This window comes from Centruroides vittatus, unplaced genomic scaffold, assembly GCF_030686945.1.
Source record: "Centruroides vittatus isolate TY-2023 unplaced genomic scaffold, ASM3068694v2 contig_923, whole genome shotgun sequence".
Classification (NCBI taxonomy): Eukaryota; Metazoa; Arthropoda; class Arachnida; order Scorpiones; family Buthidae; genus Centruroides; species Centruroides vittatus.
Genome location: NW_027122610.1, coordinates 1,063,604 through 1,135,692, shown reverse-complemented (window position 1 = coordinate 1,135,692; position 72,089 = coordinate 1,063,604). Strand labels below are relative to the sequence as shown.

General features: G+C 30.0%; 4 protein-coding genes across 6 annotated transcripts in view; 1 reads left to right on the top strand and 3 right to left on the bottom strand.

Annotated features, from left to right (window-relative positions):
• The window catches only part of LOC136984560 (protein kinase C and casein kinase substrate in neurons protein 1-like), a 65,654-nt gene extending 64,990 nt beyond the window's left edge, over positions 1-664 (bottom strand). Inside the window, exon 1 of one of the 2 annotated variants that reach the window (XM_067281603.1) lies at positions 126-664. The gene's annotated coding sequence lies outside the window, so the exon portion shown is untranslated. Of the gene's footprint in view, positions 27-125 lie in introns of those variants that run through there. The other variant, XM_067281604.1, reaches the window with a different exon arrangement.
• LOC136984561 (NADH-cytochrome b5 reductase-like) overlaps positions 1-22,210 on the top strand; it is a 23,408-nt gene extending 1,198 nt beyond the window's left edge. Inside the window, exons 2-8 of the mRNA XM_067281605.1 lie at positions 2,899-2,961; positions 3,126-3,318; positions 5,043-5,185; positions 5,331-5,418; positions 13,825-13,929; positions 19,938-20,141; positions 21,941-22,210. Of these exons, the coding sequence (XP_067137706.1) occupies positions 2,899-2,961; positions 3,126-3,318; positions 5,043-5,185; positions 5,331-5,418; positions 13,825-13,929; positions 19,938-20,141; positions 21,941-22,132 (988 nt within the window). The 3' untranslated portion in view covers positions 22,133-22,210. The remainder of the gene's footprint in view (positions 1-2,898; positions 2,962-3,125; positions 3,319-5,042; positions 5,186-5,330; positions 5,419-13,824; positions 13,930-19,937; positions 20,142-21,940) is intronic.
• A 3,199-nt stretch (positions 22,211-25,409) lies between these two features.
• Positions 25,410-36,644, bottom strand: LOC136984569 (zinc finger protein 684-like). Of its 2 annotated transcripts, XM_067281616.1 has the most exons (4): positions 36,357-36,644; positions 28,007-28,120; positions 26,929-27,094; positions 25,410-26,804 (listed from the first exon to the last, which is right to left on the bottom strand). In XM_067281616.1, exons 1-4 carry the CDS (start codon positions 36,559-36,561, stop codon positions 26,549-26,551), a joined length of 741 nt encoding a protein of 246 aa, XP_067137717.1. In that variant the 5' UTR covers positions 36,562-36,644; the 3' UTR covers positions 25,410-26,548. The 2 variants fall into 2 exon arrangements, with proteins under 2 accessions (XP_067137717.1, XP_067137718.1); XM_067281617.1 differs by lacking the exon at positions 28,007-28,120.
• Positions 36,645-39,624: 2,980 nt separating this feature from the next.
• Lk6 (Lk6 kinase) lies at positions 39,625-65,830 on the bottom strand. The gene is made up of 12 exons (XM_067281618.1): positions 65,364-65,830; positions 58,429-58,572; positions 58,068-58,165; positions 55,710-55,831; positions 54,918-54,949; positions 54,739-54,843; positions 54,609-54,664; positions 54,328-54,420; positions 53,357-53,460; positions 49,723-49,813; positions 41,404-41,612; positions 39,625-41,333 (listed from the first exon to the last, which is right to left on the bottom strand). Exons 1-12 carry the CDS (start codon positions 65,503-65,505, stop codon positions 41,063-41,065), a joined length of 1,467 nt encoding a protein of 488 aa, XP_067137719.1. The 5' UTR covers positions 65,506-65,830; the 3' UTR covers positions 39,625-41,062.
• Between the last annotated feature and the right edge of the window lie 6,259 nt (positions 65,831-72,089).

The window sequence follows — 72,089 nt, the reverse complement described above, 5'->3', positions numbered from 1 at the left end:
CGTCAATTTCGATCAACCGTGACCTTCAAAACCGTCTCCCTTCGCAAACCACACACCAACATAGCCATGGTACACCAAGTAAAAAAAAATTAATAACAATAATAACAAGGAGGAGGAGTACTTACAATGGTGGAATTCCTTTAAAGTAAGGAACATTGACTGAGCCGAGCGTGTAAGAAACTCGTACTTGGCCCAAGGAACTGCTCAGCAACGGAAGGAATGCGACAAGTCACAAATGTCCGTCAACCAATCCCGTACTTGCCACATCCGATGGCCACCTTGACTTTTGCCGACTCGTTCAACGACCCTTATTCTTCCCGTCTACTCTCTCACTCATCATTCAGGCCTCATTTCTGTTAACGAAAACGTACAATTACTTTAAAAGGGGGTCCCTGAACCAAACACGTCCCTTCGTTTGTGATTGCTGAAGTTTTAACGCGGTCCCGACCACGTTCTTCGTGTGTCTGAGCCGCTGCCAAGTATACAGCTGAGTTATTTCACGTGTGTGGCTGACGTCACACGATCGATATATCGAACCCCGTAGGCCACAGCTGTTTATGGTACATTCCTCGAATTTACGAAAACATTTACTTGCTTCTGATATATCCCTGGAAGAGTAACGTGATGGAATTGTATCTCTACTACTGTAATCACTGGTGCGATTCTTGTGTAGTAAATTACGTAAACGACGTTCCTTCCATCATTTCTAACACATTATTATTATTTTTTTTTTTTTTCGCCTTTCTTCCTATAATTTACGTATTTATAAAATTAAAATGGAGTTTATCTTCGGTGTGAAGACGTACATCGTCTTAAATAGTTCGTCCTTCGGGGCTTTTCTTAATTGGATGAATAGAGAGAAGAGAGTGTGTACGTTCTCTACACCATTATTCTTTCTTTAAATACAATCACTTACTTACGAATTTTTAAAAGGAAAATAAAGCTAGAGGGATGAAAGAACTGCACTTATATATTCTTAAATACATATTATTTATCTCTCTACTAACAGAACACACTTGACTTTGATAAATTCTACACTTCTAAGAGATAGAAAATTATGTTCGAGAGGTAAGCTCTTATATACAAAGATTTCAAGTATGCGAGAAAGAAATCTACTAACTAAAGCTCTAGAATTATCTGTAAAGTCGGAGTATTTTATAGTTTTATTTCAGAAGCCGATGCGGCTAACGTTAATAAAAGCGAGTTAATTTGGAGACACATCACAGGAAATGATTCTTATGAGTATTTCCGGTACCCAACGGTCGTCGCAAAAGAGAAAAAATTGAATTATAACTGTAGATCTACGAATGGAAATTTCGTTTGCAGAAAAAACAAGTTGTGAAGTTAAACTAATTATATTATTAAATCGTCTGTATTAATTGTTAATCACCGTTAATCTATAGATTGTTGTGTGTGGAATATAAAATTTATAGAACATTTACAGAATAAAAATTAGCTTGTAAAAAGTCTATGGGAAACGTGGGAATACAAAATACCCTGCATAAATCTATGGGAAGTATTACAGAATAAAATGCCCTGCAGAAATCTATGGAAAGTACGTACAGAATGAAATACTCTGCATAAATCTATGGGAAGTATTACAGAATAAAAAATATCCTGTAGAACTGTACGAAAAGTATGTACAAAATAAAAAAACTATCTTGCAGAAATCTACGGAAAGCATCTACCAGAATACAAAATATCTTACAGATCCACGGGAAGTATTTACAGAATTAAAATATTATCTACAGCAGAAATACGTACTGTAGAATATTTTATTCTATAAAAATTTTGTAGATTAACGCAAACCAATTGTATTTACATCTTCAAAAACATTAAAATCGTTTAAAATAAGATTTAATAACTAATAAAACTGACAAAATCGTAGAATAAAAGGTAATAAATTAATAATTTTCGCCATATCTAAGCGACAAATATACACATTAAAAATATAAAAGGTGTCATGTTTGAAATAAATAATAATAATAATAAAAAGATTTTGTAAGAGACTTTGTCGTAGGCTCACAATCGAACAATACTGTATTTTGTTAAAAATTACATAATCATCCTGACTCACGATTACGAGAGAAATTTTTTATTTAAATAGAAATAATATGGTTGAAAAATTTTGTTTACGGAACTTTAAAAAAAAAAAAAAAAAAAAAAAAAAGGCCTATTTAGCTATAGAATTTCAAATTCAAATTCAAATTTTTAAATACGGTCTACGTCATTATTCTTTTTTCCCCCTTGTGGTTGTTAAGATAAATTAATCAATAATTCCCCATAATTTATATTACGTAATTATTAATACTGTTACATAGACACGTTGGTTTCTTAATTAAATTTAAATTATATGCTTATTTATTTATCCTTCGTGATTAATTTCCGATATCTTTGTGTTTTGAAATTTTGTACATTTTACAGCCGGCGGCATCGAAATCGGAATTAATTATATTAAATTTATTCCAGTTGGATAATTAGTTATTATTTTAGCTATGGAAAAATGTTAGTTAGATGCTAAGATATTATTTAAAGTAAAAATAAATTTTAAAAACTAATTAAAATTAATTAATTAATCTTATTTTTGCCATTTAAAAAAAAAAATTTATTTTATTAATCGTTATAAAGTAAAATTTAAAAAATCACTTTAATCGAATTTAATTAATTTCACTAATATTTTAAAATTTAATTTTAGAAGTATTTAACTTTATTAAATCTGGAAAAAAAATTTTTTTTAACTTTAATAAATTAAAAATTATTATTATAATTTTATTATTTTATTAATATTAATACAAATTACAAAAAGATAAATATAATTACTTAAAAAATCTTTTATATTTTTTTAAAATAAAAAAATGTATATATACATCTTCAATTAAATTTGAAAAAATGTATCAGTTGGCGCCCTCTAACGCTGTTATTTCGAACTAATTTGGAGAAAATGTCGTCTGCACCGGAATCGTAAGTCTTAAGTTCAAAGTTTACAAAAGAAGTTTAAATGTATATTTCTAGCAATTTTTTGGAAATATTGGTTAATTTGATTGCTATAATTCATAATAATTAGTTTAAATTAAAGTTTATTAATTAAAATAACTTTATATCTTATTTTTTTCGTATGAATTTAGCATTGATGAAGAGCAATTACCAGAAGATCTGATCAGGTTAAAACCCATTGAACCTTTACCTTCTGACTGTTGTGGATCAGGCTGCACCCTTTGTGTATTTGACATTTATGAACAGGAATTGAAAATATGGAAGAGGGAATGCGAGAAGTATTTCCTGAAAGATAAAGCTTCAAACGAGAAAGATTTGGATGCGGTGAGTCCTCCGCTCCGAACGGTCGGGTTTGGACCCCGTCGGAGCCATGGACCGTGCCCGTAGGAGTATAGAGTCAAAGAAACCGACAGCCTTTCGCCTTTCTGGAATTTCGAAATCCCTAGTGGTGGCGAGGGAAAAGAGGGCAATTGCCCGAAGCAATCTTTTATCGACTCATTACCGTAGTAAGAATGTCGAAATTTAAATTTGGCTGTGTCCGAGATTCCGGATTGCCGGTGTGGTGCAGCACAGAACTTAATTTTTTGGCGATCATGTTAAAAAACAAGTGAGGATGTCGGGAGGGTTCCCCCTGAAAAATATCCAAAGTCAACACTACGTCGAGCCTGCTAATTTGAATCTGCCCAAGTCTCGTGAAGCTTTAATGTGACACTAAAGGGAGGCGTTAGGTGCCGTCTCGTAATAAATTTAATAACTATAATTTTAATTAAATAATTATTATTACAAGATGGCACTTAATGCCTCCCTGTAGTGTCAAATTGTTTGGTAATTTATTAGTATTTATAGCCACTATATAGCACGATGGAATACGGCAATGGTTGATTTTAGCAATGTATTTATTGGGTTTTTGTAGAGTTGTTTGTTTAAGCTATAACCTACCACCGGACTCACAAAAATGGGAAGAAATTTTGTGGGATTTTGAGAAACGATTCCAGACTGTTTTGTCTAGAATTGTTTCTCAAAACAATGCTAAAGATCAACTGTTTTCCATTTTACTTACTAGAGATGGTCGAAAGTTCATAAAATGCAAGAAATGCCATTGCGCCAACTAGGCCTACTTTGAGAGTGCGATTGGAGTTGCACTGTGCAATCTGTTAAGCTTATTGTGTGTTTATAAGCCAATTTTGGGAGTCTGTATCTTGTGTAGGATGCAGGTGGACGGGACGATAGACTGTTGTCGGTTCTTTTTGACATCTTTACTCTGTGGACGTGGTCTATGGCTCTAAAGAGGTCTCGACTGCCTCATTCAAAGCTGCAGTTTTACTCAGTTTTTAGTGTTATATTGAAAAGCCTCTGAAAGAAAGAAAATGCAAATTGTCAGATGGATCATCCAACAGATTAGTTTTCTTAAATGTTGGCAATTCGTGACAGTAATAAGGGTGGAACAAGGTACGCATTGCATTTGAGCACTGTTTTAACAATTAAAAATGTAAAGGTGTTCTGCAGGATATCAGTTGAAAGTTTGTGTTGAGGTGCCACTGTTAGCAATGCTGGGCCTGACAATAAATACTATGTGGATGATGCCGTAGAGCGAGATTATGGGCCAGACTGAGCCTCTATATCTCCTAACATGACATTCTTGGTTCATCACATTTCCTTTATGTACTTAAAATTATATAGTTGATTCCAGGTCTTGCAGAGTGGTATGCTGCCATCTTGACTGTTCAGCCATCCGGCTGCTTCCTACAGTTTGATTGGGCAAAGTACAGAATTTAAAACATTTATAATAAAATTTAGAAATAATAATTATTAGTTACAATAATTTATTTTTGTTGTCATTTTAAATCTGTAACTTTAAAATTTCACTAGAATGCATTCAGCAATATCTTATCAGTATACTATAATTTAAATAACTGAAAAATCAGCTATTGTTTTCTAATATTTTTAAAAATCTATAAGAAATCTTTTTAATAATAATAATTATAGAAAAAAATATATATTTTATTTTATTTAAGTTTAATAAATTACGTTATTTTTTCTTTTATTAGGAAAATGTGATATGTCAAGAAGAATATTCTAAATTTACTTTAAAAGATATCATAAAGGAAACAGTTAACAGCAATATTTATCGTTTTAATATATCCAATAATAGAAAATTAGGAATAAAAATGGGCCAGCATTTGATTTTAAGGTATTGTAAATTTGTATAATTTCTATTTTAAATGCTTATTTAATAAATATTATAAAAAAATATTTTATTCAACTTTGTTTAAAAGATAATTTTAAAATGTTTTACCACAATAATTAATAAATAGTTTTTAAATAAATAATTCTAGAGACTCATTTAATAATGAATGGATTACAAGACAATATACTCCAATTAGTCCTGTCGACACAGAAGGTCATTTTGATGTACTTATTAAGGTTAGTATGATATGGAGGTATTTTTTTTTATTATTTTGTAGAAAAATTTCAAGTATTTACATTAATTAATGTTATATTAGTAGTTAATTTGTTTAACGTTTTGAAATAATGTTTGATATATTTCAGTCTAAAAGATTTTTATTAATATATCAAAATACATCTGTACTTCCCATTTTTTTGTCATACGTCTTTACTTTATTAGTATGTGTATAAATTCTGTTACCTCAGTCAGTTTAAAAATATATATTTTTCAACTTTGACAAGTTATTGATATATCTTAACAATAGTACATGTTATTACTGTGATATTTTACAATTTTAATATGAATAGAAATAGAAAAAAAGCTATATCAAATACATGGTTTGAAAAATCCAGTAGTCTGGCAGTCAAACACTACCAAAAAATTGTAATTGGCTACGAAAAAATTAGAAGTGGTAGCCAACAGACTATAGCTATGGTCAAAAACTGTTAGCCAAGTTACTCATACTTATGGTCATCCATTTAAGGAAATAAAGTTTTTAAAGAAAGGTGATTATTTAATTAAAATTACTGCACTTTTAGAAGTTTAAATAAGTTACTTTAATATATAAAAACTTTTCCTAATTATAAGCATTATGATTATAAATTTAAAAGTATGAAACTGAAATATTGGTTTCAGTTTTCCTACTTTAATTTCTAGAATGGTTCATTTTCATTCGTATAGAAATTGAGGGTATGAAGGAGAATTGAGGTGTGTTTTAAAGAGATTTATAAAGTATACTACTATTTTAGGAATGTACTTTTAAAAATTACACAATAAAAATAACAACAAAAATGTTTTAAGAAAGAAATTTAGTTTTGAAATTATATAAATATAATATATTTATATACTGTATGAAGTTATATACACTAAAGTTCAAATAATGTTAATTTGCAATATTTATCACATAAAATAAGTGTTTAAAGCTATGAAGTTTAAAACTAATTCTATATTTAAAAAAAATTGATTATACTTTATCAAATTACAGTGGACTCACTTTACAAGTATAATTCATTTCAGAATCTTACTTGTAATGCAAAACACTCCTTAAGTGAAACAGTTTTTCCCATATAAATTAATGTAAAATACAATAATGCATTCCAAATGCCGAAAAAAATACTCAAATATTTTATGTATAATGTTTATTCAAAGAAAATTACATAATATACATTGTTAAGGAGCGTGAATCATCATCATCATTTTTTCTAGCACGGAATGAACCAACCTGGAATGAGAATTCGATTTGCAAAAAACAAAAAAACAAAAAACCACAGATAATGTCTGATAAACACATCAAACAATATGCCAAATTCTTGGGATATTGTTAGACAGGCATTAAATTTAATAATTATAAATAATTAATTTTTAATTTAGACGTTTTTAAAATTTAATTTGAAATTGGTCATTAAATTTAATACGAGATGGCAGCATAACTGCCTACCTCTAGTCAATTAATTAATTTCTAATATTTAATTATAGCCTTTACATAAACCAAGAATTTGGCATATCGTTTGGCATGTTTATTATATAACAAGCTATAGATGTTGATGTTTATGTGTAATATGTGTGAACACAAGTTTGGAAAAATGTGTGATCACGAGTGACACTAAGATGCTAGCGGAACAAGTGCTAAACACAGACTGATGGAGCATGTGCACAGTCCGAGATTTCCCCTCTTTTTGTCACTCGTTATGCAAAATACTCACTATGCGAGGTGCTCATTAAGTAAGGTTTCACTGTATACATTTTAAAAATGATATTTTAGTTTCTATTATCTACAAAAATATTTGAAATATTTTGAATTTATCACATCAAATACAAATGTCGTGTAAATTTAATGTTGCTACTAACAGAACATGTATAGTATACATCATTTAATTTTGCATGATTTTGAAATAAAATTATTTTTATAATCCAAATAATAATGATAAATCTTTATTTTACATGTAAAAGTTATTATTTATAACTGTTTATATCGTTTAAATGATCGTTGGTATATACTGTATTTGCAAAAACTAAAAACATTTGTGAAGTGCTAAAAGCTAATTTTAAAATGTTGATTAAACATCTTCTGGCAATGTTGCCACAGTTAGCACAGTTTGGCGTAGTATAGTGATATTAAGAAAATCTAGTACGCTTTTTTAATGGCGATGAAACTGAGAAGATATATACCATGTTTTATGGTTATTTTTTTGAGAAAGTTGAAATAAATTTATGTATAGAATAAATATGTTTTATTATGTTTAGTTTTTAATGAGTGTTTACAGTTTTTTTTTTAATTTTTAAATAAATAATTTTAAAATGATTTAAAATTTAGTAAATTTTGACAAAAACCTAGTACATTTTTGGCATGAAAGTTAGTGCAAGTTTTTCAGCTATGGCAGTAACATTGCTTCTAGGTCTCCATAATTCTTGTGATTATTGTGATATTGGGTCATTATGTTGTGCAGAGATAAAAGATATTATAAATTGTCTCTCTTAGTTCAAACAATTCCATTACTTACACACACAGAATAAACATTAAACTAGTTAAAGAATCCATTTTTATCAGTCAAGACTATTTGTTTCAGCTTCGGATCTCTTACTGGTAAGAAATCTGAAGATGAGACAAATGATCTTGAAAAATGTTTCATCTTTAAAGGTGGACTCTTTAATTTATCATTTATTTTTGTGTGTAAGAAATTGCTGATAATTCTTTAGAAAGACCATTTGATTAAAAACAGTATCAAGTAAATTGTGACCAAAGGGTCAGCACCGCATCGAGATGTCTACATCAGGACTAACACCACTGCATCTTTAAGGACACAGAACTATGGCCATTAAGTTGATGTTTTGGTCGAGCAACCAGACATGTAGGCAATCGGATTTGGGATGGAGGGGATTTAAGAGACAGCATGAAAGAAGGAACACACTCTACAACAGGTTAAAACAACAAATATCCATTTATTTTCACATAAGGTTATACATTTCTGACTATAATAGCAATTCATTTAGGAGTCTTAAAGTGCAAGAGAGAGAGTTTACACTTGGGCATGAGATGATAAATACTTGGGGTTGTTGGTTTCTTTTCCTTGGAGTTATGACACTTGTTAGGAGATGGCTGGCTCATCTAAGGATAATGGATGGATGGGCCTCGAATGGGTAAGATGTTCAATTAGGTAGATTGATGAGGAACCATCTGGTAGTAGGAAACTTTGGCACTAGGAAATTGGTGATAGGTAGGTATTTTATGATCCATCTGGAATAGGTAGGTTAGGCACTAGGTCTGGGAATGGGTAATATGCTTGGTGGCTGTTGGCAGCAGAACAGGATAATCGCAAAATCCCTGTGGTTCATGATGAGGTAGATAACAAACTCTGTTGTTGTCAGTGATTTTTTTCCTTTTTATTTTGGGGTTGCCCATTTTTTGGTAACGTTGGTTGGCTAATTCAATAGCGATTTTTGCTGTTAGGTTCCCGATACCTAGTCAGAAGTGACGCATTCAGAGATGTCATCTCTGGATAAGGAAGCAAGTCTGTGGGAAATAAAATCATTTCCTTCTATCTTAGATGAAAGAAAAATTTGTTTTTTCCATATACATGAATATTAGAACTTATATATTTCCCAGATTCTCACAAAATCAATATAATGATTCCATGTTGGTGAAATCACAAGATTAAAATGGATAGACTGTTTTTAGTCTTATATTACATTCAATATTCCAATTTCACTTGCTTAAAGCCTACATAAAATTAATAAGTACACTTGAAAAATGTGATAGTTTTTAAAAAGTCATGAATTTGTTTTCCAATTATTTGAAGAACAAGTTCATCCAACATGATCTATATCCATAATGAAAAACTGAAAAGTAGTAAAAACTATTCATTTGACCAAAAGCATTAGTGATAAAAATATGTAAGCCAGAGCCATCCCTGTATATGCAAGTATATTTTGTACATTATCAGTACAATTAATGAGTTCTAAATAATACCCAGTTAGAAAATATATTACAGAACATAAAATTATCTTTAATGACATGATCAAAATTAAATTTTAAGATCAATCTGTTTGGTGAATATGAAAACAAATTGTATACTTTAGTTAATTATGCATGCACCAAATTTAAATTTGATTTTATTCATTTTAGCATTTAAAATAATTAATTAATAATATACTTTTCATAGTTTATTACAATAAATTATTTATATTGTGTGTTTCAGATGTTAATTGCAGTTAGTTATTTTTAATAGTCATATCAAATTGACTTCTATGAAAATATTCTCAAGAAAAATGTTTAGAAACTGTCAAAAAGAATAAAATAATGGATGGATTAATGTATATATATATATATATATATATAAGTAAGCAGTTTATGAAATTCTTATAGATTCTAAATCTTAAAATAAATTCTCAAATTAAAGTAATTTATACTTGAAAAAATTATTTAAAAATTAAATGAAAGAGCACCTACAACTATACAAGTAATATTTCATAATTTTTAATTTTTTTAATTCATATCTACTTCCCATACAATTAATAATTATTAGATTATTTGTAGAATTTAAGATTACAGTAACATATACTGTACATATGACATTATAATTATTTATCAGCATTAATTGATTATTAGAAAATTACTGATTCATTACTGTGTCTGAGGAATTTATCATACAGTTTGGGCAAACTGGAAGAAAGGAGATCAAAAAAATGATCTACTGATTTAAAATTCCATAAAGCATTCACATTAACCCAAAAGTTTCTATAAATAATAATGTCTGATGTCTGTGTGCAGGCAACTCTTAACCAAATCTGTGCACTTGTGACATAGTAAAGTAAAATCTTCCAACATGACATATAACTAATAATTGTTTGTAAATTATTATTTGATATGTCTTCTTGTTAAAACATGCTTTTTGTTATTTCAAATTTCACAATTAGCATTATAATATATATTTAATGACTATTTATGATTTAATGTCTTAATTAAATTGTAAATAGAACTCGGATGAATTAGTAATGACTTTAAACATTCTATTCATATTTAGATGTTCTTTTTAGTTTAATATAGTAATAAAATTACAGTAGAGCATCGATTTTCGGACCCCCGATTAACCGACTTATCGGTTAACCGACCGCGTTCTAGTCGGCAAATTCAAATGTCCGCTAGTGATGTGGCGCTACAATATTTGGTTATGTCTTGGCTACTTTAATATTATTTTTGTTAAATTTTTGCATGTTTTAGCTGGCAGCACTGGCTCGACCATGAAAGGGAGGCTAGTATTTAAACCAGGCCTAATACACTATACTAATAACGTATTTTTTCATACTTTTCGGTTATCCGACCAACCTCAGTCCCCAATTGAGTTGGATAATCGATGCTCTACTGTATATGAATTTTACAAAAGTGTTCTCATTTTCTTCATTAAAATTTGTGTGTTTCTTTCAAAGGTTATTAATTGATTTGTAATTAATATTTTAAAATGACAATTATTTCAGTTAAAACATTTTCTAAGTTGATGTGATATATCATTTCTATTTACCAAGTAATAATAGTAATTATTATTATAGGAAAAATTAAAAAATATTGAATTAATCATTTGTAAGAATTAGTGTTGTTATTTCTTTGAACACTACTTTAACATATGAATAATTGCACTAGGATGCTTATTATCTTTAAAAATTTCTGTAGATTAATGATCTTTTTATCTTACACACTTATTATGTTAATGCAAGAGCTTTCTGAAATGTTTGTAAATACCATGTTACTTAAAATTTAAGACACACCTTGACTAAGTTTGGGAATGTATGAAGAAAAGTACATTTTAAATATGAAGCAATACAAAATTTGCAATGTACTCTATTGTGTTGTTATATTGCTAATTTCCTATTCTTTCAAAACCTTTCTACATGCTAATAGAAGACTATTGCCTCCTAATCAATTTTTCTCTCTGTTAAGGAATAATTTTACTTGAATATCAACTGAGCATAGGATTTTATGGATAATTACATACATATAATTTTGGTGATACTACTAGCAGAAATTCTATGGTTATTATAATGAAAGCAAAAAAAAAATTTATGCACTTTTGTGTCTGTTTTTTATACCTTAATGAATTTAATTAAATATGATAACAACAATTCTACATCAGTTATTATACAGCTATTATTTTTTATTCTTAAAACTATTGTTAATACAATAATTTAAAGAATGAAAGTATGCATTATTGTAGTTACATTTTAATATGATTTATCTCACATTGAAGTTAAATGATAAAAGGTAATAGAAACAAATCATTTTAAACTTTATTTTATGAATTACATTATATGAAAAGTACTGTATCACTTGCAGGATAATTTCTCAGATAATTAAGGTACTACTATATTGGGAAAACATACATAAATTTAAAAAATAGAATTGTAACATATATTTTATTTATTTATGTTTCTGAAGCAGATAATTAACAAATTCATAATGGTTTTTATTAACTTTTACCTCTTTTTTTAGGTATAAATTTGATACAATTGCAATTTAGTTCTAATTTTTCAATATTAGCATAGTGGGATATTTGAGTGGTTTACTTTTTCATGCTTAATAAAAGCATGAAAAAGTAAACCATTCAAATATCCCACTTATTTCTGTTTTTTGAAAATATTTTGCAACCTCTTTGGGGGTTGCAATCCATAGTTTTTCATATCACTGATGTAGAACATAATTAAAATACAATACAGTTTATCATTGTAGAATGTAAAAAGAATTTCTTATCCACAAGTTTCCAGAGAAGGTTTGTATTTTCCAGAACTGTAGTGCCACCATTGTGCCATCATTAAGATAATGCAAGAACTATGGAACTGCAGAACTATAGAATTGAGAATATAATTGATTTTGAAATTACTAATAGAAATTCATTCATAACACCCACTTTGTTAGTAATTGTAAGAGTTTTTTATATTTTAAATTATAGAGTATCTTCAATCATTCTTACACAACTTTAAATTTTTTCTAATGTAAAGAAAAAAAACATAATACAAGAAATGCTTAATTATAGGAGTTTTGACTCTTATATTTATTTTTCAAGTGGTAAAGTAGGTGAAATTTTAATTAATTAATTGACACAAAACACTTGTGTCCTTAAGACAAATGGCGAGCCACCACATATCTGCACCTATCTGCAAGTAATCATTCAATATGGACTTGTGTGTCTTATAATGGCAAAGTTATTTATTTAGCTGGATGTAACATGCATGGTTGGTTACCCATTCTCTTCTTAAATTTTTGTCATGTAGAAATTAAAATGAATGTAACTAGAATGGTTGAATACACAGACAATCTCAATGTATCATGTTTTCATGTACAGTACAGTACATTGCATAAGGCTTCAAACCACTTATAAAGAACACTCTGGCCATTATGGCAGCTAATCAGTGCACAATATATACCCGAATTGGTTTTACAAGATATGTTGCAATGAAAAACTAAAAATTGCTGTCCTACACTAACAACTAACAATGTCTTAATGGTTGCCAAGACATATGTCCTCCTGTGACAGAATTCAAAAACACATTCTGGAAACTTGCAGATAGACATAACTCTAGCATTTCATTTGTGTATTTATATATGGGTGTCCGAGAAAGATCATTATTACCCAGTCATAACACAAAAATGAATTGGTCTATTTGAATATGGTTTTTGAATATGGTTTGCAGTAAAAAAAAAACTGTTTTTTAGAACAAATGTTTAATGGTGCTATTGACTTGCAGAATTAGAAATGGTGACAATACAGAAAAAGCATAATGTGTATTGTTTGACTGAAACAAAAAATAATAATTTCCACACTTTGACCTGGCCAGATTTATACATTGAGCATTTGTCAGACCAGATTGAATGCCAGCTTCAACCATCTAAGAGTATTGGAATGATGCTGCAACATCTGTGGGCAAATACGATGCAAAATAGTATAGTGTATCTTAACCATCTAACCACATGTATCCAATCAAAGGAGACGGTGCAACGTACTAAACATTCCTTTAAACTGTATCATCGTTCCACAGGAAATTGTTCTTTTGCTATATTACCATCATCACACTAATGAAGTTTCATTCATTTTCAATGCCGCATTCTTGGAGCATAATGGTTTTGTCAATAAGTATCTCTCTTTGCATTAAATTTATAAACTTTGTTCTTGCTTTATTTCTAATTAAAATTCTTTTTACGTAATCATTATGTAATAATACAACAAAAACAATTCATTTAATTAATATACTTTTCTCATTTATAGAAATACTTGTTTTGATTAACTATAACCTAAGTAAATTTATTTTTGTAATAAGTTATTAAGAATATCTAAATAGCTTCTATAATATATATATTTATTTATTGTTGCGTTAAAATATGCCTTTGTTATTTTTAGTTGTACGAACATGGAAAAATGTCCAAATGTATTCATCAATGGAAAGTTAATGACAAAATCAGTTGGCGTGGACCATTTGGAAATTTTCAATACAAACCAAATTCTGTAAGTTAAAAGTTTATTTTTTATAATGATAAAAGTAGCGATCTATACAAAATATACACTTATCATTGCTTTTAGAAATTGAAAAAATTTTTAATTTTTACACCTTTTCAATAAGATAACTTTAAATATACCGTAAGTGTATTCTAGTCTACTAGTGATTAATTTTCTATAAAATTATCACTGCTTTGAGAACCAGTGGCGTGCTGTGACATTTGATGACAGGGAAGCTGTGTTTCTGTAAGAAGCCGACTTCCTGGGGCAATCAGTTAATTGCGCGTCAGTGATGGTCTAGGGCAGTGGTTCTTAACCTTTTTATACTCGCGGCCCACCAAATATTTCATAATTTTTTTGTGACCCCCATTTTTTAATAATAATTTATATTTGATAATTTATCTATAATAAATTGATTTTTTTATTATTGCTTTATTTTTTATATAATAAATGTAAATCATAACTTTATTATTTCATTATCTATTTAAATAACATTCAAACTTCACAATTAAACACGAAAACTCATTAATTTTTAACAGAAAATAAAATAAGAAACATGTCGATAAATCGATCCAATGTCGATGCTAAAACTAAACTAAAACTAAAACGCCCACTTGTCGTAAGGATTTTGCATAACTTTTGCAAAAATATTTAAATTTTCAAAGCCTACTATTTTTCCTAATTATTTTTAAAATTCCAAGCATTAATAGTTTCTTAAAATTGCTTTGGAATAAAAGAAGTAAATACTGCGGTGTAAGTAGCATATTTACATTTATTTCTTCTGAACTAACAAAGTTGTATGTAGGAAGAAATACAAAATAAATAAATAAAAACTAAATAGGAAAACTTTATCTTTCTTATTTCACTTTTCAATACGATATTCGGATTATACATCAATTTTCTTTTTATTATATTCTGAAGGAAATTTTGCATAATTTGGCGGCCACCGGCAAACTTCTTATGGACCCCCAGGGGCTGCGGCCCCCCTGTTAAGAATCACTGGTCTAGGGTCCATTCGTATTTATTTGTTCGATAAGCCAGTAAAAACTGTAGACTTCTCTAAATGTATTTTTAATATCACAATTACATTTTGAATCGCTAGCCACGATATAAGGGCTAAAATTAAAAATAAATTATAAAAACTTACTCGGTGAAATAAAATGTGCGGTGGATATACATACCTGGTACAATGTATTGTTCGATTGTATTAATATTAGTGATGTAACGAATAGTATATTTGGCCTCAGCCGAATACCGAATATTCGGCCAGGAGTGTGGCTGAATAGTGTGGCTGAATTCGGTATTCGGCCAAACTATTTGGCTTGATTAACGCACGTACAAAAATTGGCGCGCAAACCGCATTATGGCAAGGATAGCGCGCTCTGCTCTCTATTGGCCTGCTGTCACTACGATTTTTTCTTCCAGTAGGTCTAAATTATTTAAATTAATTAATTAAATTATAATTATTAAAGTTAATATGAGATGGAGCCTAACATCTACCTCTAGTGCCAAATTGGTTTATAATTTATGTAATAGCCGTAAATAGCCCGATATGATTCGGCAGTTGTTGGTATTTAGATGTAAGTTATAACATACAAGTTATTTTATTTGCAATCAATCTTTTTAACTCTAAAATTTTGTTTTTACTACGTATTTGTAGACTGAATAGTGCCCTAAGGATATACTTTAGTGGGGACATATGGTCTAGTTTCTGCCCAGTTGTGGAACAGTTCAAATATATTATTGGGGGTTTTCTATTTGTGAAGTTTTGTGATATTTTGTTGCTATTGTTTTTGTCAATATTTTTAAAATTAACATGATTTCAAATGTTATCTTTTGCATATAATGAAAAATGCTCATTCTTTGCTTTATATATAAAATAAATTAGATATTAGTTACTCGTCTTCTAGAAATAGATAAATAATTATTTCATTAAATACGATAAGTTTCAATAAAACGTTTCGTAAATCATTTTAAAATATCGTAAAAAATATAAAAATATACGCGAATACGAATATAACGTAATTAACTAAACAATAACATTAATGCCCGATACATTCTAACCTACACGCCATCAATGCCATAAGATATCGGGCTAGATAAAGGCTATAATATTATTTAATTACGAAATAATTTAATACTAGAGTTAGATGCTATTTCTTATTAACTTTAATAATTATAGTTTAATTTTCAGCATTAATAAAAGTTACCAAAATGATTAATTTACTGTGTTTTTGTTATTTCTTACTCCTGTTTTTAGGTATTCGGTATTCGGCCGAATAGTGACTAAATATTCGGTATTCGGCTGAATAATGATTTAAATATTCGGTATTCGGCCGAATAGTGAAAAATAGGCCGAATACCAGGTAGTAACTGAATATTCGTTACATCACTAATTAATATACTTTTAAAGAAAATTATAATTAAAATATAGCTTTGTAAAGAAACATACATAAAAATAACATAAAATATTCTTTACTTTTCAAATCTTAAAACAATCCACTTAGTCAAATATCTTGATACGAGTAGCTAATGAATGGAACTAGTGATGGTCCAGGTAGGTGTGTAGTGAGTGTGTGCGTGCCAAATCCCGAGGGTGCCGATACCGGTCAATGTCAAATGCCTCTTTTGTCGCATCACTAGTATATCTCAAAGGACGCCACAGGGCTGTTGTAAATTTTAAACGTTTCTCATCGTAGCTGTAAAAATCTAACTATGTTAAACTTAATAGTCATTCGTTTTCTAACTAATTCGTTTTAATACCAGGTGTACACGGAAATCAGTTTCCCACTGTACTGAGCGAGTGATTTGTTCTGTTAAGCTTTTGTTGAAGTAAAATTCTGGCTCTTTCAACAGGGTTTTATTTATGTCCCCATTCCCTAATCTCTTAATTATTTAGTCACTTCTTAAGTAGAAATAAGTCGATTCCAGTTACTTTGTACCTGAATATCTGTAGTCTTGAGAAAACAGTGGAAAGACAAATTTTTATGACAACGGATATATAAATTGTAAATTTAAGGAAAATAAATTCTAGAGCTTTTTTTTTGTACCATTGTATGTACTGTACGTCTCATTCATTAAATTTGGTTGTAAATGATGCTGCCAAAGTAACAGTTAATTTTTAACACTGTACTAGAATTGTACATGTTTTTTCTGCATCCCCTTACAGATGGGACATACTAAATCGTAATATCACCAGTTTAACATTGAAATCCGTAAGTAATATAAGATGGGAGAGCGGAATAAACGCAGAATAAATATATCAAATATTTTAATGGAGTTTTTTTAAACTCCTGTCAACTATACAGAACTATCATAAAAACGTGCCAGTAAACTCCTATCGGTTGGGTTGTTATAAATCTAGTCTAGGGTGGGCAACCCTTTTTATAACATGGGCCAGAATAAATTTTACGTTTTTTTCCGCGCCGTAGTAGTTAATTGACGCCTTCTTGTAACTCGTAATTTTTTTAGTCTGCAAATATGAAATAAATAAATAAAAAGTTAATTACTACGTTTATTTCTCTTATCGTTTTCGAAAATTACAAAGAATTGGAAAAATAACTATTAATTAGTTATTTTTTCAATTTAATAATCTATTAAAGATCTCACTGGCCGGATAGAAACTTTTCGCCAGCCGTAGCTGGCCCGCGGGTTGCCCGCCGTTGATCTAGTCTGCTCATGATTCACATAATCGGGTGAGGGTGGCCGAATATCTAGCAGGTGGCTAACAGCCCACAACCGCTCCAGGATATAAAGTTGCGTACTCTTTACGCGTGTGTCGCTTCTACCAGCTAAACCGTGACGTTTGTGCTATGTAAAGCGCATGCGCCAATGCCTATAATCTGGCTGCTTGGAAGTTGACAGGCAGGCGGATAACAGCCCACAACCGCTCCGGGATATAAAGCTGTACTCTTTACGAGTGTGTCGCTTCTACCAGCTAAACCGGGTGAGGTTGGTACTCTTTAAACCGCATGTGCCAATGCCTATATAATCTGGCTGATTGGAGACTGACCCAGTTTCGACATTCCTTCCGCCACCGAATTATTCGAATATACAATAGCAATCTTATCGTTTTTTTCACATGTAGTATAGAAATTTGTAAAAGATACATAATGCAGTTATAATAAAATATTAATTTTAATTAATTCAAAGTACGTTAAAATATGAAAATTTATGTTTTATAAAATTCAAGGGAAGGTCATTGAAAGGTGGAATCGGCGCTTCCATCGCTTCCAATGACGGCACGCCACTGTTGAGAACATTTATAATGGAAAGCAATGTAATTGTTAGATAAAAGAATTGAAATTATGTCCTTTTTACAAATAACTGATTATAGTTATATATAAATTTGAACAAATCCGTGGTTATAATCTGTATAAGTCCAAGATCAATTGCTGAAAATAAACTTTAATTAGATAAGTACATTTTTGGATCAAGAAAGCAAAACTCTTATAATAAATTCACTAAAAAATCATATTCATCAGTGGTGTGCCGTGACATTTAATGATAGCGAAGCCGTGTTTTGTAAGAAGCTGACTTCCGGGGGCAATCAATTAATTGCTTGTCAGTGATGGTGTAGGGTCCATTCGCATGCGAGTGGTGGCGGAGGAGACAAAGACAACAAGTATCTAACAAAAACTGTTTATTTTAACATAAAATAAACTTACACTATGTACAAAATAATATGCTTTAGAACAATGAGCTGTCCTGGGCGTCAATGAGGTTCTTTGATCTTCTATCAAAGGTGGCCCCAGGGCAATGGCGTTGACAAGTCCGAAAGACAGGTAGGGAGACTTAGACTGTGTCGCCGACACCAGCAGACGAAGTCCGAAGTGGCAGGGTTACAGGTTGGCAAAATAGACGAGAAACTGCTTTTTTTTTTTTTTTTTTTTTTGCGTTAATACACGGCGTTTTGGTTATTCGGAATGTTGACCAAGTGCGAGGTGTCCTTGATTGTCGGGGATTATATCAATTCCAGCTCTTCCAGCAGGATTTTATTTATGTCCCCAATTCCCTAATCTCTTAATTATTTAACTACTACTTAGTAGAAATAAGTTGAAACCAGTTACTTTGTACTTGAATATCTGTAGTCTTGGGAAAAAAGTGGAAAGAAATTTTTATGACAACCAATACATAAATTGTAAAAAATTGTAAACCGATCATTGTAAAAATTTGTAACTATTTTCAATGTGCTCAAAGACTTCCAAATCTTTGAAATGATATAATGCAGTGAACCTAGTCTCACTGAAAAAGTATAGTATAGCAAGATTTGCATCACACTACGAGTACATTATGTCATCATATTTTCTGTCATACAAAAGTGCATCACAAACTTTCTAGAAGAGATGTATTTGGATACTGCACATCCAATATTTAAAAAAATCAAAACTCTGGTTTTATTGTAATTATATTATTAAATTCTTTGTTCAGAAAATAACATTAATATTCTTTTTTCAGTCTGTACATTTCTAGCTCTATACGAAGGAATTTTTCTACAGCAACCGTGTTTGAATTCAAATTTTTCTTGCACTAATCAGTTGAAACTTACATTTGTAATAAGATTTAATTAATTATGTATGCTTCAATGAATATCCAGCAAATTTTGACAATGCTCCAATGTTATCTGTGATGGAAAATTTCAATCGCAAGTATGCCAATTTTGTCAGATGGTGCTGAGTAAGTTTGAATTACATTGGTGCAACAGTTTGTATTTCATAATTTTCCTGTCTTTGATCCAAATAAGAGATAAGTCTTGCATAGTTAAAAATGAAAAAAAAATTTACTTTTACTTAAGATGAGTTACAGCTTGTAGTATACTAATTGCTTTTTAATTACTACTAATTAAAGTTTCTATTTAAATAGTTTCAGGAGAGAAAAGCTTTAATCTTTAAGAATTTTAACGTTTTTTGTTAAAGATTATCTTATTGAATGCATTTATAACTCGATTCTTTTTAATTGCAGTAATGTATTTTAAATCTAGGAAAAATTTAGATTATATATTTTTATTTTTTATGTAGTTTTCACAAATAATAATGCTTATAGCTGGAAGTGGTATTACTCCGGTGGTCGAAGTAATTCGACAAATTCTCGATAACGAGGGCGATGAAACGTTTCTGTGTCTTTTTTATGCGTGTCGACACTACGATGATATAATGTTGAAAACCAAGTTAAAATCCTGGGAAAGTTATTGGAATTTTACAGTAGTCTACTGCCTAAGTCAAGTTTGTATATTTATATTTTATGAAAGAAAAATTTATTTACATACATACCAATCCAATTTTAAAATTAGAGATACTCAAATAAATAATAGCTTTGCACGGCAAAAAGATATTGGAAGCTAATGTTTTCGGTCTAATTTATAGACCATCATCAGAAATCTTCATTAATAGAATACAGAAGTTGAAATGCTCAAACACAGCAAGCAAATTTAAATACAATTAACATAATAATAATAAATACATATTAAGATGACAAACAGGTAAAACATTATTAACAACATGTAACTAGTATACAAATTTTCTAAAGGCGTATTTCCAAGAAGTGGTGAATATATCTGCATCTTTAGCATGTAGACATTCCCCTAGAGGTTTTCTGCTTGGATAGTTCCATTTGCTCTGTTAGTGAGGCTTGGAACAGCAAAGAAATAATTTTGATAACTCTGGCTTTGTTCTACAAAAGTTTGGATTGGTCTTGGTCTTGGTCAGCAAAACACGTTAGATTCAAATATTTTTTCACTGTGTAAAGATGATGTTAATGTTTGAAATAATAACCAAATGATCATAATTGACTAGTTTGCATGAACTAGAGATTACAGCAATTCACTTAAATATTGTGTCGGTCAAACGTCTGTTTTTTAATGACCTGTTCAAATAGTAGATCGGTTCACAAGCAGAATGTCAAACTCGTAATTACACCGGTTGTCGAACAAGCTACTCGGCAAGAGCCGGCCAGAGATTAGATGGGTCGGGCCGTCAACGGTCTGCCCGACCCATCAATGACGGGACTACCAATTCCGTAGTTAGTGGTGCCACGAACGCCTTGCATCGTTAGACATCTTGGCACGAATCGTCGACGACGTTGCTATTTAAATTAGCTTTCGATGCACGTGCGGGAAAGCTTGCTCCACTTCCATTTTTCGGTATGTGCCGCAGTTGAATTTAAATCAAATTAATTAATATAAACTGCGTTAACTGACATTCACGTAATATAAAAGGCATCCAAGAATTCGTATTTAAAGGTGAAAATTATTATACGTAATATTAAATTGCATTTGTAGGCATTTTTATGCACAAAATACAGTTAAAAGATAAAAAGAAGGTTTTATTTTAGAGGTCAGGAACACATTAATTCATTTTATATTGTTTTAGAACAACTTTTGGGAACAAGTTGTCCAAAAGCAGAGGTTTGACTGTACTCGATATTTTTCCTAGCTGGTGCAACTGCTATTGATTGAAGGAAAACTTAGTGTGTCCCAATTTCATCTAGAGTGGAGTCAGCTTTTATTACTCCAACAATTTCAGCATTTTATAACCAGAAGCTCATCCAGAGTGCTAGGCTCATGTTAAGATTTAAATCCCCATCTTTGCAGTTAATAGTAACAAACAATATATGCAGTAAAGTCTGAAATGCCAACATTGGTTCAAAAAAATTCAGTGTTATCTTTTTTAAATTTATATAACATTACATGTCTTAAATGTTCTTCCAAAAAGCTCATTTTGATAATCAAAAACTGTTAAATTATTTGTGTGTATTAATTTAAAAAATTAGCACTTGTATAATAAATCAATCAGCTCATGCTACAGCATGAAAATAATGTTTAGAAAATACAACTCAAGTTTTCTTTCTTAGAAACACACATTTTGGATCAAGATTTTAAGATAATTATAAAATTGTTTCCTACTAAATACTAACATCACAAGATTACAATGCTAATAAACAAAATATCTTTAAACTTATCTTTTATAAATCTTTTTGCTCCATTAACTGTAAAAATTTAAAAATTATCATCTCAATATTTCAGGAAAGCGATAAAACTAAGAAGAAATACGGCGATAAAATCCACTACGGCAGGATCCACAAAGATTTAATATCGAAGGAAATGAAATTCGAAGTAAAAGACGTTTTTGTTCTCGTCTGTGGATCTTTCTCATTTAATAACGACATGAAAAACATAATAAATCAGTTAAGGATTCAAAATCATTTTATATTTTAAAAATAACTGTTTGAAACTGTATAAAGAATACCAATATGTAAATATTTTTTTTATACTCTTATATAACATTAATTATAGATGAGCAAGAAATAATAATCATTGCCTATCTGTAATTAAACAAAATATTCTATTGTAATAAAGAATGTAATTATAACTTAAAAATCTACAATAATTTTTGAGTGGTTTGCAGTCATAATACAAAACCAGTTCATTACCCCAGAAAAATAATTATGCCAGAGACAAACATATATTTCTACATTGCAAAATTTCAAATTTAAACTTAACCACTTTTCAGTTTAGATCAAGTTATTTTATAAAGTTATTTCTTACAACTAACATTCACTGATTTGTTTCAATCGATTGATCACTAAATTTAAAATAATAAACAACTTCTTTTGATTATTAAATGACCAAAGACAGCATTACCAATTCAAAAACTAGATTAATGATTTGAATTGGTGAAAAGAATCATTTTGTCCATCACTAATTTTAACTCTCTCCAAATCCTTCACATATTCAGTTTGAGGGCAGGTGTTAATGAACTGATCTAAAAATAAATGTATGAGTATTAGACGTTAATGGTGCGGTTTTTGTATATATTGCTTAAGTATCAATTTCCGTTGAAAATTTTCTTTTTTTCAATAGATTAATTGATTTAACTTCACAGTTAGTTTAACCGTAGTTATTTCGTCTGTACCGCATTTCATCAGAGACAAAGACTATTGGGTTTTATTTTATTCAATTTTTGCATTGTGCAAGAGTTAACATAATACCTAGTTTAACAAATGTTATGACAATGGTTGGAAGACTGGGGACAAGTCATCCAGGTCTTTCTGTCCGACAACAAAGTAAAAGATAGAAGCAGATGATGACCGAAGACCCGGTCTGGTAATAGCAACAATGGCCGATTGTTGACTGTCCAAAGTCCCCCGTATCTCGAGTCTCTCTCATTTCTCCTTTCTTTGAGACTCTTGTCTGATGGTTGTATTCTGGAATATCCTGAGTTTGGGGGACGGTTTTCTTTCCTCTACTGATGATTCGGTTCTTGACAAGTTAATATGTTGGTACAAAACACGTCGTCAACATTTTGATGTCGTGTCTTGTACCGATATAGCATTCTTCTTGTGACTGACATTCCTGGTCGAGTTCCTTTTTAGAATTTTTGTTCAATTAATAAAATTTAGAGTCAAAAGCAAATTATACAATAGGCAAATATTTCAATCCCCACAATAAAGATAATTTAAATGGTACCATTTATCATTTTTCTATTTTCATTTTAATTAGAAACAACCTTTTTGTTGCCACAAAGTTAATGTATTAATAAACTGGATGAAAACTTAATGATTAAGGGGTAAATTTAATGAATTTTGTAATCCATTACAAAAGGAAAAATTTAAAAAACTTTTTTCAAAGCCAATTTTATGGGTTAATAAGAAAATTGGCAGTTTATTTTTATTTAATAGTTCAATCTAAAAAGATTAAAATTGTAAATTAAAAACATGCTGTTTTTGTTTTTAATTTACAATTTAAACTAATTATAAATAGATTAAAGTGTTCAATATTAATTTTTTAGATCAGTTTACTCATTTGATCTTTGTCATGTTTTACACATACAATCTTTTAGATGAACCACACAGGTTCAACATTACAATTAAATATTTATTGCTTTTCCGTGTCTGTGTAAAATAAATTTCAAATTATTACCATCAGGATATTCTAAAATTACATCTGTAAATTAAACAATTTAAACATATAAGAAGACTTCTCTATTTCTATTTTGATATAATGTGCTTTTCAATAATGATTGATAGACTTTGAAAAATTACTGTTTTATTAATTGATTATGTAATAATTCGGGAATTATCAAAATATAACCAGACATTTCTGAAGAAAATTATTTTAGACAGAGCTAAAATACTTTAATTGTTATCACTTGAAAGAGGAATTTGAAAACGTTATTAAAGAGACAACAATAACATCAGAAAATTCACATATTTGGCCAACTTTTGAAATGCAGCAAACCATTGGTTTTCACAGGATTAAAAGATAATTTATTTTTATAAATCATAGCAGGTGGTCTACTTACAAACAGGTTCCCAAGGTTTTTTCGTAGGTCAAAACATTAACAAGTGGTTATTCTGTGTATATCTTATTTCCGTGTACACGGAATAACCACTTATTGTTAGCGTTTGATCCTTCAATATACAATAGAATACATTGTTTGTTTACCTGCTTGATGTTGCTTAGTAGTGTTTCAGTTTTCTTATTTAACACACTTAGTTTTATAATAATCAGTTTAGATCCAGTTTAGTCCATGCTTTTTGCACTTCACTGCTAGATTTACTATTATGTTTTGGATGCATTTTTGAAGCACCATCATAAAAGTTTATGAAAATTGCAAACAATGACAAAAAATGCCGTTACTCCAACGTTACCGATTTCTACGCCACCTCGCAAGAGATAATGGAAATAAGATTAATTTATTACTGGCCAAAGACTGATTTCGACACCACTCCGTGAGCGGCAAGAGAACTTCAGAATATGTGTGAAATTAAATTTTAGACGTACAGGAGGGTCTAATGATGTGTTCACTTGTTTATAATCGATCAGCGCAAATCGCAACCGTCAATCTCGTAACGGTCAACTCTTTGATAACAGGTGCGTGTCTGAGAATTGTAACGGATAAGTTACGGCGGCGCTGATCGATTATAAACAAGTGAACACATCATTAGACCCTCCTGTACAGTCAAATTGTTCAGGGGAGCACCTGTAGTCTTATTCTTAATCCAAAAGAAAAATTTAAAGTAGAATGCATCTTTATATTTTGAGTACTGATAAAATCTCTTTTCTACAAGTAACAATCTTGCTGGTCTGGTGATCAAATGTATTAGACACATCATTTCTAGTTACAGTAGACCCCCCTATAACACGGTAGATACGTTCCATGTTATATGAATACGTGTTGTACGAGTCACTTAAATACATGAGCCAATCACAGCCAGGCACACGGGCTGTGATTGGCTCATGTATTTAAGTGACTTGTACAACACAGAACATATCTACCGTGTTATAGGGGAGTCTACTTTATTGAGATTACTAAAAACGGAAGTCAAACTCTCAAAAACATTTGTGATCATTAGTTTTTAATGGGAATTATAATTTGGGAAATGCTGCATAGTGTCGTGTTGCACATTAATGTAAATAAAAAAAGTTAATGAAAGAGATGCAAATCTCTTGATTTTATATTGTGAACATAATTCACACATCCGCTCAATGGTTACTTTTTCATTTTTATTAACATTTTTTAAATAAAAATATAGAAGTTTAATCTACTTAAAATAAGAATTCTACATTTAGAAATACAAAACATATTTTCAATTCGCACATTTGTTTGCTTTCTATGATATCAGATCTTTTCAACATCGCTTGCAAAATATTGTAATGTTTCATTCTTTAAATAAATATTTTTTAAAAAATCCTACAAAAATGAGACAATATATGAAGATATATGCTTTATAATTAAAGAAATATAAAGTGCTATTTATCAAAGACGTAGCAATATGAAAGCACCTTTTTTTTAATGTGGTCCTCTTAATCCAATCTCTGTCAGATCTTTAACATTAGATATATTGGAAATCTTTAGCATGATGATCACTTCATGCTAGAGATTCCCAAATTTTGATCACTTTTCTACATTCTGAAGCAAGAAATTTCCAGGAGTGCATTAAATTCTAAAATTTTAAGAGGCTAATCATGGAAATAGCTTTATCATGTGGAAAAATATATTCGATTGTCCTATTTTCATAAATTTATATTTCCTTTTTAAAAATGAAGAAAAAAAAGAATACATCTTACTCACAGTCATAAATGCCAATTTGTTAATTATGTAATCACTTATACAAGGTAATTTGGGACCTCTGCAGCATGATAGGCCTTGCAGAAAGGAACATTTTATGTGCAGCAACACGTAAGTGATAGATAATACAACAATGAAAGGGAAATAATGACATGAAATACTTATTGTTACAAATACACTTGTAGAAAGTTCAATTGTTCAAAGTGTCCATTCTAAACTGCAGTACATTGATGACATCATTATAACAGTGATTATTGGACATAATCAAACGTGAGGTCTAATAACTGCTGTCGGTAAATCCGGATAGCTCGTGACATCGTTTATTCTAGCTTCCCCGTAACATTATCGTGTCGGTCAGATCAGCCAAATCTTAGACATTCATTCTTGCTTATTTGTCTACAAATTGTATGATGGCACTGAAGCATGGTAAGCTTCTGATGGGCCACGTAACTCCTAAATAACACATCAAGGAACCTGTGTTACTATATAAAATATTCCTTTGTATGAGAGTTATCATGCTGCAGAATCACAGAGGTCCCAAATCATCCATTATATTTATTTTAAAGTTTTTCTTTTTGTTTGTTATGAATTTTTTGATGGGTCTGCAAATTGTCTGCTCGAGAAAAGCTCTTGTGACAGTAACTGCAATGATGGTCTTTAACTCGAGTATGCGTTTTACTGTGTCTAAGAAGATCTTTTGGTGAAATAAAGGCTTGGAAACAAACAGAACATATGTATTTCCTCCCCTTTTTCTGATGAACTTGCTGAATGTGATAATTTAGGATCTTTTTTGTTTTCAGATATTTCTCACAAAAGCTAGAAAGAAAATACAAGATACAATTTTTGTAAAAGCATCTTCTTAACATTTTTAGTACATAAAGTACAAATTTATTTAATCTTTCTTCCTGTGTTAATGAAAAAATTTAAATGGATGTTTTACCTGCATTTGATGGGACTATTCTGTTGATGAACATTAGTTTCGTGAGTGTAGAGATAATTCTTCGTCTTAAAAGTTTTTCCGCAAGTATCACACTGAAAATCCCTTTTATTGGAGTGGACTGTCATATCGTGCTTCTTCCACGAATGTTTGTATTTGAATTTTTTCCCTGAAAGGATAATTACATTTTAACAATACAGTAGAGCATTAATTATCCGAATCAATTGGGGACTACTGGGGTTGTTTGGAAAATCGATTTTTCGGATAACTGATTATGTACAAAAAAAATACATTATTAATATAGTATATTAGTATATCCCATGTTGAAATTTTTTTCCGTTGCGTGTCGCTTCACATTGAATTTTTGTCGGTATTAAGCCTAACAAAAATTTTTATTATAATAATTGTGGCTATTGTATCATTAAAAATTATTTCTTTATTTTGTAGAAACAAAATAAATATATTGAAAAACATAAAAACAAAAAAATTATACTTTAGAAGTTAATCTAGTATCAAAAACGTTTGATTCAGCACGAGACACAGTCCGACTGGAATGCTTTCGTTTAACCGATGTTTCAGTTCATCGGTGTTTGGATAATTGATGCTCTACTGTATTTTAAAATTCAAGAAATATGAAATATATATTTTTGTGCACACACATGTTTAGTCTCATCTCTAAATTTGTATTTTTCTAAAAATAGAACACAAAAAAGAATTTTTGAAGCATAAATATATTATTATTATTTGAAAATATTACAAACAATAATAACAACAAAACTGTTAATTTTTTAAAGCAAAAATTATATTTCTTTATAAGCATTTTTAGAAATTTGTTTTACACTAACTTAAACAAGTTACTTTGAAAATTTTTCAACTATTCATTGCTTGAACATACGTGTTTTGAGATTGTTTTTATCTATGAATTAAAGTATAAGTGCTTTATAAAACCTACAGTTTTTGTTTTTATTTCCATTAAAACAAATAAGTCAAATACTTGGATAAAAATGAAATGAATCAGTATAAAAGTTTATATATATTGTTGTATTTAAATATATGTAAATATATGTAAAATTTCACTCACCACATTGTTCACACTGAAAGGGTCTGTAATCATTATGCGTATGTAAATGCGAGTCAAGCTGTGTTTTATACAGGAATTTTTTGGGACAGAAGTGACACCATAGCATTTTCTTTCCTAAATATAAAACTTAATGTTTATATCATACATGATTACATTAAAAACATGTTCTTAAATTATAAATATTTTATTACTCAAATAAAATGCTCAGAGTTTTAAAACATTACTACTCAGACACCTTATACCTCTGAGAAATTATTAATATTAAAATATTTTATTATTCTAATTTATTAAAACATTCAAAGATGATTGTTTATATATGTGAAGACAAATCTTATATATGTGTATGAATCATGTTTCCATGCAGCTCTGTGAGGAAGTTGTCATAATTAAAATTATTTCCATTTTCCCAGAGTAATGAAATGATGATAATGATTTCTAGTAATTGCTATTGATCTACTCATTTTTGAAAAATTATAAAATTATCAATAAGTCATTCTATTTTTACTAAAATTAAATCAATTAGGGAAAATGTAGCTCATTGCATAGCTGTCATGACAATAGAGTATCAGTTTCATCTGCAGATCACTTTATCACTGGCAGAGAAGGTCAGCTTAAAACTAGCTAGTTGTAACTGCAGCAAACTCATTAGATACAATGTTGGACTAAATCTGCACAGTCAGGGCTGGATTTATAAACAAGCACAATAGGCCAGTGCCTAGAGTGGCAAAATTAGCGGGCATAACAATTTCTCAACCAAACAATTGGCTATAAATCCACTATTATTAATGATTACCTCTAGTACCAAATTACTTAGTATCTAGACATTAGGTGCATCTCTTATCTAAATTAATTGTGACCATAGGGTTGGCACCATGTCACAATGCCTTGTCAGGATGACACCAGTATGTCGGAGTCGACATACGATCACGATAATGATCTTGTTCTCACGCAAACAGTAACGTATTAAAGGCGGCCAGATCCGGATGGAGACAACGTGAGAGATATAAGAGACAACATGGTTAGGGAAGTGCACCAAACACCCATTAAAACGATAACAATCATTTGTTTATTTAACTAATTATACAAAAAGATTAATACTTTATAATAAAGGTTTCATCTACGATTTAACAAATTTGCATTCTAGGTTGAGAGAGAGAGTTTACATCTAGATAAGTTGTATAGATACCTTAAAATTGCCAGATTGATGGAACTCACTGGAAGCAGTTTCTTCTCTTTCCCTTTGTCAGACAGACAGACAGACAAAATAAACTTTATTTCTCCCGACACCGCTAGGCACAGTCGGGGTAGAAAGACATGGAGTACAGTGGTGTTACATTCTGAGCAATAGAACCGACAATGTGTATGATAATGAAATAAAAACAATACAAAAAAAAAAAATGCAAAAATATACATTAACTAGAAAACATGTCAGTAAAATGAGTTAATGTCTTTGACAATTATAATGACAGTAAAACAGCATAAATTGCATGAGAAGAGAGAAACAGAATCCGCTTATAAACAGAGTACCAGGTTACAAACACTGAACAGATCATATGCATCAACTTACACACAGTAAGTACATAGGAGCTCCTCAAGAGAGCTCAGATAAAACAGATGAAATCGCCCGTAGAACATAGGCCAGGATGAGGGCACAGTGCAGATTTGTGCAGCAACCAACACAAAAGAATATAGTAGGCTAGTAGAAGGTCATGAAAGGTCTTTGGCGATACAATAAAGCTAAAACAGTAAAACAGTAATTAGTGTATTAATGTTCTGATGAAATAAAGTTTAACCATTCTTTAAAAAAGAAAAAAGTACTTTCTGCTTGACACAAGGTGGTCTGGCTTACTTTCCCTTTGTCACTTCCTTTCAAAGACGTCACCTTAAAGGGGTTCACTTTTCCAAGTTGTTTTCTACAGATGTTCACTCTAGGCCGAGGAGGATTACAGAGGTATCCACTTGAGGAGCAAGGCGAGGACTGACTTGTAGTCATGACCCGGATTGTCATCCGACCCCCCTTTTTATTGGGGGGGGTCTACTTTGTGTTTCCTCCTGCCCTTTTTTCGGAAATGTTATAGGTTGTAGCCAATAGATGAATTTTGGTGGAAGTTCCGGGTGACACATTCGGAAGATGTGTCACCTTGTGAGGAAGTAAATCCAGTGGGAAAACACAATCACATCCTTCCATCTTTTATTAATTGTTGGGAAAAAGTTTTTTTTCTTATAAAAATTTTCTCTTTGAAACAATTTGCCTTGCGGTTAATATAAATTTTAAACGTTAAAAACTTTTTCATACCCATTATTTATAACCCTTTCTCTACATAAAAGGCAACAGAAAAATGCAAGAGAAGATCTAGGCTCTCACATCACCCCAGCCTTTCCAAAATCAAGCTTGTTTTTCTTGGGCAAGCTGGATTTTTTGTAGGATTAGAAGTTTATTAGATTAAAGTGATTACAAAAGCAATTTACTCTCTCTCTCTTATTATTACAATTATAGCTAAGTATTATACAATTATTTCCTTATCGCATTGCATTATTGGAACTAATAACTTCCGCAACAGAAATCGTCAATGATATTAACACAAATATAAGTTTACAAGATTGGTTTCTTTCCTCTCTCTCTCTTTTTTAGTATCCGTATGTAAAAGCTTATTATAAAAGGAGTTATGTATCAATAAACGGTTAGCATGTTATTATATTATTATTTATTATCACAAAACGTACAAATGAATAAAGGTCCGATAGACATAATAATATATCATTGTAGTTATATAGAGTTAATATAACATAACATACAAATATATTATTAGGCATGGATATATATATATAATAAAAATAACATAGATCTTGGTGGTTAATACAATTAAAATATCATAACTTGGAGTAATACGGTGTAGTATGAGATGTATTTTATAAGATTAATATCATATAATGTATAGGTAAATAGGTGGTATTTAGTGCCAATGAGTTTGGGTTATTCTTGGTTGAAGGTCTGGATTAGGTCAAGTGTTGGCTCTTTGATTAGGTCAAAGGTCTGCTAGATGCAGGGAAGATAAATTTAGAAATTCTACTTTGTTGCGGAGGTGGGGAGATCCACGGCTGTTACTCTACTGGGCCTTGACTTCTCAAGGCATACAGATGTGAAAGAAGTTGTTTGGTTTGTCTCTCCTCAGTTGAGGATTCTCCATCATCATCCCTTTCACTATCCGATTCTGAATCTACTCTCACTTCACTGGATTGGGGAATTTCTGCTAAAACAAATGCATCTCAAGGATCTAAGGTAGAGGAAAGTTCTTCAGTATGTGGCTTTCTTCTTGTCAGAGTTGAAAAAGGAGATTGATTGATAATCTCTGGTTGTTTGACTCCCATTGAGCAGCAGCATGTTTTAAACAGTTAGCATGGACTTGAATTGGTTCCATTTCTTGGTTTGAATATTTTCAATAATAAAGGTGACTGGACTCAGTTCAGTTATGATTCTAAAAGGACCTGACCACCTAGATGCCAATTTTCTCTTCAACCCTTGAAGTACAACAACTCCATTGAGAAAGACTCAATCGCCCACATAATAAGTGGATAGCTTATGTGTTCAACGGCAACGTATTTGTCATTCCCTTGCAGCTTGTTTCCGCATGCTCCTGTGCTACCTGATGAGCTTCTATCATTCGATATCTAAGTTCAGAGGCATAATTATCCTCTAGGTCATATCTAGTCCTTGTGGGACTAGTGACAAGGTCGAAAGGGTACCTGGGGTCTCTTCCATACAATAAGAAAAAGGGGCTGTCATCTGTAGAAGCATGGATAGTGGTATTGTTGCAAATAATACATAGGGAATCCATTCATCCCAATCCCGTTGATCCTTGGCAACATAGTGGAATATTATATCAATAAGAGTTTTGTTGAATCTATCTATCCCATTGCATGCCGGATGATATGCAGTAGTAAGAAGTCTTTTAATATGAAGCAAGTTGCACACTTCTTTAAACATTTTTGATATTAAGTTGGGTGCATGATCAGTGAGGAGTTGGACAGGTGTTGAATGTCTCAAGACAATATGTGTGACAAAGGCTTTAGCAATGATTTTACTATGAATATTGGGTAAAGGTATGGCTTCAGCATATTGACTAAAATGATCTATAAAGACCAATATATACTTGTTCCCATTCGTTGAAATTGGCAAGGGACCCACAATATCCATGGTGGTTCGCTCAAATAATTGGGTTAAAGGAGGAAATAATTGTACTTCAGCTTCATTTCATTTATCTTTCGTTTTTTGTATAGCACAGCATTGACAACCCTGACAATAACTGCAGATGTTGTTTCATCGTGGGCTAATAAAATAGTGATTGAAGTTTTTGTTGCATTTTCTGCGATCATAACTGACCTCCAATAGGAGTATATATGAGATTAAGACAGAGGGTAGGACTAATTGTTCTAATGGTCTTCCTTGTGGGGAAAGATGTTGTTGATATTATACAGTGGAACCTTGCTTAATGAGCATAATTCGTTCCAGAGTCTTACTCGTAATGTGAAACACTTGTTAAGCGAAACAATTTTTTCCATAGAAATTAATGTAAAATTCAATAATGCGTTCCATGCCAAAAAAATGCTCAAATGTTTTATGTATAATGTTTATTCAAAAAAAATTGTACAATATACACTGTTAAGAAGTGTGAATGATCATCTTTTCCTCCAGCGTGGAATGAACCATCCTGGAATGAGAATTCGATTTGCAGAAACAAAAGAAAAAAAAAATCACAGTTAATATGTTTGATAAACACTCCAAACAATATGCCAAATTCTTGGGTTATGTAAAGGCCATAATTAAATAATAGAAATTAATTAATTTGACTAGAGCTAGGCAGTTATGTTTCCATCTTGTATTAAAATAATTATAAATACAGTGGGTGATCAGTAATGAACATAATCCATTCCAAGACTTTGTTCGCTATCCGAATTGTTCATTAACCAATTATTGATTTACCATAGGCTTTTATGAGAATTTGATTAATTTGTTCCGGAGACCTCAAGAAATAAAATACTTTCTTACTACATTTATTTATATGTAAAACTTAAAAATACATACATACACAGTCCTGCATTTTTATTAATCATGTTTTTTTCCATTTGTAGGGGTTAAAGAATCTGTCTAATGTCGATTGCTTTTCTTTCTTCTTCAGGATTTTTCAGAAGTAATTAATAGCATTGTAATTGTAGAGATCCCTCAACCTGCTTTGGATGCCATTCTAAGACCATTGTTCTGACATCCTCCCACTTCTTCAAAAGATGTTTAAGAACAGATATCGGCATTAATCCTTTTTTTCAGAAGAAAATATATCTCGCAAGTTTTTTGGTGTTCTTCATTCAAGAGTTCTTGGCGCTCTTCTGTCGTCAGATCTGTTTCAGGTCCATTATGAGCTCTTCAATGTTCTTTATTTCTTAGATGTAATTTTTCTTACTCGTTTAGCTGATTGAGTCTTCTTGATTACATTGTATCTTTCTTAAATAAGTTTGAACTGCAGCCTACTATAGACCTGTTTGAGTCATACTGCCTAGAAACATCAAGCATCTTCTGCCCACTCTCTACATTTGCTATTATACTCTCATCTTTCAAAAATAAAAACCAACAGAAAACTTAACAAGTACCCATCCGACAGTCTCGTGAATACTATAAAAGAATTGTTTCTGTCAGAAAAATAAAAGGCTGTAATTACAAGGGACAGTTTCAAAGTTCGGAGGAATACTATCCAATCAGTATATACCGGGTTGAGCGTCAATGTCGACGTCTCCCACGCTCCAAAAAGTTTTGAATTTTTGCCCGAAGACAAGGGAATTAAATCTGTATTCATTATTTTATGTTGCTTCTTCTTATGTTTGTTCTGTGAGGTGTTCGTTATCCAATCATAAAAATCTTCTGCAAAAGTGTTCATTATCCGATTTGTTCGTTAACCAATCACCCACTGTAGTTAATTTTTAATTCAGACATTTCTAAAATTTAATTTGGAATCGGTCATTAAATTTAATGACCCAAGAATTTGGCATATCATTAGGCGTGTTTATTATATAACAGGTTATGGTTGTTGATGTTTATAAGTAATATGTGTGAACATAAGTTTGGAAAAATGTGTGATCACAAGCGACACTAAGATGCTAGCGGAACAAGTGCTAAACACAGACTGATGGAGCATGCCGCATGCACACAATTCGGGATTTCCTCTCTCATCACTCGTTATGTGAAACATCGCTCGTTAAGCAAGGCAAATTTTTACAATTTGTTTTGCTCGTTATGCGAGGTGCTCGTTAAGTGAGGTTTCACTGTACTAAACTGCCTACCATAAGAAGCAATACCTTCAAGACAAAGTTCCTCAACAAAATTATTTATAATCCCAAATTATTGTACAGCAAATCCATTATATATTGGTTTCCTGTTTTTGTTTCCACATAATAAATCTTTGCCAATAAGATAATACAGGGTAGCAATCAAAGGTAGAGCAAGAGATTGTCATCATTTTGCAAGCAAACCACTCTAGTAAGCAATAGTAATACATAGGGGGATAGATTAAATTTTCATTGGTTCTCTACAATTACATCATAGGTGACATCACAAACTGTCATATTATACAAGAATAACAATTTACCTTTTTCAATTGCAACACTGTTAACTAATTATTGGTTAAATAAAGAAAAGGATTCAAATATACATTCTCAACCAGAAAAAAAACTAAAACATGCATGTAAATGTGTTCTAAATGTCAGTAATATGTAGAAAAATTAAAACTAGGAAATGTTTCTTTAAAGATTTTTTTCACATTGAAGAATTTGACTAATTTTAATGGTGAGATAAATTATTTACTCAAAAGAATCAAATGTGAATATTGTCAGGCAGCATTTATCTTAAAGGGCAAGACAGATTTGGCCACAACAAATTTTAATTCCTCCAGTGGCACCTATAATTTATCCACCATATCTTTACAAATGCCGACAATGCCAACAGAAGTACAAACTCCTAAACCGGAAGACATTGCAAAATCTATTTGCTACAGAAAAAGAGTACAATATCCACGGAGACTCGTCACTATTACTCACTAACGAAATCCATTCTAGACAGTATTTGTCATATCCCTTACAACATGCAAGGTCATTCAGTCACAACTGTCTCAGAATATTTTTTTACACTTGTTCCCTCACTGGAAGATAATCCGTGGCAACACAATAAATTATCTGTTACTTTAGCTGACAACACATTGGCAAGGAGAAGAACCAACAACACGTCCCGAGGAAAAACACTTTGGCAGGTGCATTCAACCCGGCTAGTCAATGTAAGTTTGCCACGCAATAAACGCAAGATTATGCAGAGTCAGATTCGTATCTTATTTATTATAAAACATGCAGCCACCAGATCCTCAGACCTTATATCTTTTGACTTCTGCATTTGGATTTTGTAAAAGACAAAGTCTATCTGCCACCCATGCCACAGAATATACAACAGTTACAAGAAAGAATATGAAACATCATTGTTTCTGGGATGCAAAGTTCTTGGAAAAAGTGTAGAAAGAACTAAATTTTGATGGGACATGCATTGCACGACCGGCGGAAGCCACGTCAAAAAGTTTTACACGTCCATAAAAACTCAAAGCGTTACCGATTATTATACAAGAAACCTCATTGTATTTCACAGAGTTTAAACATAATAAATCTTTGAAGTCTACTCTAGAACGACATACCCAGCACTCGTTCCAATCCTTCATCACAGTCGATTCCAATCGAAGTATAGCCGAACCGGTAGCATGTCAAGTCCACTAGATTATTTACATCCTCCGAATACGCCGATAACATCGAATCACGTCAGATCACGAATTCAACGAGTGCATGACTGTCCCCACTTCGTTGTTCATTACTAGTTTGCATAAGAGTCCCAGCATAGGGCTTGCCATTGGGACACCTTTCATTTGTAGGACACTCCATCGAAACTAAAATAGGATCGGTAGCACATCAAGTTTTTTAGTTTCAAAGGAGTGTCATATAGCTGGACCTTCCATAAAAGCTGTAAAAAGCTTTTATAATGCCTTAATGCCTTCTAAACAGAAATTTTTTAAAAAAAATTATTCATTGAGATACATTATGGAAAACAAAGCATAGGAACATGTCGCATAGAGTAATTTTGAGGGGGGGTTATATCTCGTGAAGGGTCACACGTAGAGGTACGGTTCCTTTGACTATTTTGCTCCTATGACAGCTCCATTCAGATCCCGTGTCACTCATATCTACAATTGTGCCGATTGCCGATTTTTATACACTTTAAAATTTATATTAAGCAAAACTAAAGAAATAGCAAGCACGCAAGTGCACTTACCCGGTTCGGAAAATCCATGTTTTAAGATTAAATGATCTTTTAAGGTGTCTTTCCATTGAAAGACTTTTCCACATTCGTCGCATTGAAAACACAAAGGGTTCCTCTGCGATGGATGTTTGTGTTTAATGTGCACCCTTAAACACACTTTCGATCGATACGTTTTTTGACAAATATCACAGACTAAACGACTCTTTTCTTTTTCCATTTAACCCACCCATCCTATTTGACGCATACTTGTTTACTCGATTCGACAGACGACTGAAAATGCCTGTTTCAGTGTTGCCAACTTTCAATTACTTAATTTTTTATTTTTTATTTTAATATTTGGAATAAAATTAATTATTGTTATTATTATTATTATTTAAAAAATTAAACAAAATTGATATTTTAAAGTATTTTTACCCTGATGATTAATCCAAATACTTTTTTTATCATCTTTCTATAATTAAAATCAATAACGACCCGCAAAATTTCATTATGTCAGCGAAGTTTATTTAAACTTAGTATAAAATATAATTTTATTATTGCAACTATTTAAATGGTGGCCAGGATGCGAGTTGTGCTTACAGCAGAAAGACGGGCTTTTACTTCATAAACTTGCATAAAACACGGGCCTCTTTTATAAGAAACGGACCCACGTTTTGTGCTGTGGCGCATTATCCTATGGGCAAAAAAATCAATTGTCTGGGGCCCCACCAACAAGGAGCCCCAAACCAATCATTTATAAGAATATATTTCCCCAAAAAATTCCTCCGAAGAAAAATGTCTTAAGGCAACGTGTACACGGGGACTCCTAATTTAAATTTGCTTGGGATTCATGAAGCTATAACGAGCCACTATTAAGAAGGGAAATCTTTCAACAAAGATAATGTTAACAAAACACAAATTTATCCAATTCAACACCAGTGGCGTAGCGTAGCGTGGCGTAGCCGCCCGGGGCGGAAGAAAATTTCGCCGACACCTTATTTAGGTATCTCAATTTAAAAGACTGAAATATATAGCAATTCTAAAGAACTTTTCAGCAAGAACAATCATCATTATTGTGTATTGTACAGGTTCAAATTTTTACAAGATATTATTATTATTTATTGTGAAATTTTGCCGCTCCCTAAGAGTGCCGCCCCTGCCGCCCCCACTATGCTACGCCATTGTCCAACACACAAACTAATCTTGCAATTCGCGTATCGTATTCTCCTGTCTGCTTTCAGTTTTGTAAGGGTACACGGTACATGCTAGACGAATGATCATGATGATAAAGATGATAGTCTCTCGCTCTAGAAACTTCGTCTGGCTTAGATCAAACATTTTAATTTACGGCTGCATTGTGCTAGATACTTAATGCTGAGGGATAAGATTCGAGTACGTCCTCGATAGCTTACGCTTTTTCAAGCCTATTGTGGGTTTGACCATGTCCACACGGAACAGATCGCCCATGAAAAATTCCTAGGGTTATTCACCCAGATTCAATTCTTGCTTAAAGCCATTATAATACAATTTACTGTAACGTAAAAGATCAGGAATCATGTATAAGTTTTGTGGTTTTTTACTAAAAATAGAATTGCTATCATTTTTCATGAACGAAGTTGAAAATTACGTATGTAGTAACTCATAATACACATTTTCCAGACAGTTTTATATACGAGCAGCGCCAAAATTATTCTTTATATCTATAATAATTTATAAACCTAGAAATATGTTTTTTTTTACTGAAGTACTTTTTGGTCAACTGTTCAATTAGAGAGACTACACAAGTTGCAAATCATTGAAACATTTCTCCACCATCGAATTTTGAAAACAACTTTATCTTCTTTAAACATCGTATCTGAACAGCAACTGACAGCATTACAGCACCTATGTTGCAAAACATTTTTCAAGCTACATCAAACCATGCTTAAAAATGCAAAGTTGTCATGTCAAATTGTGCTAATTTACATTGTAAACATTCTTTTCATTCATAAAATATACCTTTGTTTCAAAACTTCATTTTTTTCACCAAAATGTATTGAGACTTTATGGACATCTTGTATTTATTTAAAATTTTTTGTTGCATTTAATAGTTAGACAATTACTCAAAATGAAATTTAGAATAAAATACTTTAGAAAAATGATTAAAGTGGATTGAATACAGTTTTTCAAAATTCTGTAGGGTCTTTCTTAAATTCATTATAAGTATACTGTCCATATAAAAAAAATGGAAGATTGGTTTCAGACCTTAAAAACCAGTAAAAATAGTTAATTTAGGAGCAAAGATCAGATGAGATAGAAGTAGCATAACTGGTAACACATCTACACAATAAGCAATTATCCTCCTAATCCCATTCTGGGTCAATCTTTCCTTCTGGACTACTCTAAATTATTAAATTGTTGTGAGGAATTCAGTATGGTTTCCCATTTTCCTCCAATCATAAAGGTTTGCAGTTTTTTGGAACAGTTTTATTTCATCTACTATTCACATTATATGTTTTGTCCTTCTGTGTGGCCCTCTTCAGACTATAATACATAAAACATGTACATACATTAATTATAAAGCATGTATATAATAAAGAGGATACCAAGTCTTGGGAACAAATGGAATAAGAAATTAAAATTTAAAAATAAAATATACAAATATAATGTGAATAATAGTATTAAAAATATAAAGACAATCTGGTGTTAAACATCTATAATTTTTGCCATCAGATTATCATCAATAGAATTAGAGTTAGCCTGTAATCATGCAAATTATTAATTACATAATTTGCGTGGAGATTAGAGATTATAAATTTACGTGATAGTTGCTGGTATGCAAACACTATTCAGCCATTTGCATTGTTTTGAACCCATTTTTACTATAGTGAATATACTGTATTATATTCAGAAATCAAGTTTGTTGTATCTTGTACGAGTATACTACTTGAAGAAAATATACGCAAACAGAATATTTAATAGTAAATACGAACTAACGTAATTATGTACAAATACACGAATCCGTCCGCATTAAATACCTTAATTATGATGGAGAAAACTGGAAAATGATTGAGATTAATTGTACCTTGTGGTTTATGGCGTTAAAGTATTAATGAACTTCAAAAAAAAAAAAAAAAATACAATGGCATGTGTTAAAAAAACAAATTTATATTTGGAATTTACGACAAATGTACTGTACAAGGAATCAAAATGATAGAAAAAACGAAATTTTCAGTATGTAACAAGAGAAATCAGAATGCATAAGATATAGTTTTACGTGATACGGATATTTTACAAGTTATAAAGAAAAGACAACAAAAAATGATGTGGCATGTTTTTTTTTTTATTTCTCTCTTTAACCGTACAACTGCATCTTATTTTTCCCATTGGTAGGCTCGTGTAAACCAGAACAATATATTGGTATTTTATCAAAACACCAAGTCATTCATATATATTATATATTTATATATAATTTATATGTATATTAATTCAAGACATGTTTTATTTGATGAGTAAGATCAATATTAAAGTTTTACAATTGGTAAAGTACATTCCAAAAAAGTTAACTCAAAAAGTTAATTTTTAAAACAGGAATTTTTGTTTTCAGTGAATTATTATTATATTATTATTTTTATTATTATTATCATCATCATCAAACTTGATAAGTTATTTTTTGTGGCAGGAATTTAAAAACGGTAATGCATAAAAACAGAAAATATACAAGATCAAGAACATTTTGTATTAGATACACAAAAGTACGTGGACATTTTTCCTTAATTATGTCTATTTTTAACTACGTTCTCTAAAGATATAATTTATCTAATTAAATCAGAACCATATTTCAGTTTTTCATTCATTTTTTTCAGTACTGAAAACCAATCTTGTGGAAAACTATTACACCTAGATGGGTAATTTGTTTTAAAACGTAGAAACCGATCGAATACCACATCTTACTTGTTTGTGCCGTGTGGCATTGTACCATTTAGTGCAAAACAATAAAAATGTTTTCTGGACCTCAAGCGAGAGCTAGACAGCTATTGTTTGTGCAGAGAGATTGGAATTATTTTCCCTGAGGTCCAAACTGTAATGAGCATTTCGTTTGTTGTTTTTTTATTTCTAAGTGGCAGGAGAGAAGACCTGCAATCAGGAACTTTCAACTATTCTGTATAAAACATCACCCTTAGAACCGGGCGAAAAACATTACTACAGAATGCCAACTTGTTAAAACCAAGTTGAGGATGCATTTCACACTCTGTACACATTAAACAATTACTGGCACTTTAAGTACAATGATTGATTTCCAAATCGTTAAGATCTACTTTGAAATGCTACGGATTATATATTCTTGCTGAAATACATTCATTTCAGAACACTAAAACATACTTTAACACAACCTCAACCACTTTTTTTTTTTGTTATGAAATAGACAAGAAAAGGTTTAAATATACATATATATTTTTTTTCTTTTAAATTAAAGTGCAGATTACTTGTTATGATCATTTGTATGTATTACAGTGATTCAAATATTGTCAATGTGTTACAGGGAATTTCACTCTAAATATTAATAATAATAGTATTAATGTCGATTTTAATTGTAAAAACAACTTATATGTGCCACATTTTTTTGTACTGTTTTAAACAACTGCACAGTAATTTGTACAGGAAAACAACTGTACAGTAATTTGCACCAGAAATTCCCTGCCAACAACTAAATATTCTTGCACTTCTTTTTTTTGTTTTTAATTTGAGGTTTATGAAAATTACCCCAAAAGCGTAACTGGTTCAGTGGCTTTTCTGAGGCTCAAACTGCGAAGTCGACGTTGAGCAATTTTGGATTCGCTTGGAGGAGAAAGCCCAAATATTGGGGATGGACTGCATGATGGAGGTGTGGGAGTACCGGGAAGTAACAGATCTTCTTCTTCGACACGGTGGGGTCTTAATTCCATGCTGTATGCTAAGTGACGTAAAACGAGACGTTTCATAGCATTGGCACTTTCTGCAAAAGCTGCCAAATCTTTGGCACTGTTGTTTCTGTATGTAAAAATTGAGTTTTTAATATAAATCTACTATAAATTAAGATAGGATATTAAAAAGAAATTACCTGCGTATGATGCTGGGCGTTTCCAGACGTGTGGTTGGACCACCGTGTGAAATCCATGGATGATTGAGAACCATTTCTGCTGTATATCTCTGGCTGGCATCTTTCACTAGTAGATGTCTTATTAAATCTTTTGCTTCTTCAGAAATGTATGCCCATTCTCTTTCAGGAAAATAGTATGCACCATCTTGTATACATGTAAACAACATATCCTGGAATTTGTTATAGAAAAAAATAATAATAAAAATAGTTTAATATGAAGCTAAAATTAGCAATATTTTCCAGATATAATCATTCACTTTTTTTTTTTTTAATGATTTATAAAAGAGGGTTTTTGAATGAATAAACAGAAATGTTGTCCTTCAAATCAAGCATTCAGAGTTCAAGAATTACTCAGAAGATGATTAATTCTGAGATATTTTATTGAAATGCATTTTGAATCTGAATTCTTGCTGATCCCTCTTCAATGACTGTACAACCTGCAATAAGGCACTATTGCAGATTGTACAGTCATTGAAGAGGGATCAGCAAGAATTCAGATTCAAAATGCATTTCAATAAAATATCTCAGAATTAATCATCTTCTGAGTAATTCTTGAACTCTGAATGCTTGATTTGAAGGACAACATTTCTGTTTATTCATTCAAAAACCCTTTTAAGTGGTTATAAAGTGTATAAAAATAGTATTGAATCAAAAAATAAGTGTTTTTGTGATAAATAAAAGACAATCTTAAAATATAATATAATTGTTCTTCATAGGATCTTGACAAATCATTCATCATAAATAATCAAAAATCGGTTAATGTTACCCTAGGTCACAAAATGGCGGCGGCTGGATTTTTTCCCCATCCTGGCGACCGCGGTGGGGAAAAATTTTTTCCCTAGAGTCGTGACGTCGACGCCTTGGAGAATTTTTCCCTGTTCGGTTTCATACCTAAGTTCGACGTTGGCGAGTGTCCTGTAACCTCGAAACGGCGACTTTCATGTGTGTAAATTTGGGACGGTAGAGGGAGCCTTTTCGTGACGTCGTGCGAGAGTAATATCGGCGGGTAATTCGTAGTGGTTTTACGAACGAATATGCAAAATGCTTGATCTGTGATGTGAATTCTGTTCATTTCGATTCAATTTTATGCAAATTGCCTACCAGTTGGAAACGCCTGCTGCTGTGTTACAGTTCGGTTGAACAGTCGTATTTCTTTTCATAACGATTTATCGGTTTCGCATTAACTATTAGCGGTTAATATTTGTTATTATTACTTCCTGTATTTGTAAGTATTCCTATTTCTTTTATTGCAATATTTCGCTAAGCGTTAGAAAAACCTGTAATTAGAAATTAAGGAAAGGCTTTGTTTTTTTTTTACCTACATCCCAACCTCCCCTCTTTTAGTTTATTACAAATTGTTCGGAAATGAGTGATTTAGTCGATTTGCTTTCCAACGACGAATTTTGGTCGAAATGCACTTGCCGTGATTTTTACAAGTTGATGGAAGGCGAATTTTTGGAGTTAGGTGTACCTCCTCTTATCGATAGCGCATTTAAATTTGCTGCGAAATTAGGAATACAGCCGACCGAGGCCATTTGCATTTATTGTGATTCCCTATGCAAATTATACTACCGGAGTAATAGAGAAAGCTGTTTCCTGCGATGCACGAAGTGCCGTACAATGACTTCAGCCTTCGAAGGTACATTTAAAAGTAAATTTGGTCGCATTTCCTGGGGTAGCATTCTGTCGTTTATATGGAACTATCTTTGTCTGGAATGTACTGCGACGACCTCTGCGATTGCGGCAGGCATATCTAGAAAGGCGGGTGTCGATTGGTCCAATCACATAAGGTTGGTAATGCTTATTGCTATGAGTAATATGTCATCATTTAAAATCGGAGGGCCAAATAAAACAGTGGAGATTGACGAGACTGTCATATGTAAGAGAAAGTACGAGAGAGGGCGTATATTAAAGAGCACGAAATGGGTGGTTGGCGGAATCTGCCAGGAAGACAAGAATTGCTTCGTATGTCAGGTTAACGACAGATCAGAAAATACTTTGAATTGGATCGTGTATAAATACGTAAATTCAGGCAGCACTATAATAACGGACGAATGGAAAGGATACATGCATATTGACGACATCGAAGGGGTAGCAGTCGAACATAGAACAGTAAATCATTCGAAAAATTTCGTCGATCCCAAAACAGGAGATCATACTCAGAATATCGAACGCCTCTGGGGCTATTTAAAAAACAAGAAACACCTGCCAAAACACTATACTAGTGATCTATCTGACTCGTACATGTACTTGTTTATGTATAAGAAATTCTTGAATTGGCCCTCCAGGAAACCAGGCGAGAGATTTCAAATTTTTGCTCAACACTTACGCAACATATATCCTGGCAGTGGAAAAGTGCCGATTTGGCGCGAGCCCGAAACCGTTCCTTCGGCGCCCGCGGCGATTACGAAGCAGAAAGGAAACAAGAAACAAGAAGAAGGGAAAGATGTCAAAAAGCAGGAAAGTGCTTCCACATCAAAAGAAGGAAAACGTCAATCGACCAATAAAACAGCGGCCGAAGGAAAAAGAACAGGGAAGAAAAGAAATGCACCGAAAGAAAATCTGGAGGTTAGCGAAACCGGGAAAAACTTGGATCGGACAGGAAAGAAACAAAGGAAGAAGTAGCCAACGTTCATCAGAAAGTAAGTAAAAAATTACTTTTTCGCTTTTTTTAATTTGTTACATTTCGGTTAAAATCCGCATATATTGTCGAGCTATTCAAGATGGCGGCCGGTCACGTGGCCATCTTGAATCGAGGGAAAAATTTTTTCCCCGTCGCAGTCTCCAACGTAGGGAAAAAATCCAGCCGCCGCCATTTTGTGACCTAAGGTAACATTAACCCAAAAATCTTATCAAGATCATATTTTAAATTTATTTAATTTAAAATATGCGCTCTCAATCTCAAATTAGTAGTGTCTTGCCTCTGTAAATCACACTTTTCCTGATAACAACAGTGTCACACTGGTCATCTATGTAATTCCGTTCCGTGAAAAGTTTTTCAATTGAAATCACAATCAGGACTTCCTGCTCCTAAGCTTTCCATATCTGGTCTCAAATTTCATCTAACTAACACTTCTCAAGATTAAGGAAGGACAGAAACAGACGGCAGTGGAAATTTATAAATCTATAATTTACCTAATGTCTCCTTTTAGTGACAAAGTATTTAGTAATTAATTAAATATACTCACAGAAAAGTAGCCCAATGTTATCTGGGCGTTGTTTGGCTTTACAAATTTATCAGGTTTTACAATGTTTGTTTAACATAAAATCATCTTAAATACCGCATTTTCTTGCATATAAGATGAGATTTTTATCCACTTTTTACTGCTTCAAAAACCTAGGTCGTCCTATATGCACAAGCAAAGAATTCATTTCGTTTTGTATAATTTTTGTAAACTAGTATTTGCATTTTTTCCAGATTCTCACCTTTTGATGTTTAAAAACAAAAGTATTTTATCTGGGTCATTTGAATCGTTCTTGTGTATTGTCAGGAGTAAAGATGAATAGGAATAGAAAAAGCAAAGCTTTTGAATTGAATTCCAAAATTACACGGGAGCCCGATATAAGTTTTAATTCATTCCCACGTGAAAACAGATGATTATTTGGAAATTAGAATTAGAAGAAACTCATAAGTAATTGACGAAGAGTGAATTTGACTGTTAAGTATTGGCAAAAAAAAGGTTCCTGGTTGTCCGGCTATACGTGAACAAATTATGTTGTCAATTTTACAAGATTTTTCCTTAAAGTTTAAAATGCCAGTAATTTTTGTGGGGCAAATCAAATGCACATAAATGCACACAATTTTATTTGTAATTAAATGAAATAAAATTATAAGTTTTTTTAATAAATCTAATTTTCTTTATTTTGATCTTTAAAGTTACACCTCATCCTACATGCAGGATCATCTTATATTTGAGTAAATACGGTAGTTTTAATTACGAGCTGGATGATTCCAACAAAACTGTATAAGTGAATGTCCTAAATATTCTTTTCTGAGCAAAAATGTCAAAGTGATAAATTTTATATTGTGATAGGATCTATTTAAAAATAAGATTAAATTGTCAATGATGTAAGAATCTCTCAATTGATATCAAGCAGTTTTAATAGAATATTTAGACACACGGTATATTATGTTCAATCTACTATTTCTGATCATGAAGGAAGAAAATATTTTTTTGACATTTTTTTGTTTTAAATATGATCTATTCATGTAATAACTGAAGTAAAATATGAAATATACTAGATGAGTCTGGCATTGCTTGGGAAAAAAAACAGCAGCAGCAAAGATTAAGATTATTTCTTACTTTTAATCCTTCTATTATATTATAACCTTTGTAAATATAAATTAAATTTTATGTAAGAGTTTATCACACTGAGTGACCAAAAATAACCTTTGTAGTTATATAAATTAAATACTATGATATAACAAACAGTAAAACGAAAACTATATAAAGAGTTTGATTATTTCAGCCTACCATAGTCACGTTTATCACAATACTCAGATGATATGGAAGGGCATAATTTCGTTGGTTAAGTAGTCAGGAATTGAAATTTTTCAGATACATTTTTTTCTAATGTTAACTCTAAGAAACTGTACCATTCACACCTGAATGTCTAATGGTAATCTGCCAACTAATCAAATTTCCCAAAAAATGGACCAAATATTTAAACTTGGCAGCCTCAAAAACTGCTTAAAACATTTTGTGCTTGCCAGTAACCTTGTATTATGTAATTTTCCTATTTGAATACCACCATACTGCTGGTTCTATAAAAAGAAGGGACTGTTGTAAAAGGGGGTCAAAGTAATTTGAGTCCTCTCTTCCGGGGAGGTCAACAACTACTAATTAATACCAGTATTAATATTTGAAATGTGATCTGTGTTAGACAGGTTGTGATGGCCTCACACATGACTGAAGTTGCTTACCTTAACGAGACCAGACATGGAAATCTTAATAGAAAGAGGACCAGATTAACTATATACAAACTTCTGATTTGTACCACGAGTCATGTTATTTCAATTCAAAAATTTTCCCTGAATGGAGTTAGATAAATAACTGGCATGACTCTCTTGCTAATAGGAAAAGTATGATATACAGGGACAAAACACTACTACACTCCATGTAGGAACTTGCTGAAATGTGTTATCTGTCATGGTAAAGGTATAATAGCACATCTATTATGTACTATATCATTGTTGCAGTAATTCAGTGAATATAACATATATTTTTATAAATTATAATCTTTAAGTATAATTAACAAAATAATTGACTAAATAATTTTGCAAAATTTTTTCCAATAGATGACACTGCGTGTAAAGCCAGCAATTGAGTGTAGACAGAAATTAATTGATATATGAACCATTCATAAGCCAAATCGATTAACTCAACATTTTGAATTTTTTAAAATTTTAGTGTGAAAGCATTTGATATATTCTTAACTTTTTATATTCATAATAAGTTTTCCTAATAATAAGGATCAATACCACTTAATGACAATTTAAATGGCCATAAAAAAAAATGTTATTTATTTCAGAAGCCAATCTAATTAACTCCATACTGCAACTCTAATCTGCCAGCACACAGTACGATTGCAATACTATAGTGTGCGCTGATCAGTGCTTTGTAGATAACGATAAATTATTTAATGTTATCTCATCACAAACAGTAAGTAAAAGAAATTAGTCAGTTACAGTCCAACTTTCACTATTGGTGAAAAAGGATAACATGGCTTGAAGATATAAAAGGAGTGACTTGAGGACAAGGGGTTGTTGAAAGTCCGCCGATCCTGCTTCCTTTTTTTGACACGAGTGCTTTATCGCTGACTGCTTCATCCATCTTTCATCTCTTGATCGCCATTCTAATCCTGTTGCTGGTTCCCGAACCTGACAAGCCGACAAATTCCCTCCAGTGATCCAGTTCAAAAGACACCAGAAACAAAAAGACAGACATTACCACCTCTACGATCTTCGATCGACATGACAATCAAGCCGTCGATCAAGGTATTTTGCTTCGCGTGTAACATTATAAGCTCTCTCTCTCTTGATCAAGAATCCATTAACCTCAGATGACGCTATATAGCTATAGACAATTTAACTTGCTATTAGAAGGCTAAATAGAACTCTTTGTTACCTTGTGTATACGTGTAAATATTTATATAAATAAACTGGTATTTTCCGTTCTAATTACGTTGTAGTGTGCACTTCTTCCAATCTGCTCTCAACACCCCTCCAGCGTGAATCCGACTGCCCGTGCACGTGATCATTCTCACGAATTTCGAATTTGCAGCCACAATGGTTTCTGTGTCTATCCTAGAAGACACAGTGGTGTCAGTCCTGACAAGGTACTAAAGAGGTGCTGACCCTCTGATCACACATATCTATGCTATCTTATACATTTTATTTGTTGTTAAATAAAAGCTACATGTACATACACATTCTACAATGTTTATTTGAATTTATATTTTACAAGGAATTTTAAAAAAGAATGTATTATTTTGTCACTTTTCTCCACTTTGTTTTATGGAGTTAATCGATTTGGCAAGTGAGCAGCATATATAGAAATCCAATCGATAGATTATGTCATACATCCCACCCTAAGTTAGGAGTATTTGAACCTAACTGCCGAGTTTTGTAGCAATTGGTCGAATGGCCTAGGAGTGTACAGCAAACAAACAAACCATACATACATCCTCATATATATAGATGCTTTGGTAAAAGTGCAAGAGACAAAGTTGTAACCACAGCCAAACTTTATCATATTTGAAAAAGATTAAATGATATGATTATTTTGAACAGGCTCTACAAAGCCAAATGATTATTAGCATTTGTAAAATAAGCTCAGTGATATCTACATAATTCTATAAATTACAAACTACAAAAGTGATAGGCAATTGATTGGCTTATCCATCAAGACAATTGGCCAAGTAGTAAAATTATATCATGATTGCTAGATATTATCCTTTTCTAATTCCAAATTCCCAAAATATTTCAAAACAAAGATTTATGAAAACCTCAAACAAAATGTGACAGTTCTCTTTTAAAATCATTTTAGAAATTGAGAAGCTTTGAGCAAAGAAATGTTAGTAAGAATACACACACAAGGAGATGCTTACTTCAAAAAAGACTAGTCATTCATCTTAAGTTTATTTTTAGTTTCACAGTTCAGTATGGATACTTTTTGATCAGATTTCATGTTTGTCTAATAATTTAATTATAATTATTTTTTGGTACTTAAATTCAGAATTATATTTTTTAACAATTAATTAAATTGATTACTTACATTTTCTTAATTATTAATTATAAAATTATTATAAAATTTAAAATTTTCTAAACTCTTGTTTTTATCATAAAAACACATATATGATTGCTTTGTAGATAAAATCTATTCAAATAAATTACATTTGGTATTAACTGTATTAAACTTGGCACTATTTCTATGTTGCTTAAACCTTTGTGGAATATCAGCTGCAACTGATTTGATCATGTCTGTCTATTTATAATGAAAACTATCATTAGTACTTAAAATATACATCATTTTCCCAGAAGTCTTGTTTTTGTATTCTGGTATAAAAAAAACTATATTAACAAAAACTATACAATTTCACATATATATATAACTATACAATAGTTACGAATGAGAAATAAACAGCAGAATATGTTTTTATGATATTACAAAATTTGTACAAAATTTAAGAGCTAGAAAATTATTATTAAATAATTCTAAAATCATTACATCAGAGTAAAACAGGAATTGGAGAAGACTATCTACTTTAATATCTTTAAAATAATAATCACACATTTGCTATCATTAGCACTTCATTTATATCAAATGATAATTAGCCTGATAATTTGTTTAATTAAAAGATTTTAGAAATTTTTTTAGAGAGTGTCAACAGCTGCTTTCTTCCTCAAACCAGATTGTCTATTTATTTATCATAAATACATTTTATATACTAATAAAATAATCCAAGTATGTGTGGATTAATTTTCTTATCAGCTTATATTTTATGACTCTTCAATGGGGTCAATTTCAAATCTTCATTGTACGATGAAAATTTTTGACGAGTATGCATTTTTGAAATTCAATTTAAAATAGTTTAAAGATCATTAAAAATCTAAGTACAGAAATTACAAGTGTTAAATAGAATTTAACATTAAAAAATTAAGAGGAGTCTTGAATTTAATCAAAGTGATTAATACTAAAGAATTACCAATATTTATGAACATATATGAAATTCTGTATAATTAAAAAAAAATCTATATGTATAAAGCTTTGAACTAACCTGACAGGACTGACAAAATTCTCCCCTCTCCCATCCACAATCACTTCCACATCGACCATAAAATGGGGGATATCCACAAAGCAATATGTACCTGTAAAATTATTAATATAAATGATTAAAAAACTGAATTGTTCGCTATCTTCATAAAAATATCAAATATAAAATATGAAAAAGTTGCACTAAATAATGTTAGTTACTTGAAAATTAACATTTTTGCTTTTCTACTCATTTAACAGGATTCTTATTAGATGAAAAATTATTAGATGAGACTTCAATATCTTTATTTGAAAAGACAGATCTGCAATATTGCAATATATATTATAATTAGGAATTTTGCAGATGCAATATATTTGACAACCATGCATATATCTATATGACTTCAAATAGCAAAATTCTTGGCTAATAAATGATTTTAAAATACTAGTTCTACTGAAATGGTCTAGATTATTATTAAAATTACTTCAAATGAAATAATTAACAAAAACTATACAATTTCAGTATAATATTGATTTAAAACATGATGATGATTAATTTTTTTATGGACACATCAATTTGCAATGTATATAAACATCTGAAATGAATGCAACTAAGAAAACATTGAAGAAAACTGGAAAAACTGACTAATAAAACTGAACATTTAATCATGTTATTGCATGTATCATTGAAAAGAAAATATATTTGAATTAGAAATCAGTTTTAAATTGAACAATTTGTTGAAATGAATAAAATGAAGATATAAGAAACTGCATTAGAAAAATTTTTAATGCAACAATGTCAAATTATGCAATGATGAAAATAATTTTAATTTATATGAATGCATTCGTTTTACAGATTTTTCAGTTTGCCATAAGATTGTCTTTTAAGATGCATCAAAAAATATGATTTGGACATCATTTCATCTGCTGATTAAGTATTCTTTAAGAATGACAGAAAATTTACATGTTCTTAAAAACAGACTACTATAATCAGCTTAAATCTATATGGGATAGTTTATAGAATAATAGAGTTTCAAACTGCCATGTTTATACTATGTTGCAATGAATTTAAAATAACATAACCAAATCCTATTAAAACAACAAACCTGTGAAAATAAACATCAATTAAACATATGATTGTAGTTGGTTAAGTAAACTATCAATAGCAATTTTTTTTTCTTAACATTAATGAATATTATAGATTTAACAATGATCTTACACATTCAATTAATGCCAAAAAAAAGATGTGGACTGTGATGTAGGTAATTTTTTGTCCATCTCTAATATGTAATTGCTTGATATTTTCATAAAAATAGCTTATATTTTATATTTATTTTGACACGAAAGAAAAAACAAAAATTTTAAATGAATGGAAATAGATTGCAATCCAAAAATTGTGTCTTTTATTAGAAATAGCTTAATGTTAAAAAACAAAATGTTCTTTGTATAAGAGAATGTTAAATGTAATGTCATAATAATAACATCATCATCATTCTTCCAAAACACTATGCAGCACCGGAAACCAACACTACATCTCAGGGTTAGTAACACTTCCATACAAACAAACCAAATATTCATTAAATGAAATTTTTCAAGGAAATTCCTTTAGTCCTCTCTGGTTCTGCTTAGCCCTGAACCCATTATCCAACATGTTAAACAACACGCAATATGGATACAATATCAGATATAAAAAAACAACAGAGTTTACACTGTCACATCTTGTGTACTGTACATGGATGGCATAAAACTTTATGCATCCACACAAAAACAACTTTATCAACTCCTACAAATCACACATTCATACACCAAGGACATACAAATGGAGTTTGACCTAGACAAATGCAAAACACTTCACATAGAATAAGGAATCCTGAAGAAATAAGATTTTGCACTTGGAAATGGGGATGTTATTGAATCCATGGAAGAGGGTGAGTTCTACAAGTATTTAAGGTTCCAACAGGCCAAACTATCAGCACAAATGAAGCAAAGATTAATTAAAGAATATCAAAGTAGGTTAAATGCTATTCTCAGAACACACAGTTAAAGCAATAAACACATATGTCATCCCAGTACTCACATATTCTTTTGGAGTTATACATTGGACTCACACAGATCTTGAACTCCAAACAAAAACAAAAACAACACTTACTTAGCATAAACAACATCATCCTAAATCCGCCATAGAAAGACTAACCCTTACACGTAAAGATAGCGGACATGGCCCGATTGACATAGTTAACCTTCACTACAAACAAATACAGTCACTGCGAGAGTTTTTCCACAGAAAACAAGAAACATCACAGTTACATAAAGCAGTAACTCTAGCAGACTCGAATAACGCACCATTAAACTTACACTCACAACATATGGACACGACACAACATATAAAAAGCAAAGATACCATTAAGCAATCGTGGGTTCAGAAGGCACTCTATGGCAGACATCCCTATAACCTGGCCCAGAACTTTGTTGACAAAACTGCGTCAAACAGCTGGTTAGATCAGGAACGCCTCTTTGGGGAGATGAAAGGATTCATGATTGCCACACAGGATTAGGTCATAAATACTAAAAACTACAGAAAACACACACTCAAAGATACGACACTCACAAATGACACACAAAATGTCACATCATGCCAGAAATTATACAACACATCACTTCCGGTTGCAAGCTCTTGGCACAGATAGATTATTTACATAGACATAATTAAGTAGCAAATATTAAGAGCTTGCAAAGAAAAACAAATTAGTAGATATCCGTGAACCATACTACAAATACATTCCACAGACAGTATTGGAAAACAACACGTACAAAATGTACGACAGAGCCAAAATCACAGATAAAACAATTTACCACAACAGACCAGATATCATGCTCATTGACAAACAAATAAAATCACATACATTATAGACATATCCATTCCAAACACATGCAAATATACAAAACACATGCACTGAAAAAGTCAGCAAGTACACAGAACTCGCCCAGGAAATAAGGCATCTGTGGAGGATGAATAGGGTGCTTATTATACCTGTTGTTCTCTCCTCTACATGTGTCATACCACACACACTACACAAAAGCCTGGGAACATTACAATTGAATAGAAACACATACATCACACTACAGAAGGCCACTATATTAAATACATGTCATATTGTAAGGAAATTCCTGAATACAGACACACACTGATACACTTCTTTAATTTTTGTTTTGGTTACTATGCCTCGACTTTGGTCTGGCATAGTACACAGCCACTGGTGTTAACCGAGTATATCTCACTTAATCCAACATAATAATAATTGTGGACTGTATTACAGTACTTATATACTAGATATAGAAGTGATTAAAATGATAGATATTTTAGTTAATATGTTATTAAATTTTAAATTAATACACAAGTGCAGCTTTTGTTATAAGTGAGTATCAAAAATATTGAAAACAATTAAACAATAGAATTTATATTTTTATAAGTTTATTATAATCAGCTTAAAGTTGAAGTATTTTTCCTCTTCAAATACAAGGTAAGTAAAGTATCTTGAGGGATTAGAGAGTAAAGAGAAATTAAACATTTAGTTCTTGTATTTAGTAAAATTAGTATATTTTTAGATTATTTATAACTCTTCTAAATTCTTGGTAAGTTTTGAAATCAATATACTTACATAATTACCCCTAAACTCCATAAATCACAACGTTTATCATAGGTGGTTGCTTCTCCAATAAATGCTTCTACCACTTCTGGTGCCATAAATTCTGCTGATCCCACCTATCAGTTGAAATACATGATAAAATCAAATACCTTATAATCTCAAATTAAATTCACAAAAAAATTTAATCTTATCTAAAATAATTTCTTGCAGTTCAGAATATGTACTAAAATGGTGTATATATATAGATTAAGATTAAAAAAGTTTTATAAGTAATTATTATAAAAATGGTAACAGTTTAAGGACTTGATTAAAATAATTTTTAAAATGTTTTTAAAACATTTATTTCACCTCAGTAACATCTGAAATATCAAAAAGCATTTCATATTTAATTGTTTAAAAGATATTTAAACTAATTTAATAAAAAAGAAAATTTAAATGCCTTACAATAATGAAATAAAGAAGAAAAATTATTGTTGCTGGGCAAACTGTCATATATATTTCAAAATAAGCTTTTAAATAAAACAACATATGCTTGAAAAATTAATAATCTATATTTTTTTTTTATTTGTAATAAACAAGAAAATTATATTGTGCAGGACACTTTTTTTTTATAAGTATGCACAGTAACAACACCACAATTACACATTAAATAAAAAAAAAATTAAATTTGTTCATCAGATATATGTAGACTTAATACTGCAAATAATAATACCAGTAGGTTGATTGTATAAAAATTTTTAAAAACTAAGTTAAAGCGAAGATTCTGTGTTAAATACAAATAAATTTAAAATTTATTTATCATAATCACTACTCACACTTCATATAATTATTATCTATGTTTTTGTTAATTTGAATTCTTTACTTTTTAAAAATTCTACATTTAATATATTTTTATTGCCATAATTGAAGAAAGTACTAGCTTTTATTTAAATGAAATATGTATTAACATAAAAATCCAGCTGATATAATTTTAAAATACTCACAGGTGTTTGTAATTCTGGTGTACTGACAGGAGTTGTGCTGTTAAATACTATACCACTGCCCAAATCAAAATCACAAATTTTTACTGGACAGACCTAAAAATATTAATATAAAAAAATGTTAAACATTTATACATCAAAAAGATTTATGTAAATTAAAACTATTCATTGAATTTTAGTAAAAAAAAATTATTATTAATTTTTAATAATTATTCACAACACACAAAACTTTTCCTGAATTTAACCAACAAGCAAATTTTCATAATTGTAAGAAGTCCTCTAACCTGATTTTCACTAAAGCAAAGAATGTTTTCTGGTTTTAAATCACGATGTGCAATTCCTAATGAAAAAAAAAACTTTAGTATGCATTCGAAATTTTTTAATAATTGAACAACAAAGTTAAAAAAAAAATACCTTTATGATGTAAAAATTTTAATGCATTAGCAATATCTCTAATAATAGTACTTGCTTCATTTTCAGTAAAATGGACTCTCTTTTGAATGTGTGCTAATAATGGGCCTATTCATAAAAAAATTTAATAAAAAACTAATTCTTTTTGATTTACTTTTTATTTTGTATAAACTTTAACCTACCTCCATTGACCTTCTCAAACACCAAGTAAAACCTAGAAGAAAAATTGAAATGTAAGATGTAATACATATAACACTATCGTGACTTGTTGAAAATTTTTTCAAGTTTTAATTCTTCTTTAAACAAAAGTTTTAATTAACTGGATAATTTTTACAAGTAAATAACTTTAATTAATTTCATATTTAAGTAAATATTTTAATGTTGGAAAATTTCCAATAATTTAGGATAGTGATTTATCAATAAACCAATGTACTATAGATTTCTCAGAAGTGCTATAAAATTCAAAAAATAATTTTGAAATAATAATAAAAAGAAATAATAAATATTATTTGTATTTATTAGTATTTTTTTAATATAAAAAAAAAGACATTACTATTTTCACTGTTTCTTTATACATATAAGAGCATCTTTGGTGCAAACTGGCTTGGCTTGCTGCCAAAATTACTTGCAAGCCATTAGCTCAAAAAGATTGAAATACACTTAAGGATTTCCATTTCATGAACCGTGCATTTGAATTTAATATCTACAGATACTAATAATTTTTGAACACAAAATTTTATGAAGTAAAAAAAAAATTTAAGTATTTCATAGAAATTTTCATTAAAATATCAAAATTATTAATTATTAAAAATTCTTTTACTAATGAGAAACCCATTTAGTATAATTATATAAATTATAAAAATGTCACAACATTTAGTAATGAAAATTTAAATAAACTACTACCAAATCTTATTCTAACATCATTTATCACTGTTATCAAAACTTTTGCAAATTTAATTTTAAGATTAATATACCTGTCTTGTTCTTCAAAAAATTCTATCAGTTGAATAATGTTCTGGTGACCTTGACAATGATGGAATGTCTCTACTTCACGAAATACTCTTGATCGACTATGACCTGGTTCTTTTTCAATTATCTTAATGGAAAAATTTTAATGCTTTTGAATGTGTTAAAATTAAAATAACAACTCAATGTAATTATATCATAGTTTTTAATTAATTACTTTGGAAATTAATACTTATATAAATTATCGTGTATAATTTCAGAACATATTTTTTTTATAATTAATTTATACAAATATGTAAGCTATCTATGATTGTTAGCCTTTGCCTATTTCTGCAGAAATATATTAATTTACTTATTTAACATGAAAATCAATAAAAATTAGAAACTAACAATTTTTGATTTTAAAATTATCTTGTTTTATTCAAGCTTTGTACAGTACAATCTTAGTATATGTACATATTTATATATTTTTATGTATACATTAATATTCAATCTATAACAAAAATATTCTTCTTTGTTAACAATACCTTTTTTATATAATTTAAATATATGTAATAAAGTTTTTTCTGGTAATTTAAGCAAATTGTAATTACAATACATTTTTTTATAGAAATTTTTATGATTTATACTTAACTATAATTGGTCAATTTATGATCATATATAAAAAAACTATGCTTAAATTTATTCTCTTTTAACTAATTATATAGGTTACAAGCAACTGAACAGTTTATTTTGAAAATGGAAAGGAATAGTTTGTTTTATACCAAATTATATTTAAGAATTACATATATAATTTTTTAAACTTTTTTAAAAGCATAAAGTTTAAAACTCAATAAAAAAATACAAACAGAATTAGTAAGACGAAAAAAACAAATACGCAAGAAAATCTTATCAACATCAAATATTTAACAACAATTTATAGATTAGAATATAGTAATTATTCTGTGTAATTTAGTTTATAAATTTATGTATAATCACAGACAAAAATAAAAGGATTAAGATTTTCTTAAATGTTTTTAAAATCATTAAAATTGAAACTTTAAACTTTTTGTTTATAATAATTTTCAAATGTATTTTTTAAAAATATCTAGACACTGCTTAAGTGAAAATCTTGTATCAAAATTCATGGAAAATTTTTTTTTTTATTTTAAACCACTGACAGTTTAACAATAAAAAGAATTGATATAAAGGAAAGATAATTACAGATAAATATCACAGATTGAAAGAAATCAAAAATAAATCCTACACAAGGAAAAAAAAAGTTTTCCAAAGTGGCTTTGAGGTCAACCCAGCCTACTATTCAACATGAAAATAGCAATCATCAGGAAATAATGTAGATTTTGGGTACAACTCTCTTTGATTATAGTTGTTGCTTGATAACTGGGTCAACACTCCAGGCAATATCAAATCATTGTAAAATTTACGGGAAAAAGATAAATCTGAAATTTTCCAAACCACCTAAATTACATATTCCGATTCTAATAATTATGACTCAACATTGGTAATGAAAGCATGCATTCACTTTTCATTTTTCAGAAATATAGCAGCTCATGTTTTACTGAAATTTAGATCTGAAATACTTTCTACATAAAAATTTTTAAAATATTTTAATTGTCTTCATTGTATATTAAAAATCTTTTTAAATACAGGAAATCAACAAATATCTATAAAGTCAAAATATTTAAAACAAACATCCCTTTCTGTATAAAATGTTAATAAAATAAAATTTATACTATCTTGAAATATTATATCATTTAAATTTGGTCATATTTCAGAATATTACATCATTTTTCATATTAATACTTTATTCTAGTAATAAATAAATAATGTAAGTTAAACAAAAAAGTCAAAAAAATAGTAAAAATATTCTTTTCTATAAGAAAAATATGATTAGTAATGTGAAAAGAAAATTATTTTTATAATTTTGCTAGAAAATCATTATATAGATATTAATTATTACTGATGATAATATAAAGTTATAAATGTATTTATAACTTTATACTACCAGTAATTATACCAGTAATAATTAATTATATATGAAGTTATAAATTTCTTAAATAAAAGATTATAATAATTAAATAAAATTAAATTTTGTAACTTATGTAATAATTGTTAGATTTAGATAATTTTTATTAATTTAACAATTATTACATAAAAATAATTTAATAAATTCAGGTTTTAAATATAACTACCATAAATAATCACCTGACACCATTTTAAAAATGAAAACATTTATTAAAATTATTACCAATAGAGAAAAGTTATTAAAGAAACAATTATGTAATTTTGTAGTCATAACTACTGTAACTAATAACTTACATTACAAATTTATTAAAAGCAATATAATAATTAAAAATACTATATACCTTTACAGCATATTCTTTCTCGGTATAAACATTAATACAAGTTCTTACAGATGCATATGCACCTTCACCAAGTATCTCTTCTGTTAACCTGTACAAGTCTATAAAAATAACAATCATTTAAAAAAGAACACAGATATTATTTCTATTTTCACCAAGTTAAAATGTAATTAAAGCTAATTAATAATTAATCTAAATAAAAAAGCCATATTGTAATTACATGGATCAGTGAAATAAGTTTTAATTTTAAATCTGTTAATGCATTAAGAAATATATACTAAAATAAAGTTATAAAAATCGAGTTCTGAAAAAACTATTTTAAACAAAATTTTTTATTAATTGTAAATCAGTAATAATGCATTACCCGAAAAATCACTGCAAGCCAAACTAGATCCTGTCCGTTTTTTCTTTCTTCTTCGCTTCCGCTGCTGGTCTTGTGAAGGCTTTGGTGTTTCAATGGGCTGGCTGCATGCATTTGTAGATGTTTGCAGAACATCTGGCACATCACCTAAAATGATTCTAAAATGAAATATTTGCAAAAAAAGAAAAAAAAGGGCTTTAATTAAATAAAGCAGTAGTTTTGTTAGTCAGAATCTAGCTATTAACTGGCATATTTTCAAATGGCTAATATAATAATTCTCTAGAAATTGGAAAGAGTTTCAAATGCCTTGGAAATGTAGAATATTTTTTTGCCAGATTTAAAATCTGTTTGTTTGTCTTAGGAAATTGGGATGTAACCATTCTGTCAACCTTCATTTATTCCAGTTAAATAAATTATGAAAAGTTTAATCCTTTTATGATGCCAGATTCTAAATACCATTTAGAACAATGAGAAACTGATTAGAATATATTGGATAGTTGCATGCCACCAATATAACAAAGCTTTCAATAAATTTAAAAAAAGAAAAAACCTTATTTAAACAAACAGGATATTGATTTAGTATCACCCAGATTTTTATTTACAAATTATTTGGCTTGTAAATAGAATCTGAAGCAATGCTATACCAAAATAGTGTTTATTTTTAACAAACATCAATCTCAATCAAAAAATTTTATATCCATTTTTAACAAATGACATACAAAAACAAATTTTATTTTTAGCACAAAATAAGCTTCTTTCATGGACTTATTATTTGTAAATGCAGTAGTAAAAACAAGGCTGTAAAATCTGTAAATTAGTTACTTTTTAAACAGTTGATACAATGGAAAGTAATCATAAATGACCTTTTCTCTTACTGCAAAAAAATATTAAAAAGCTTGCAAAAAAATTAGGAAGTAAATTTATTTAAGTGTGTCATTGCCATAAGATTTAAAAATTCTAATGATAAAGCAAAATTACACATTTTAATTTGACTGTAATCAAAAGAAAAAGATTTAAAAACTAATGTTAAGTGGTAATTTAAATACTGATAAGTTAAGTAAAACCAGTATTTGAGTTTTTAAAAATAAAATATTTTAATAAAATTTATTACTTCATTTTGAAGGGAAATTTGCATTTTAAGAACATTAAATTGCAAGTAATTTTGCCTTTTATTTTGTACTTATTACATTAGAACAAATTCAATAAAATGAAATAAAACAGTGAAATTTTTTCCATATTTTAATTTCCGAAATGTAGCAATCAAAATGCTTGATTATATTTTGCAAAAATCATTTCATCTGTATCAAGCCAAATAGTAAAAAATTTGCATAAGAAAACAATGACATCAAAATATTTTGAGAACAATTGGAGTGATTACATTACTATTTTCAATATTAACAACACAATAAAACATAACAATAAACTTAACAAGCAGACTACCATAGTCAATTCAATTTAAAATATAAAAGTAAATTGTATTTATACACTTAAAAATCAATTATCCATATGTAATGTTTGTTTATATTATTTAAACAGACTTTCATGCAGTTAATATATGTAAGTCTAATAACAACATGATCAATTTTTGAAAGCAAGTGGAGTGGAGTGGATGTCCTTATGATGACTCACATTGTTATAGTGATACTCACTCTATTTACTAAACCAGCAACTATCATTTCAAAATCAATTTATTTATTTAAAAATGACATTTGCAAACAAATGAAAGATAGACATGCAATAGACATATAATTATACCAAACTGATCTTTTAGATTATTAAAGTCAGTTATCCAAGAAATATCTTACTTCATATTATATATGAAATTTTATTGCATATCAAGAATTTTATGTAGTACATACATACAATAACACATCCCTAGATTGTAAATGTGATCAAAAATAAAGACAACTATATAAAGAATAAGAAAAAACAAGCTATTACTTATTGACATTGTCACAATGAGGAGCTGCCAGTTTTAATTATATTTTAATTTAAAAATATGCTTTCCATATCTGCTCTCTATTTTCATCTACCTAACTCCCTTTGAGATTAACAAATAACAATGGGAATGTATAGCCCAATTATAATTTTCATTACAAAAAACGAAAATTTTTATAAAAATAATCACTAAATTATCTTAGTTAATCTATTAAGTCATTTTTAAAAAAAGCTATATTATTTAAATCAGCATTTTCTGATTATCAGTAATGATTCTATTATTATATTATTTTTTAAAATAATGAAATTTATGTTACTGTATTATGTACCGTACTTAAATTTGTGAGTAAAATTTTGCAAAAACTAATTATCTGAACTGACATATTTATCAAGATTTAGATTAAAATATAAATCAGATTTTTAAACTTTTATTTCTGTATTGATTTGTATTCACTGAAGTCATTTTTGTTTTTGATATAAATTAAATTCTAAATTGTAAATTTCTGGAATAAATTTCTACAGAAATCTCATGAAGCGATCATTACAAAAACTACTTTTTTTTAAAATAAAGTTTAGAAACATGCTGGTAAATTTTCCTTAATTATATTAGTTGTTTTGTATTTAAAATTATTATGATAATATTTAAAAAGCTTATTTAAAAAAAACCATAAATGCAAAACATTAAGAGAAAAGAACATTAAAAATGCAGCAGCTGTAACAAAACTATCTTAAACAGATCTAAAAAAATATATAGACCTAGATACAGAAGAGCAAAATAATTCGAGAATAATGGAGCAGTTTCTCTGTGCCTGCAGGGCATTGTTTTTTTCGCACGTAAAATTTAATCTTTGCCCCACTATTAAGCAAACAACATTTAGCACATATTAATTATACTTAATTATACTAATAGTGTTTTTCTTATCTAATTTTTAAATATATATAGAGTTGTTTTGAGATGCCCAAAACTTTGCATTAAATTATAAAAATCTTCATTGGATTGCACTGAACTAAGTATTTTTGCTGCAAATCAGACAGTAAGAGCAATTACATATCATACAGTCAGACATTTTGATTTAAAACACAACCTAAATTACATATTGCAACTTAAGTAATAAATTAACCAACAGCAAAAACATTTCTTTACTGTTCACATAGAATTTACATCACATCATTTGCAATAAATAGATAATAATTTGCATCACCAATGTTGTATTTTTATTGCTTTAAAATATAAAACCTGCAAAATTAATACAAACAATTAATGCAAAATTCCTTGACACAATTAGAAATAAATTTAAAAAAAAAACTGAACAAACTTGATAAGTAAACAGATTACACAAATTAAAACTAGTAATACCGCATTAATGTTGATTATATAAAATGGTTTTAAGATAAAAGTAAAACCAATTTCATTTACTATTTTTAATCGGATCACTAAAACAATCATTGACTGTCATCCAAAATTTTACTTCATTTGACTTTTATGAAAGTTATCAGGCTAACAAAGGTGAGGCAAGTTGTTGGCCAAAAAGTTCGTTGTCCTGTTTTTAACCCAAAAATACAGAATTTAAATTCACCAAGACAGACTTGTTTTAATTGCTCTAAATAGTAACAAATGAAACTTCAACATTAATTAAATCAAAGCTATCATTACTGTTTATCCATTTCAGATTTAATCTATTAAAATCTTATCTAAAAAATGATTTTTTAAAATATTCAAACTGATAATTAAGCAATAATAAAATCAAATTTATTACTAATTGAATTAAAAATTTAAATACATCAACAAAATTTCATTCTACTGATTTCTATTAAGAGTTTAGCTGATTATATAAAATAACTTTAATATAATACTTTACCAAAAGGTGTAGATTATATCTGCAAGATTGAATAGTAGTCAAAATAATTTATATATTATAGAAATATTTAAAGTTTATGTTCACTTTTTTTGTTTTCAAATCAAAATTACTTAATGGTTAGAAATTAAAGAAAGTTAGAAATTGCAAAATTTATTTAAAATTTACTTCACAATAAATGAAGTAAACTAACATTTAATGTAACAAATTTTTGAAATTATCACTGAAATATTCATATTAAAAATATAAAAATGTGTTGAAAATTTGGTAATTTTAAAAATCAATTAAGTAAAAATTGTTACAAATGTCAGTTAAATTTATCTCCATAACTGTAAAATGTCAATAAGAAAACACTTTGAATCCAAGATTCTATTAAAAAAAAAAATATATTTAATTACTTTAACTGATTTTACAAGATACTTTTTATGATTTGATGTAAATATTTAGGATAGAAATATTCATAAATATTTCTTTAAACTGTATATAATGTTGAATAAATTTAAATACCATATTCATATTACACAATTATAATGAAACAACAAATAATTTCAAACAAAAATAAAATAATTAGTCCAATAGCTTGCATTATTATTACAATTATAAATAAAGAAAAAGTTAATACAGATGACACAAATGGAAAGCACATGCATGAAATGTATTGTGTTGCTTATTTAATGCCTGTTTTAATCTATAGAAATTGAAAGTAAGATTGTGATCTTATGTTTGAAACAAAAGCAATACCTATGTGTTATAAATATAGAGAAGTTTTTCTGTTCGGACAGTCTACATATCCGTAAAAAAAGTGGACTTACAGAATAAAAAAAAAATTAATTAGAATAACATATATATTGCCGTTGTTTATTATTAAACAGAAGTGAAATGCTGCCCTGCAATTCTCTCCTAACCGATATTTGACATCCGTGCTCAGTTAATATAGAAGTCAGATTCGAATCACGCAATGTACTGGTGGAAAACGGAATACGTGCGACTTGTCTCCAGAGGACACGTTCGACTTGTTTTCTTGACACGAGGTCAAGGTTGAAGATTTAGACAGGGATACAATATTAGAAAAAAAAAAAAACACTTTTTACACCAAGGCAAAAGACCCGATTTAACATTTTAAAGAGCAGTTAACCAAGCGTTTGTGCGAGATGTCGAAACAACAGCGAAAGAAGTTTGCCAACGGCGCAGATTGCACGAAGGAAAAAAAAAATCGAAAGCAAAAAGTAAAAGATATGGCTCGAGACCAAGTACGATTTCCTGGAAAAGTAAAAACTGATGACTACTTCCCGCGGGTAAATAATAGAAACCTTCAGGGTAATCCAAACATTATATAAAACGAAAACCGAACGGTTTCTAAAAATTCAGCTCAACACAGACAAGCTCTTTCAAAATAACCAAGTTCTCCTTGTCACGTGAATCGGTATTTAGGTCAGCATCCGCCATAGTTGGAGTCAGCGCAGTTAAGGGTAAAAGTCCCACGTACGATTTCTAACAATGAACGATTCGTGCGTGCCCGAAACAGTTTAAAAACCTCCGAAAAGGCGGCGATTTTACTAACCTATATATAGGTGCCACGGAAGGAAAAAAAAATCAGTAATTATGTATAAGTACAGAGTACAGAAAACAGGAATCAATTCTCCCAGTCAATAGTGAGTCATATTTACTAACATTTATTAGCATGAATGCGCCATGACAGTGAATTCGAAGCAGATCGTTAAGCTTCTGACAGTTTAACACGTATGACACATATACGACGAGGAAGTTTTTTTTTGTTTCTTTCGTTTTCTTTAATTTAAAAGCCACAAATTACATCTGCGCCTTTAAAATTTCCTCCAAGATGTCATTTTCATTCGTGGCACATCGGAATAATCGAACAAAACAGCTGTTTCGCATCTATCAATCGATTTTTATATGTATTGTAAAGGTCCATCCAGTTTTACACTATCCTTCCCGGCCTCAGCAATGTCGATTGATTGAACCAGTACATTGCTGGGTCACTTCCATTCCTCATTGGGGGTTGGTACAGGTTTGATTCGCCATCTCTACATTTAAATAACGCTAACAACTGATCGGAAGAGTCGATGTTTAGCCCTTCTAACATTTTTCTTTCCCCCTTTTTTTAACGGACACCTTAGCTTGGTGATTCGTTAAGATGCTAGAGATAGTTTCCTAGCGTAGCGAATCTCCGGATATCGTATATGGGGCTCAAAATGGGATGGGGTTTTTAAACAGCGAGCAGAGGCTTCCTTAGGGATTCTTGTCATGATCGACTTAAATTTTTTTTCTTTTACTTCCTATCTCCTATGTGGAATTTAATATTTTAAATAATCAGTCAACTATCATCAGAAATTGAAGATTAAAAACTACTGATGATCGCTCGTCCTCTATAGATAAAATGTTTCCGAGTGTTTCAGATTTTCCCCCCTCTCCCACTCCTTAGGCAAACGATCTCGGATGTTACTAGTTTTATTTATGAATATAAATGACATTTTAAAACAAAAAAAGTAAACTTATAAATTGCGTTTTAACATAATTTAAACCAAAATCAAATCGATATACTATATATATATATATATATATATATATTTCTCCCTCCAGTTTTCTCAGTTAAGGAAACATGCAAGTTTAATCAACTCTCTTTTTTCGTGACATTCAGAAAAACTAAAAAGGATTCACAAAAAATCGCAATAAATTGCGATTTTTTTAAGGATTCGGGAAACGTCATTAAGAAAATTATAGAAAAATTTTGGCTTTCTTTAACAAAACTGCCATTTTAATTAGATTAAATAGAAGACGATCGTCTCTAATTTCAAATCAATCAAGATCTAAAATAATGAAATAAACGAATAAATTAGCTATTATAAATAACTTAATTATAGAAATAAGTTTTTTTTAAATTTCGCAATAAAAATATTGCAACATAGTTTTTTAGAGGTTAAATATATAATATACACTATACTTGTATAAGACAATAACATTATTGACACACAAAAACAGTGACATCAGACAATTTACATAGACGGGACGTTAACTGTTGACAAGATAAGAACACAAGAAAAAAAGGAGATAAAAGTGGAAGAAATTTATTTCTAGCTCAGAACACATTAGTAAGGGACAATGAATGTTTTGTATTCCACTTACTTGCAGTGAGGATGCCTGAGTCTGGTGTACCGACGGGTGAGTCATTCGGTGAATCCAGCAGCAGGATAGGCGAGAGTGGACCATTTGGGGATCGACGGATCAAACCAGCCTCGGTACTTGCCAGGAACACTTCCTGTTTCATTGTCGAAGAAATTTCCAGTTAGCTTCGGCTACTTACAAATAAGACGGCGTATACAACACTCTTTTATATGTATTGTTTTGAATTCAAATAATTTTGATAGCTAAAATTTAGTGATCCGAATTTTTTTTATTCATTTTAAAATTTTTTATATGGACCAAAAGATAAACCGAGCTAATGCTAGAACTTCTATCAACCAAAACAAAGCAAGGCTTCCAGCCAGCTGTAAGCCTAAAGAGCACAGCCGGTTAGAGCTGATGCCCCTACTTTAACAACACACGCCTTGCCTTTCTTTCACATTAGCCACACTCTGCAACCCACACCCGTCTCTGCCTTTAAATACCCAGCGTGTCGAATGCGCGACGTGTATGCGCGACGTTTCCGTCACGTGATATTTATAAATACTGCACCTTTTGACGTCATAGATTGAAGTGGCGAGACGCAGGCAAATCCATTCCCCGATAAGAGGGTGGATTTTTGCTTTTAAAGACATCCGAAAACGAAAACAACGTTAGCTCGTACATTGTCCACCGGAAGAAAAAATGATTTTTTGGTACAGTCATGATGGACGATGTCATCGAGTGAAATAAAATGGATGACAATGCCTGTTTCTGATGCAACAATTCTAGAGATTAACCAAGCGTGTTTAATCCATCGATTTCGCACCAATTATGCAGAGAAACGATGTCCTGATGAAGTTTTTATATCAATCTCTCCCTCGTTGCTTTTAATAATGGGATATTAAAGTTGTTGGATGCATCTCTGATGTAGTTTCATCGCTTCCTATATAATTTTATACGCTTGCTTCGAAACAAACTACATAATTTTATATTAATTATATTTAAAATGCAAACAAATTAAGAAATTTAATAATACGCCCAAAATAAACCCATTAAACTCGCCCTGGTTTAATTTAGATTACGCTTAATCATTCAATGGGATTAAAACAAAACTGCACGTTTCGTAACGTTAAAACATTTTTACATGATAGAATATGATTCATAAAAGTCCTTTCTACCTTTTTGTTTTTAATATAAAGATTAAAGAAAGTAGAATTGAAACGTGATCAAGATTGCCTTGTCTAGATAATATACAGCATAGCATGTTTAAGCGAAGAGAGAGATCGTAGGAGATTTAGCATAATCTTTGTATTACGATACGAGTCGAGTTGCGGTCAATAACCGAAAACGTATTGTAAATTTTGGAATTTTTGCGAACTACTTAGCTTTTAGGCACGCACTGGAATGATGAAAGCTATATATCTCTTAAGCGAACTTTCTAGAAAAGTTCGTTGCAGCCAGGTTGCAGCTGTGAAACCCCAGCTGAGTACAGTAATATGGTGTGATATAATCAGCATTTCCGGAGTTTGGGGAGTTTTTTACGCTATGCATTCAATAATTACTCCTTTTTTCCCTATACTTGACAGTTATTTAAACGCTCAGTTTAATTAAGAAACTAATATATTTCCTATTTGTAACGAATAATGTTTCTATAACAATTTGCAAGCTGTACAACCAATAAGCCATACTAAAACGAACACAGGCATTATATAGGTCTATATAAGTTACGAACTTAATAGTACCAGTTTTTTTTTTTAATTAAAAACTAAAGGTAAATCTACAATGATATCAATAATAAACCTGTAATTGTTATGGCGCCAGAAATATAATTTTCTATAGACGATAATCAGAAAAGATAACCTAGTTTTAAATAAATAAGTAAAAACAAAAAAAAAAACTAGAAAAATAATTATTAAGTGTCATAAAATATTAAAGGATAAACTTAGCTAAGCTAATGTAAGTTTGAGATCCTTGTTTAATATTTTTTTTAAAAAAATTCTTAGTTATCAATTTAGTGCATAGAATTTAAAATAATTTAAAATTTAAATTCTAAAATTTACTGTATACTATTAAAGAGAATAATAATAAAACAGCCTAAAACATTAATGCAAATATTTATATAAAACCAATACTAATCCCTGTACAGTACATGACAGGGATTAGCATACAGTACATAGATTTACAGTAATAAATTTTAAAGTAAAAATTAGATTATTCTTAAAAATTAGAGGAGAAAAAATTCGTGTTTACCGTTGCTACCATTTCTGATTTACTAATCTATGTTTACGCATTGATCGCACTTTTTACTTCCGATTGCATCAGAATTTAGTTATGATGACTAAAAACTGATTAAGTGTGATGTCATGCAAAAATTTTAGATAACGTATAGTACATGTTATTACTGACTTGTAAATATGGAAAGAAAAAAAATATACAAAAGAAAAAAAACTAGATCTGTGGGATGGCTGGTTTTTATGACCTTCGCTCGTACAAGGTTAAATAGGTTATTAATCGAGATGTAGTCTACCTTTTAAAATGCCCGATAAACAAAATAGTAATCTGTTTTTATCGTAACTCATTTGATACTTGAACAGTTACAAAAGGGAAAAATAATATAACTCGTTTTATTTTTATTCAACATTATTTCTTAAACATTAAATAACTTCAACAAAAGTTCTTTTCCCTTTCTGTTATGCATTATTCTTTTATTTTAGTGAAAGAATAGAAATTCCCCATTTACTGTTGTAAAAGTACAAGATCAATTACGGAAATCGTAGCGTAGCTATCAACGCGTTGAAAAGTGTGACCTATAACCTGTATATTGTATTTCTCATTGACAACTCGCTCTTGAAGATTGTTTAGATATTCGTATACCGAGATTTCGTGTTTACGTATATCGTTCTATATCTAAACATTAACAGATATATTATTTTTAATTCGAAACACGAAAAGAAAACGCTGACTACATTTTTTCTGGAGATTTTAATTGAAATTCTTCCATCCGATATATGAATATTAGGGCCTACGTGATAAAAGATTTAACTAAAATAAACTCAGATAAAATTCTATTTTTAAAATAAGAACTCGGTTTGTTTATTTAAGAATATTTTGTGGAATAAAAATAAAAAAAAAGTTGTTAGAAATTTTTCGATATCATTTAAATTGTTAAGAACGGTTTTTGTTTACTCCCACTGACTTTTTAATAATACATTATGCCTCTGGTTTATCACGTTTTATTTTTTATTTACTACGGTTCAATTTTCAACCGGATAGGGAGGAAAATAAGATTATTTGTTTGTTTTTCCTTTTAACATTATCATATTTTCTACTTAGGAATTCTGTTTGCATTCCACTCACTATTTTCACATGTTTGTCTATCTTATTCTGTTATATGACGCTATAGTCTTTCATTATTTAAAATATAAAAATAAAATATATTCATCCCGGAGCTAAAAAGAAGATATATTTTCTAGAAATTTTTCTTTTTACATATTTCTACAATTAATTATAATTTATTTGCATTTTAATAAAAGTTTCAGTCATTATCAGTATTTATTTTTCATAGAGATGAAGAAACTGAGTTGCTGGTGTGAAATTAAAGTTAACAAAAATGAATAAATTTTCAGCTCATTATATTTTAAATTAATGTTTGTTACTTTATTAGAAAAAAAGTATATTTTCGTAAATATCAAAATAACTTATTTTATGATTAATAATTATAAACAAGCAGAATATCAACAGTTTTTTTTTTTACATGTTGTCTTCTATGACTCATAGACATCATTACAGGAATACAGGAATAACAATACTTTCGAGGGGGCGAAAAAATATTATAATGAACTAAATTAGAGGATAAATTTTATAATTTATTTTTCAATTTATTATTATGTTATACTCGTTAAGCATTTACTGTTTACTGCACTGATGCACATTATGTCTCATCATCCAAATCAACACGAGTTCAAACCAAGCAGCAGAGAAATTTTGTCTCCTTTAATGGCAAACAATAAAACTTAAAAATATATAAAATTTATTTTTTTTTTCCTTTTAAAATTTCAAGAAAATGCTTTATAATTATATAAAACATAAACAAAGTTTACATTTAAAATTTCTGTTCCATTCAAACTTTGTCCTGTCATCTTAGTTGATGCAATATAATCTGAACAGATATGTTTAACATCATCACCTGTTGCTATGTTGTTTACAAAAATTATATTTTGTTGCCAAAGCACACAATTTGTATTGGATATTTCACACAAAATATGAAACAACATAAATTATAGGAACAGTAATAAATTATAGGTAAAGAAATTGTTAATATATAATACAGTTTATATAAAACTAGCAAAATTATCTAATTATTCAACTGTATATTGATACACAGGGAAACATGATACATTGTCATTTATTTATGCTAAATGATATGTTACATAACTGTAATTACATTACACAATTGTAGTATTAAAAATAAATCCTCAAAAGTAAAAAAAAAACTCTTGTTACAATTGAAGAACCTATCACCTATTAAAATAATATTTTTAATTAATTTATTGTGATTTTTATACACAAAGCAACATACTTAGTTAAATAACGTAACGTGTTTTGTAATGCAATTGTAATCGGCATAAATGACAAAATTTCATAATCTTTTTGGTTGTGTAAAATATAAATGACATATTTCTAAAATGTATAAGAAAAAACAACACATTTCTGTCAAATTTTCAAGGTAAGAAATTAAGCAAATTTTTCAATCATAGAATGACATGCAAGTTTTATGCCTTGTGCAATGAGCAAATAAGACAATAAGTTATAAAAGTTATCATTAAAAAGGTAGTCATTATAAATCTGATGCCTTATAAACAATGACTTCTATCGATAAAAATGAAGGCAATAAGACTATCTAAAGGTCTATCTTTTTATTACTCTTTTTTTATAACCACATGCTGCAATGATCTAATTTTTTTCTTCTTTTTTTTTGTATATTTGTTTCAATTTCATAGCTTATATAGTATAAATATAATTTAAACATAAAATTTGGTAATAATAAATTTTTTTTCATACACAGGTTAATCACATGTTTATTTATTACTACTAAAATTACATAGTTTAAAACAAAATATAAAACGAAACGATAAAATAATCTGCCTGTATTAATTTTAGTGGGTAAATGTAATTTATTGCTTCATTTTGCATCACATCCTGCTTTTTACGCACTAGGAATTCTGTTTTTATCTATTTATTTTTAATGAAACAATGTTGAGCAGAGGCTGGATTAACCATTACGTAAAAATACGCAATTGTGTAAAGCCTGAAGATAAAAAGGGCCCTTAACGAGCTGACTTATTTTCTTCATCTTGAATTAAAATTACTAGTTTTATCGTCACATAATAATAGTAAGCGTGCTCCCCAGTGACACGTTATCCTACGGACAAAAAAGACAATTGCTTGGGCCCCACCAACAAAGGGACTCAAAACTAGTCTATTATAAAAAAAGATTTCCTCAAAAATTTCCTTTAAGAAAAATGTCTAAAGTCAACATTGTACTGTACATGGGGGCCCCCTAATTCAAATTTGCCTGGGCCCTTGAAGTTATAACGCGCCACTGGTGCTCCCTATAAAAGTTTTAAATACTTAACAAGTAAATATCTATTTTTTAGAGGCCAATAAAGTCACCAATATGGCTCACAAAACTAGATTTCCGGCCCTGCGTATAGGCTATTGCGATCATAACATACTAGCTGACAACTCGCGGTACTCGCAAGATAAGGTATTAAATAGAAAAGGTTCATTCAGAATTAAAAATTGAAATTTGATACCTATCAAAAGTTGCGTGAAAGATGCTCCCAACACCAACTACAAAAATGAATAACAAAATTTCTTTGTACCGTATTTACGCAGAATGACCAGCATGCCGCATATAAACGGGTGAAACAGGCATGCCGATTTAACTGCGACTAAAATATAAAATTGATCAGATATAACAAAATTAATTGTTAATTAAACGTTAAAGAAACATTCTTCCGAGTAAAATAAAATAATAACATTGTAATTTGATGGCTTAAAATCAGAAAGAACGTTTCGTTCAAGACAATAAAACAATAACGACTTATTGACATTATTATTGGCAGTAGTTAGTGTACAATGACCATCTACCTAACCTTAAAAATAACACCTTCCTCTCAAATTTCACACAAAGCCGATGTTAATAGGTGTAAGCCGAGATAATTTACACCGAGTTTCTTAAATTTAATATGTTTATTTTTGAATCAAATAACAATAAAATAAACACCAAAAAAAGCACTTTCGGAATTCCACGTCGTTGGAAAGAAGACAAAATGAAGAAATTAAACATATAAACGTAGTTTTTGAAGTAATGCTGAGTCTCACAATTTTAGAATAAAAACTTGTTCGTTTTTTTAAATGCGTCCTCTAAAGAGGGATCTATAACCTCACTCAAACCAGCATGCCGGTTTTTACCATACGGAAATATCTGATTTCGTGGTCTTCCCGAATAAACCGATACCCGGTCATTCTGCGAAAATACGATATACTTCGTTTAAAGTGGTAAATCCAACAGAACCTAACTTTTTTTTGGCAGCCTTACTGGCTAACAATTCAGTGAATCTGATACTGAATTGTTACAAAATCTCAATGATGCAAAAAGTTTCTTATCGACTATTTATACAAAATAATAGGGAAATTTTGGAATCCGATATCCCCGGAACGGGCCAGCGAATCCGAAAATAA

Coding starts and splice junctions, on each gene's coding strand:
- LOC136984569 (XM_067281616.1), bottom strand. CDS start 36,561: ATGGAAAAAGAAAAGAGTCGTTTAGTCTGTGATATTTGTCAAAAAACG. Junction 27,095..28,006: donor CTTTCAGTGTGAACAATGTG/GTGAGTGAAATT, acceptor TTATCCTTTCAG/GGAAAAAATTCAAATACAAA. Junction 26,805..26,928: donor AATAGTCCCATCAAATGCAG/GTAAAACATCCA, acceptor TTTTCTTTCTAG/CTTTTGTGAGAAATATCTGA.
- Lk6 (XM_067281618.1), bottom strand. CDS start 65,505: ATGAAACAGGAAGTGTTCCTGGCAAGTACCGAGGCTGGTTTGATCCGT. Junction 54,844..54,917: donor GTTTGAGAAGGTCAATGGAG/GTAGGTTAAAGT, acceptor TTTTATGAATAG/GCCCATTATTAGCACACATT. Junction 54,421..54,608: donor TTTGCTTTAGTGAAAATCAG/GTTAGAGGACTT, acceptor TAATATTTTTAG/GTCTGTCCAGTAAAAATTTG.